Here is a 71,657-nt window from a genome sequence, read left to right on the forward strand (position 1 = left end):
TTAAGTTAATGTTAGTTTTTTTAAATGTGTACTTGTTGCCTTGTAATACTTATTGTTATTTTCTACTTAATACCTTGTTTCTTTTTGATACTGGCTCCAAAATGGTGGAATGAGCTCCCCATTGACATCAGGACAGCAAAAAGCTTACACATCTTCCGGCGCAGACTGAAAACGCATCTCTTTCGACTCCACTTCGAGCGATAGAATTACTAACAAAGCACTTATATACTAATAAAGGACCGGCTTATCTAAAGCCAGTTGAGCAGCACTTGAAATGTTTGGCTCTATGAAACCTGATGTACTTATATGATTCTGTTTTCTTCAAGTTTGTATCTTCCTGGTCGAATGTACTTATTGTAAGTCGCTTTGGATAAAAGCGTCAGCTAAATGCAATGTAATGTAATGATACGTTCTATTTTTTATTTATTTAGAATTATTTTTTCCATTATACCTATTAATTTTTTCAGTGTTATTATAATGTTTTGTTTATGTATTTTAATTTTTTTAAGGATTAAATACTATCAACATTAAGACTTGAAAAAAAAAAAATAGCCTGGCTCTGTCCAAAGTTCAAAAAGAGGACCTTTTGAACCCTGCCTGAAACCTTCAACATATTTTTGTGCACAGGGCAGAATACGAAAAAGAGGGATCAACTTACAATTCACTTTAAGAAGCCCCGCCCTCTTTGCCTATTTTGGTTAGAATGGAAATGTGTTCCTTCTTCTGGTTTAGTACTAGCAGCGTTGTAAACAATGTATTATATTCTATTCACCTGCTGGGCCAAGACTAAAATGCTTTTGTGAGCACAAACTAGAGGGGAACAGGCAACACCAGTGTGATTTTGGTGACGTTGTGACTATCCTGGACAAAGTAATAGGGGGGGTTCCAAATCCAGCAGCCACAACACCTTCTCTGCCGGATTTGCAACCCCTCTTTAGTTTTTTACCTGCTGGGCCCAGGGTACAATTATTTTGTGAGCATAAACTAGAGGGGAACAGCCAACACCAGTGTGATTTTTGGTGACGGTGTGACTGTCCTGCACAAAGTTGTAGGGGGGGGTGCCATATCTAGTAGGAGAAAGACCTGCTCTGCTGAACATGATTGAAAAGAACAGTGTCTGACATTATCATATGTTATATCATTACTGTTATATCATTGCTTACTATTCGTGGTTATCAAGTATCAGACACTTAAACAACGGAGAAGGTTTTGAGAAATAGGAATATATTTGACAAATTACATCTTATCCGTTCATTTTCTGTTCTGTAGGAAGGAGGAACATAACAGAGTGGGACTACACTTAAAAACAGAAGTTTGTTCCTATACGAAGATTGTGTCCTTAAAACGAGCTTCCTCGCAATTGTATGCACATTATTTATTCAGCCGTTTGCTGTTCAATCTGATGGGAAAGATATCATTCAAAAGAGAGAAAAAAGCTTAGAAAACTAGGCGAACGCTCAATACACGAGATGACGTCACCTTTGCGCGTCACCGCGAACAGGGGTTCAATCTACGGCAAGCCTTCAACCTACGGCACAACACCTGTCCCGCCCTTTATTATTATATGTTTAAACGGAATCATGTAAGTTGCGCCGACAGGCGACAGACGTCCACAGTGTACCCCCCCCCCCAGTTGACAGTTCACGCGTCGACAATGCATTTATGTACATGTCCCACATTGTCCCACACAAACATACTCTCTGTCCCACTTGTGGCTTTCTGGCACCTGGTCACCCTATCTATAGGCAGTAATTCTACTTTTGCTATCATCACTTTTACTTTAACCCTTCTCTTGCGTTAGGTCATACCAATGGTCATACCACCCTTCCCATGCTATTTACGGTCAAAATTGACCGGTGTGTTTTGCACAGTGATATCTCTGGAACCCCTTATCCATATTTGATGGTTGACATCTCATTTGAACAGTCAAAGCAAGTAGAATCAAGGGGTGATAGACAGATATTATTTTTGGCAGTAAGTTCAAAGATAGTGCTTATTTTACATTACTGTATATTACAAAAATGCTTGCCATGTAGGCTGTGTTTACTGGAGATGGAAATGATTTGGTTAGTGTTGTAGCTGATATTCTTCCCGTTCCAATGAAGTATGGGATGTATTGATTTGATACAAGCAAGTCAGTGTTTCATGTCATGGTCCGGACCCACCGGTGGGCCCATCAAGTTCAGCATTCACTTTGATGAATATAAAATAATACACTGATACAGTTTTCTTCAATACACAGTTATTGAAAGAGAAATATAACAGAACAGAACGTGTGTGTGTGTGTGTGTGTGTGTGTGTGTGTGTGTGTGTGTGTGTGTGTGTGTGTGTGTGTGTGTGTGTGTGTGTGTGTGTGTGTGTGTGTGTGTGTGTGTGTGTGTGTGTGTGTGTGTGTGTGTGTGTGTGTGTGTGCTCACGTGTGTTAACGCACATGGTTGGCAAAGCAAAATTGTGGAATGTCATCTCAGGCTCATGTGCCTCTTCCTGGTCTGTTGTATGCTCATAGCCTGGATCGCTGTTGTCTTCCATTTCTGAGACATCTTCCTCTATCTCCTCTTCATCTGGTTTCAATCTCCTCTTCATCTGGTTCAAAAATGTGTCCAGAGCCCCTCGTACAGAAAATCGCCTAATTGGTCGCCTGCTCATTGTGTCAATGAGTAAAATGTGAGCAAAGCACAAATATAACTGCTTGAGAGCCAGTAAGGGAGGTGCATTTAGATTTAGCGCGAGAAAGTGAGAGGTTTTTGTTTCTCGAGGGGCACAGAGCTCGCACCTGTGAGAAGGTATGATACATTGTATCCAGCACGAGAAAGGGAGAGGTTCCCGTAACGTGTGTGTGTGTGTGTGTGTGTGTGTGTGTGTGTGTGTGTGTGTGTGTGTGTGTAGATCTTTTCCATCTGCAGGATGGACACAATCCACTCATTCCCATTCATTTTCTATGCGAAAAAAGGTCAAATCTGACCGAAAACATCAAGGGTGTTTCACTGTTGAATACATCACTCAAAATTGAATGCAAGTGGTGATCATCAAGTGTATATGTTCAGAGGCCTAGTGTGGAGGATAACATAAGGTATTGAGGCAATTGGATGAAAAACACAATATTTATGATTAAAATAAAAGTCATTCGATCACTTTTGACCCGAAACGCAAGAGAAGGAAGAGCTTCACAGTTTTGTTTGAACACTGGGCTTGTTCCTGTTGTGCATTTAGAACATTTGTGTTAGGGCATGATATAGTAAATAAATAGTTGATAGTTTTGATATATTAATACTTAGACACGGCATCAGGAATCTTAAAAAAATAAAATGATCAAAATGTGTTAAAATGCTGATTGTATGGGATCTTTTAATATCTAACATCACTACAGCTATATTATACATTTGTGTTTAATGTAGCAGTATTTGCAATATGCCAAGCCACCAGAGACAGCAGAGGGCTCACCAGAAAGGGCGTTCTGACAGCAAGATAAGGTCGTAATAATATTCCAATTACACAAACTAATTAACATTTCCAGGTAACGTTGTGAAAATATACAAAATATAGCATGTTTATATTGATATGGTTTTTCTTTTTTGTCAAAATACTGTAACGTCCACCCGGACGTGTCGGAATGACGAGTGAAGCGTTCTCAAGTTAAACAGGTTTATTAACAACCAACGGCTCTCATCCGTCCTTTCTCACTCTCTCTCCTCTCGCGCCAACCTCTCACTCACTTGCACGCGCCCACACAGACACACACACACCAAACCCTCTGCTCCCCAACCCCGCCCCTACCTGCTCTCCTCACAGAAGCCTGACACAAACAGTTAACAGAACAATTGAACAATAAATGCAGATCGCTACATTACGTATAGCCTACAACCGTTCATTGCTTAACTAGCTTGTACACCTGTCTGTTTCTACAAACTGCATTGCTTGAGCATGCAGCGGTGGATCTAGAACATTTTACAGTGTCAATAGGTCATGCAGGGTGGCATATATATAATATGCTATCTAAGGCTGTAAAACAATATAATATAACGACCAACATCGTGTTTTTTATTGCCACTTTCATGAGAGTCAGTCAGAAATAGATACACAACAAAATAAAAGCAGTAAAAACTGAATTGTATATAATTCAGTTTTTACTGCATTTATTTAGCATTTCACGTTATTTTGATATATTTAATTTTTTTCAATCATATCTTCACAAAAATGTAGCATGACATAACGTCTCACATTGTATTTCAGTTATCGGTAATGTATCCAGAACACTGTTGTATTATCAAGACAGTGAAAAAATCAAATGTTCTTCCCATTACACTTGAACGCAGCACGCATTGAGCTTCTAATGTGGTGGTTTCTGATTGGCTCTTTGGCAGGAAGTGAAAATACTTCATTCTCAGGGATGATGCGAGAAATTCAAAGGGTTTCTCCTTAATTTAGTTATAATTTAGATTTCTGTGATAAAGTTTTGAATGGAATATAATACGGCTGTATTAACTGCATGTGCTCAGTTTGTTTTATTATGTTTTATTGGGATAAAAGCAGCGGAACCGTCGGGCGACGGAGGCGGATGGTGAGTCAAGTCGACACTAAAAACTGACATAGCCTATGTGTGAAGTTATTTTAACATCATGTTTTTATTTGACCATTTTATCTCTTGCACTACACGCAACATGTTGCCTAGTTCAGCCCTCATACTCTGACCGAGCTTTACAACGAATCCCATTTAAAATGTTGTCAGTTTACCAAGTCTTCCCTAAAACTTAAACACTAGGAGAACTTTTGTAAATTATTATTAGTGAATCGTAAATAAGTATTTTCCCGAGTTGTGTACTAATTAAGCATGTACATTTTTTGAATATTTAGGTATTTTTAACATCAAGGAAAATGTTGTACTTTTTACTGCACGACATTTTTTTACATTTACTTAAACAACCACCTTCCTTATGTGATAAGATGCCGTAATACTACCAAGAAGCTCAAATTGGCCTATAATACTTATTTATAAACAGAATTATATGAAACTCTTCTACGTAGCACTTTTAATTAAATAATGTTTTTTTTAGTATTGTAAGTACATTTTGTTGATAAATCTTTTTTTTTTTACTTGAACTGTCTCTGGATTATACATAATACATTGCAACACATGCAAAGTGTCTCCTACATCCGTCCTGACACCTGCTGTTACTCTAACACCAAGCTCCATTTATTTACAAATCAAGCAGATTTTTTACACCTGAAGCAATTTCTCACTTTACCTGAAGTGGAAACTAACTGAGTACATTTATCAACGTAATGTACTTAAGTACAAATTCTAGTTTTACCTTACTTGAGTAGTTCCATTTCCTGCTACTTTATACTTCTACTCTACTACATCTCAGAGGGTAATACCTTTTTTTCCCTGCAAAACATTACCTGAAAACCTTCAAAAAAGTTTAAATAATACAGAATACACTTACATGCAGCAGAAATGATTATACAGAAACATCATATACCAAATTCTGGAAAATGTATAAATATTCATTATCTTGTGGTCAGTCTCTCTGCCTCAATCAGTATCTAGGGGAGATGTTTTTGGCATTTTTGCCCTTTACCTCCCTTCATTTCTACTGTATATAAAAGGAAAATACTGACGGGCAATTATTTTGTATTTCTTAAAGTAAAATTAATTACTTATTTTACTTTAAGAGCATTTAGCTAATCCTAACTTCCATTTAAATAAAGTTTAGATGCAGGACTTTTACTTATAGTGGAGTATTTTCACAGTGTGGTATCACTACCTTTACCGCAGTAAACAATCTTAATACTTCTTCCTCCTCTGCAGGGAGCTTTTATTAGTGTATTGAACTTGAATAATAATGGAATGATTGGAATAAACTGCAAACTGAAATGTTTATTAAGACAGCTCAAGTGATTTGAGAAGAAAGTTTCATGATTCAACTGACCAAACTCTTCTTAACTTGGTTCCACAATAAAAGAAACACAAGTTTAATAAGGTTTTGTATGCAATGCATTACCACAGTGTCTATGTATTTTTCTGAATAGAAGATTTGTTTTGTTCTTATGTTCATGTCTGTTGTGTGTTCAGGTCTTCAGACTCAGGCTTCAGACTACAGGATGAAGGAGATTGTAACATCGACATTTTGGACGGCTTTTCCCTCTCACATCAACAGTTCATTGAAAGGTAAGTGTAGTATTAACATCTCCTTAACATCTCCTAAATATCTCGGAGCTGCCATCCATGGAGGACCTCTACTCCCAGCGGCTCAGGAAGAAAGATTATCAAAGACCCCCATCACCCCAGCCACAAACTGTTCTGTCTGCTGCCGTCTGGCAGGCGGTACCGCACCATCAGGGCTAAAACCACCAGACTCAGAGAAAGCTTCATCCCACAGGCCATAAGACTGTTAAACACCTGAACTAAGAACATCTATTACATTCACCAGTTTTTAACTTACAAATGATGTATCACTTGTATATAGATTCTTATGGCACTACTTCAATTCTATTTTATTGTATTTACTTGCACTATTTTATCTGTTTTATTGTGTTGCACTGTTGGAGGAGCCTGGGACCTCAGATTTTCATTGTCATAACTACACTGTAGTTATGTACGAATGACAATAAAAGCCTTGAACCTTAATAATGCCCCTAAAATATGTCATCACTTTAGTCAAATAATGATGTAAAATTCGATTTTTGTTCAAAGTTATCCACAGATTGAACATGATTGTGACACCCCCACTCTATGGAAAATAACTGAATGTAGGTTTAGCTTAAATCATATGTTCTCCAAAAGGCTTATCTATATTGCTACTAATGGACAAAGGTCACATACCAAGTTTTGTCAAACATTTTTGTGTCTTTGAAAAAAAAGATAAAACACATGTTTACATGTTTTTTTGTGTCAAATTTATTTAGAAATTCTCAATTTTGTGGGAAAAGTAGCCAAATCGTATCAATTGTATTTATGTTTTAAACAGCATCTATTTTTTGTACAACTTGAAACTGTTACTGTTGAATTCTGAGAATAAAAAAAAAACGTCTTAGTAAGCAGTTCAGGTTTGAAAAATGTTTTCTTTCGTCTTTGCTTTTAATGTTTACTTTATTGTAATTAGCATAACTTTTTTAAATGTATAAACATCATTATCATATAATCAGTTTGCTCATTTGAAAAACCGCCTCTCTGTAAAACATTCAGAAACACAGAGTTGTCTTAAAAAACGACATTTACATTATTTCCTTTTGATTTCTCATCAATCGTCCTGATTTCTGAATGAAACCCTGCTGATTCAAGTGTTTCCTCAGATATGCGTACAGCAGACCGGTGATCCTCAGAGGTCTGACTGACAACACGGTGCGTATTTTGAACACGTGCAAGTACATCATGTTACTGCATTTCTCCTTAGCATCCATTATGCACATACTGTAGACTAGAGGAAGTTGTCAATAGGATTTTATTGTGTATATTTTCAGGAGATTGTATTTCATTTAGCACATTCCTCCATCACACAACTTGTTTTCATTTAGATATACTCTACTTTTTTTTCAAGCTAATTTCTCATATCTTTATTTTATTATTAATGTTTGTATATTTATGTTTCTTGCACTTATTCTTGATTTTTTTGCCCTATTATATTTTTGATAATATAAATGTTTCCATCTATATTTCTCTGTGAATTGTTTTGAATGAAACTATGACATATTGCAACAACACAAAACCTCCTTTATTTTTGATCTGAAATGACAACTGAAAGTCACCATTTGAAACCTCAACAAGTTCTTGAAAAGGGACAGGTGGGCAGAAAGTGCCCCTCTGTTATTACTTAGATAATGAATCAGATCAATACTCTGCCTGTTTCAGAGGTTCAGGTCGCTGTGCTCCAGGGCCAGTTTGTTGGAAGAATACGGCGCCCGCAAAGTTCGTCTCAGCACAGCGAACACGTTCTCTTATAGGAAAGGTAACTGACAGTCTGCATGTACCCCGCAGGGTTTGTTGTTGTTTATTTATTGTTTAGAAGTGATTATTTTGTTCCAGTGGACATCCCTCTGCAGGAGTATGTGGACGATCTGCTGCGGCCGCAGTCTGCAGACGCACTCGGCAGCGGTGAGTTCAGAGAGTATTTACTTTTATTTTTGTATGTCCTATATACATTATGTTGCATTGTGGAAGGAGCTTGGGACTTAAGATGTTATGTCTTTGAATATGAGTTGGTAATGCTGCAAACAAAAGAGGGGGTGCGTTGAATTTCTAACAAAAGACAAAACCAGAGCATTAACTTGTGCCAGAATGACTGTTCCACCTCCGATATCTTGTCTTAATAATTCAAATATTGGAAAGCCAAAATCTTAATGAAAAAGAAGTGAATTAACTTCAAAAACAATGTGTGTTTGAGTTTAGAGTTTTTTAGCCTTACTTGAAAGAAGGATTTGAGGATAAAATATGTTTTGTGTGTATTTAAAAATCTTTTTCAGGCCTAGTTTCAGAGTTTTGTCTTGTGACTCACCAGCAGTGGCGGTTCTACGGGGTGGCAAGGCATTTTTCTGAGGTGGCAGCTGCCACCCCAGTATGCAGCTTTGTTTTGAAATAAAAATTGTGGCTCATCGGACATTTGAGAGAGAACATCTCTAATGTCCGAGTGCAAGTGAATGCAGCACAAGACGCAAGTCTTGTAACCCCTCCCCCGGCCCGAGCGTGGAAATATGATTTGCGGCGATTTAATTTGAACGGGGGACAGCGCAAAACGAGAAGCATTTTGGATCCAAGTAGACAAAAGGAATGAAGAATTTGCGGTGTACAATGACAGAGAAGAGACTGTCAAGTTTGGCTGTACTCAGCATTGAATCAAAACGCACTACAGCTGTTGATCTTAATAAGTTTGTGAGGCATTTTGCTGAACAAGACGGTAATCGCCGCATTCAGCTGTTATAGGCATGCCAACTTGATGCTCTGCTCACGGATGACTCGATGAGCATAATACACTGTTAAGATGATGACTTTATGTGTGAATAAACATTTTTTTGCTTTGTGGGGGTCTGCCCCCAAAAAACAGTTTCAAGTCCTGAGAAAGTCAAATAAGACGGTGTGTAAAACTACACTGCCCAGCCAAAAAAAAGTCACCACTTTGATTTAAGTAGGTAAGGACTTTCCACTGGACAATAACTGCAGCGATGTATATGTTTTAGCTGAATACACGTGTTTTAACCTTAACTGATGCAGTTAGTCACTTTTTTAATGTTTGTTCTTTCTGATGCAGAGCCAAGGTTGTAACTGTTTGCAATGAAGTTGTGGGGCACTGAACTGTTCCTTTGATTCATGATAGTAATTACTTGTCTTTCAAATTTGAAGGAGGGTGAGCAAGCATCTTGAGGAACATTCATCATTAACTCCTCCAAAAAATATAGTTTATTTAATAATAACACCGAATATGTGAATCATAACAGTGATTGACAGCTAATTAATGTACTTATTGCAGCAGTCTGCATAGATTTAGTACCCCTGCTGGTCTAAGAGTGAAACCAACTCATTCAGTTATTGTTCAGTTAAAATTCATTAAATTATGTCTGCCACCTTATATATTTCTATTTAAGGCTTTACTGATGTGCCACAATAATGTCACCTAATGTTATTGAGTTAAAATATCAATATTGTGGCTTTCCAAGTTAACATTGATTGATATGACTGCGATTAAATCAGCATATACTTCTGCCAGGTCAAGCCACCCCTGCAATTCTCCTACCACCCTCTTGCCACCCCATGAATATTTGTCTAGGTCCGCCCCTGCTCACCAGTAATGAACCCTGTCTCAGTTAGAGGTTCTGCAGGTGGATATATGCAGATTTCTTCTCCTTTTCAGAGTACTTTATCCACCTCTGGGTTTTATTTAAATGTTACCATGAAATCAATTGCATCAAATGCAAAATGTTACCTAGCATAGCATAGCCCCGAGACCGGCTGCTACTTGCACCAAACTCAATTTCAAAATCTGTCAATTTAACATGTAACTTGAAAACAGGCACCTTTAAACACTTAAAGCACATTTTTACCAGTATAAGAAATTATTCAGGATTTTGTGATGGATTATTGAAATCATCATATAAACATAGTATTTCTACTTTGACTCTTCTTCCATGTCTGCACACAGAGCTTTATATTGACGTTTCTCTTCCTGCAGAGACGCTGTATTTCTTTGGAGACAACAACTTCACAGAGTGGCAGAGTTTGTTTGAGCAGTACGAGTCTCCCCCGTACGCTCTGCCTCACACCAGCGGAGCGTACAGCTTCGGGATCGCAGGTTCGTTCTGCTCAAATCCGATCACACACAATGCTGCAGAATGTCAACGTGTGGCCTGTTCTACGTTTAGTTTAGTCCTACGCTGGTTGTGATGTCAAACGTTTAAACCCATGCATGCGAACACTTGAAATCGTCTACAAAGATCATCAACGATAAATCACTTAGTCTCTTTTGGTGTTTTGGTCATCCAAAGATTTATATAAATATTGTTTCTCTGCTTCGTTTTTGTTCTCGACCTAGAGAAAATGTCACCATATTCTACATGAATTAATTATGTTCCACTTTAACTGAATGCAATGTGGCCAAAGCCTATTGGCCAAAACAATTTAAAAAATAAAGAACTGAAATGAGAAAAACATTCTTATTTCAGTTCAGTCAGACAACTCATGTGTTTCTTTAACATGTTTATTAGAAGCAGCATATAGTTAAGTTTGGCGACTAGGCTCGGGCATCATCACTCCATAGATATACATAGCACGATGAGTGATGATCGAATCACTAACCCCCAAAACTGCGTGGAGATTAGATACTATCCCCCAAAACTGCGTAGCCCGAGCCTGATGTAAATCTGATAAGTAGAGGGCCTGGCGAGCTGCCATGTGGCCATTCCCCCTAAGCACAACGGCTTTAAGGGGAATATACTACTTAGTGAGACTGCTATGTGTAGGCCTGAGGAATAGCCCAGAGCCGATTCTTCCCCGAGCACAGCGGTTTTGAGAGGAATATACTACCTATATACACTACCTAGTGAAACTGCTATGTGAAGGCCCGGGAACAGCCCGAAAAGCCATCCCCCTTAAGCACCGCGGCTTTGAGGGGAATATACTACCTATATATGCTACCTAATGAAACTGCTATGTGAAGGCCCGGGAACAGCCCGAAAACCCATCCCCCTTAAGCACCACGGCTTTAAGGAGAATATACTACCTAGTGACTGCTATGTGAAGGCCCGGGAACAGCCCGAAAAGCCATCCCCCTTAAGCACCGTGGCTTTAAGGAGAATATACTACCTAGTGACTGCTATGTGAAGGCCCGGGAACAGCCCGAAAGCCATCCCCCTTCAGCACCGCGGCTTTAAGGAGAATATACTACCTAGAGCGACTGCTATGTGTAGGCCTGGAAGTGACCAGTGCCGACCCCCCCCCCCCCCCCCCCCCCCAGCACCACGACTTTGAGGGGAATATACTACCTATCAGACTGCTGTGTCTAGGTCTTTGAGGCAGCGACAATGAGCTTTCCCCCCCAAGTATGCAGCTATGAGGGGAATATACTATAATAAAAAATATATATAATCTAACCCAGCAACCACCTGGTATGCAATAACAGAATTCTACAGATATACATCTTTGAACGTTTACTCATCACGTAGTGCAAGAGTTCATGGTTGTTCGTGCTGAAAGGATCTCATTCCTGTGAGGCATGATATAGCGCTGGTAGGCAGAAGATGACCGACGGCCCAGGATACTCAGGGTTGAGGTAGGTGGATATAGAGCTGCGGTTGTGGCTGCGCAGATTCTTAAACAGTGGGAATAGCGATCTGGGGGCAGATCGCAGCTTAGGCAGAGATCACGCAGCTTGGAGGAGAACCCTCGTCGTTGGGTTTGCAGCCATCGAATAAACATGGGTGCCGACCCATGTGTCGGAGGGCAATGGTGCGAGAAGTTCAGCATGGAAGATAAAGGACAAAGAAAACAGTGTTGTTTTAGCAATGATTATTCGGGGTTCCTTGACTCCCCAAACAGAACTGTCAGACATTGAATGTTTCAAAACAGTGTGTATATTTGATCTCCAAAGTTAATCAGTAAGGGTGAGATTATGCTGAGGATTAAAATGTGAGAGGTCTGTGTATATTCACCACCTGAGAAACCCATAAAAAGCTGTAACAACTGCATCTGACGTTTATCGATGTATAGTGAAACCCCTTTGTCTGAACTTATACATTAACCTTTGCACGGGTGCAAAGTTAAGAGGCAGTCTTTATCATTGCGTGGAGGACGTGCCTTCTTAAGGCCCTTGAGGAGCAAATGAATTAACTCTAGCGTGGCTTAATACTTAGCACTTGAAGATTGCAGGATTTGAATGAAAATAAAATTAATGCATGAACAACTATTATATCTATTACATAAGTACACAGAGGAGGTTGGGACAGAAGAAGATAAAGTACCAAGCTGAATTGTATGCTTTGAATCATGCTCATGGTTGGAGGCAGAATATGGGAAATCCTTGAGGGGCTTGACGTGTAGATCCAGAGTCATTTGGTTGAACGAAGGGCATGGCAAGCTGGTGGGGCAAACCACTCATTGTGAAATCCCCCGAACCAGCAGAAGCGCAGCATCTGTAAGTAACTAGAGAGGATCTGAAGACACCGCAAGGTCATTATAAAAGAATGAACATGACATTCCACTCGTCGCAGAGGGGCTAAGGACCAAAGATCTGAGCAATAACCATCTCTAAGGTTGCATTCATGCCGAAATAGTCCGCGTCTTTACACCAGACACAAGTGTGGTACATCGTCATTTGTAGAAGGTTGGGTTTGCGTTACCCAGCAACCTCAAACAGACTATGAACTGTAAACTAAAGTCATTGTACGGAGATGCTTTTTCAAAATTGGCGTGACATTAAGCGGATAAAATGCAGATCCCAGCAATTTCTACAGTAGCCTGCATCATGGAGCATTGGCAGGTTATTTCATGCTGCTGTTAATCTGGAGAGTGCATCAACAGACTCTGCGGCCAGCGCATAGGATTATAAATCAGACAACGTGCATTAAAAACATTATAACACATAATGAGACGTTATGCATTGAGGAGGTTTCACCGATGACAGGTGGCTCTGATGAGATTGTACCACTGCCTTCTCTGTACACAGGGGACCAGTGAGGTAAGCAGTCACCAGAATGAATGCATGACCCTATAGGTTACTGGATGTTGCACACAGCATAGATAGCAAAACAAGCGATGACGCGCAAATAGTTGTTTCCCCATGTTGGATGCGGACTACGTCACACCAGCAATGAACCTCTCCAGAATTTACTAGCGAGCGACCCAAGACCATATTTGAAGGCAGTAATCGGTATTGAATGTATTACGTAAGTCTAATATGTAGTATAACGTAGAGCACTTTGAACATTGGAAAGGCGCTAAATAAATAGCATGAATTGTAATTATGGCTGTTCTGATGCGGGACAGCTTGTCTGGTGGCAGTGAAGCTTGCATCAGCACACTATCGAGAATGATACCGATAATTCTAGACGTGTGGAAGGGCTTCCAGTTCCTGTTCTGAAAGAGGTAGGCCTATAGCTGCTGAGAAGTTTATCTTGGAAAGTTAACAACTAGGAAATGGTTAAAAGATGGACACCAAGGGGTGCTTGCAGGTATTGTAGAGAATCCAGCATAATGCTTCTGAGGTGTCAAGAAACGTGGGCTACTATGGCAACCAAATGCACATTTGATTGTAAACCTTAAAATATATATATGCCACAGAAGGCATATGGGATGTCTGCTTTCCCTGCCATGTCATTTACAGAGCATAGAAACAGGAAAAAACTTTAGTACTTATTAATACTCTTGACAGAATAATCGTGAGGAACTAACGGCTCAATAAAGAAACGTTGCTAGAATAATTCCTCCTAGCACTAGGCTAGGGGCCTGTCATGTTTTTAAACGTTTAAATAGCAGCGCGTGTAATACTCCTGGCTCCTTCAGTGCAAACTTCAGTCTTGAGTGCAGGTTTCAACAGACATGGGTCCCTGGGAGCCAGCATAACCTGCTAAGAAACCTTGATTTAAGCCTGTGATAAGGTCATTTGAAGAACATCTGTGATTAGAAAGAGCTTGGAAACTATTTGCAGCATGAAGCCTCCTGAGGCACACCCAGCGAGGGGCCGATATTGCAGGTAGCGCTTAATTCCTGTGAGGAAACTCTTCTTTGGTCGGTGATTAAATGTACATGGCCGCTTGGCAGAGAATGATCATGGTATTCATAGAAGAGACACTGTAGGAGAGATTGAAGTCTGAAATGATGGTCAAAAATGTATCGAGCTCCCCTTCATATTCACGTAACGGAAATTATTAATTAATTTCCATTTTTTAATTAATTGATTTATAGTAGTATAAATACTTATACACTTACAACTCTGTATAATTGCCTCAAATATGACTTACTGCAGACAAAATATTTCCATAATAAAACATTGCTTATGCAGAATAGTATTATATACCTGCCAAGATGCGATTCCAGAGAAATTGCTGCTGCAGGGGGCAGGAAGCTAGAACTCGTGGCTGGATCTGGGACTCCAATTCCCAGAATCCTCGGGGGTGTGACGTGAGCGGCACAACGTGGTTGAACGCGGAAGTAGAAACATTTGTTTACATTGCAGGCAGAGGAAATCGAGTTTGTTCACGGGAATATATCGTGGAATTAAAGGCTTCAAGCGCTGATTTTACTTCGAGAAGGTAGGACAGGATGGCAGGTACTTTGGGAATGCCGGAGTCAGCTTGCTCCTGCCTTTTTGGTGTTTAAATACCCGCCGACCGAGAGACAGTGCGACTCTTAGCTGACACACAAGAGAGGGGTTGTTAACGGAGCTGGCTTAGAACTCGGGACTTCCTCTGGCACAAGAATATTACAAGCTACTCCCGATGAGGACGGAAGGGAAACCTGAATGTGTGTCGTGCGGGAGCTGTGGCTCATTCCAGCGGCGTCTGAACCATGCTCTGAGCTAGCCTGTGTTTCGGGAATGAGGTAGGGCTGGGCGATATATCGAGTTTACTCGATACATCGTGGATTGCACTACATGCAATGTCGTAAATGACCACATCGTGAACATCGAGTATTATGTTGTCAAATCAATTTCCCGCCGCGGCCAAAACGAGCTTTCCTTTCTCCCTCATAGACACAGTCAGACACGCAGGCACACACGCAGGCCCCGTCTAACTTGCACACAAACATTACACACATGCACAGTGACAGAGGGCAGGGCTCGACATTATAAATGGCCCGCTAGCTCGGAAGCACTATTTAGACACCCCGGGCCATCATAACGTACTTTCCACTTGCCCGTTCGGGCCATTAAAAATATTGCTTAAAAAAAAAAAAATTGTCCTGTGGTATTGGTATTTTGACTAGCAATGTTGTTAAATTGTTTCGTTTATTAACGCTACAACATAGCGTTTCGTGAGGCGGTTGTCGTTGTTGGGTGAAAAGTAAACAGCTGTTTGCTGCGGAGCGCAGCGCGAGCAGGCTCTGCAGTAAACTGAGGTTACCTACTGTAACCCCAGCTTCTATGAGTAAATGGCGCAGCCCTCTAAGGCTATCGCTATTGGGTAATCCCCCTGCGCCCCCGCGCAGCACTGAAACACTTGTAGTCCACGCCCACCCGCAAGGTGGGCCCCACTCTCGGGCCTCCTTCCGGTATAAATAGGAAGGAGGCCCGGCAATCTGCTCCCATACCAAATAACTTTTCTTCAGCTATTCGTAGAGCCAGTGGGGCCCAGCGCTTAGAGGGCTGCGCCATTTACTCATAGAAGCTGGGGTTACAGTAGGTAACCTCAGTTCTATTTCGTATATGGCTTCGTCCTCTAAGGCTATCGCTATTTGGTTAAGGGCGAAGCATGATGTAGTCTGCGCCCCACTGGATCCGCCCGGCACTAGAAGCACAGACACACCTGCTAAATAACACCCCATGCCTGTTGTGCCATGCGTAATGGCGCATCACCGTCCCTGGAACATAGCAAAACATGCCTATCTTCCCGACGGGGTGAAGGCTGGGAGCAATACATACCGGCCGCTGTGAGAAAGTAGAGACGAAGGTCCCACCTTGCGCAGCGATCATAGAAGGGGAACAGCAGCTCTTTGCGTGTCAGACAGGTAGGAGAGCGCCCAGCTGGAACCATGACGTCACTCACTCTGACCAGGCACTCCGTACAAAGTGTGTCAGAGGAAAAAGGAACATCCCTCCTATAAGAGGGGAAAAGGGCCGCTCTCCGCGTGCCGAGAGGCAGGAGAGAGGCTTACAGCTGGCTCCCTGACGTCCCTCACTCCGACAGAACACCCAGTACAGGGTGTGTCAGAGAGGAATGGGAGATATCCCTCAAATAAAATTGAATAAACGAACAGGGGGAAGACCAAGATGCAGCAGTGCAAATATCTTCCACTCCACATTCCTCCGTGCAAAGCCGTGGAGGAGGAAATTCCTCTGGTGGAGTGCGCATTGATGTTCTCCGGGGGCTCCACCCCAGAGGAGACATGCTTGTGACACAGCCTCACACAACCTGTGTGACAGCCGCTGTGCAGACAGAGGTTGCCCGATCGAGCGTTCTCTATAGTGCACAAACAGGCGCTGAGAATGGCGCAAGGCAGCCGTGCGCGCCACATAGCAAGACAGCGCGCGCACAGGACAGAGGAGATTTAGAAAAATAGCGGGGGTAAAAACCGCGCAAGACACTGTTCCTGGGATGACAGGAGTGTTTCTTGTATCCCATGGAACTGCTGGGGGGAGAGGCTTCTCTGTGAAGTGCCGTAATGGTTTTCATGGTGACGAGCCACGCCATCGCAGCCGCTGCCCGTGAGGCAAAAGGGCTGCGAGGGAGTTTCCACACGCTGCCTTTCACTCCGTCTCTCCTCATGAGGCGCGTACACGCCCAGGGGATGAGAGGTGTGTGCATGCTTTCCACACGAGGCGTTATAACGGTACGGTGCTCGTGGTTATTATGACCGTGTGTAGGAGGCATATCTGGGACAGAGGAATGCCGCGAGTTCTGCAGTTTATAAACCAATAGGTTAAAACAGCAGGCTTCTGCAGCGAATGAACCACCTCTGGAGTGTCCCCCTTTTGGAAGAGACTCAGGGGGATCATCACGTGACCAGCTGACGCCAACGCCGAGCAGCTACGTCACGGTGAGGGCTGTGTGGGTTGTGACACGCCGGAGGAGAGCTGTCAGTTCCTCCCCTCGCTGCCGCGAGAGTCGCGCTCTCATGCTGGCTGAGTTTAACTCCACTCCCAGATAAACGATTGTCTGAGAGAGAAGAGGACAGCTCTTCTTCCAATTTATTATGAAACCCAGGCTTTGACAGATGCGATACGAGATGTACCGTCTGTAAAGCGACTTCCTCCCTGGGGCGAGCCAGCAAATAGCAGGTCGTCCAGAGAAAACCACACTCTCATCCCTCCTCTGTGTAGTGGCTCCAGCCTTCTCTACACAAATGCGAGGAGCCAGGAAATATCCGAACGGCAGGCGATTGTCTGGTCTGATATTCCCTGAATGGAAAACGCAGGAATTTCCTGTGTTTCGGGATGATGGGTACGTGGAAGTATGCATCCTTCAGGTGGAAGTGAACCGGTCGTCCTGGTGAAAACATTCCAGCACCTGTTTGATCGTCAGCATGTGGAATACTGACAGATCGAGGATGTCTCATTCCCCCAGTCTTTTTCGGGATTAGAAAAATAACGGGAGTGAAAACTCCTGATTTTCCTCCCTTTGAGGAACCCTGGAAATATCCTCTTTCAACAGGAGTTCCAGCAGCTCGGATTGGAGCGCAAGACATAGCTTCTGGGAGGACAGGAGTGTTTCCTGTATCCCATTGAACTGTGGGGGGGGGGGAGAGGCGAACTGCAGGACGTATCCTCTGCTGATCAGCCTGCTCATCCATCTGTCCTTCAGATGGATGCTCGAGATGTTCTGTGGTCGTCATGGCAACGAGCCACGCCAGGGAGTCTCCACACGCTGCGTTTCACTCCGGCTCTCATCATGAGGCGTGTACACGCTCAGGGGATGAATGGAGGTGTGTGCAGTGCTGTCCACACGAGGCGTTATAACAGCGCTCATGGGTTTATTATGACCGTGTGTAGGAGGCGTATCTCGGACAGAGGAATGCCGCGAGCTTTGCAGGTTATTAACCGAGGTTAAAACCCATAGGCGAAGTTTGGGGGGGTTCCCGGGGTGCCCGGCACCCCCTGGTGGCCGGAGTCTTTTTTTTTTTTTTTTTAGTTATGATGTACAGATAGTAGGTGGCCTAGATAAATATAACTCTGGAACGCTAAATCAATAAATGCAAACTCAATAAACATAATAAATTTAAATCCACAAACATATTGTCTCAGTGTGTACTGCTGTCAGAGACAGAACATTACTCAAAAATGAGTCTACACAGACGATCTGTGCAGCTGCTGCGCCCTCACACGCTGCACGCACATGCACACTTTGAGCACTCAAATTCAGACAAGTCGAGTCTGCCAGCCGCCAAAACCTGACAGGAGAAGACTAAAAAAATGGATATACGCAGGTTCTTCGCAACCAAAACAACTCCAGTTTCGGATTCAAGTTCCAGCGCCACCGTTGCTGCCACCCAAGCTGCACCTGCTCCGGACCCGCCAGTCCCGCCTCGCCCGTCGACCAGCCACCACATCTTGGCGCCGGTCGGCACCGCAGCTCCCGCCGCTTGCAATCCCTGTGAGACAGCCTCTGATGGCGGTCAACTTCCCAGTGACCTAGGAGATAAAAGTGTGGGCCCCAAACAGCCAGTGCTTCCCGTTTTCCCAAGACACAAAATTGGAGATAGAAATCGTTGCTTTTCTGCATTCTTTTATAACAAGCATCCGTGGCTGGAGTACTCGGTTTCAAGGGACGCAGTGTTTTGTTTTTGTTGCCGCCACTTTTCCAAGGAGATTGGAGAGGAGGAAGACACACTAGCTAAACAAGGCGGGCGATATTGGAGTAAGCTAACTGAGAGGCTGATAAAGCATAGCTCTTGTGAAAAACACAAGGCCTGCATGAGACTGTGGGAGGGCTACAAGGAAACTGAAAAGCATGGATCTGTCAGAGTCCACTTGTCAACCAGTCACCAGAACACAGTGGATAAAAACAGGGAGTATTTGACAAAGGTCGTGGATGTCGTTAAGCTGCTGTCTCAACTGGGCCTCCCTTTCCGTGGACATCGGGAAATACAATGGAGAAAAAAGGAAATACAAGAAAATAAAAATGAAAAAAAGCACACAAATACAGTCGATACAGAAACAGATAAAAGCAAGCCGGATGATGATGATGAAACAAAGGGAAACTTTTTGAGTCTGTGCGACTTCCTCGGCAAGTATGACCCAAGTTTCCGCAAAATGCAGGATGAGAAGTACTTTAATTGTACAAGTCCAGATTTTCAAAACGAGGTCATCTCTTTGTGTGCAGAGCTAGTCAGAGAGGAAATAGCAAATGCAGTGCGTGAGACTGGTTTTTTCACGGTTATCGCGGATGAGGCCAAATCATCAAAGTCTGAACAACTGTCTGTGTGTATCAGATATGCAGAAAAGCTACAGGTTAAGGAGCGATTAATCTGCTTCATTGACTGCTCTGCCTCCCGAGATGCTGCTGGGATTGTTGAGGGTATCAAGAAGGGGTTGGAGTCATGTGGACTGCAGGACGTCCCAATAGTCGCACAGTCGTATGATGGGGCCTCAGTTATGTCTGGGCATTTAACTGGAGTGCAGCAGCGTATCAAGGAAGATTACCCCTTTGCCATCTACGTACACTGCATGGCCCATAAACTTAATCTGGTCCTGGTGGAATCATGCACAGTCAACAGAGACATCAAAATGACGTTAAATGTTATTGATAAGCTGTACTCCGTGTTTTCAGAACCAAGCAACCACCACAGGTTTCTGGCGATGCAGAAAACACTCGAGATGAAGGCAAAGGAAATTGGGCAACCCAGTGACACGCGTTGGGCGAGCAAATGGCGATGCGTCTTTGCGGTTAAATCACATGATGTGCCTATCACACGCTGTCTGAAGGAGATGGTGGATGAAGGAGAGAAATGGTCAGTGAAAGCAAGTGGGTTGTATAATCACATGACCACACCTGGCTTCATCGCCTGCCTCATTATCCTTGAGGACCTACTGCGGGTTGTGCACGTTGTTCACAAGAAACTTCAGTCCAAATCCACAACACTTGCAGATGCTGCCTCCACGATCAATAGTCTGAGAGCACACTTGAGGGAACGCAGAGGAGAGGAGGAAGGTTGGCAAGACATATGGAGCCAGATCAAGCAGTTTGGCGAGGACGTCGGCATGCCAGTTGCCACTGCAGAAAGTGACCCCCCCTCCATGGCAAAGCGAAAAAGAAGTTCAAGACCCCCTTTGTCGCTTTACCAGTATGTAGTGGGGGCCACACTTGGGCAGCGCCAACGAGATGAAAGGAATGAGGAAATAGACGGACAATTTGAGGCTCACGCCATCTACTGTCATTTATATCTCCCTGTGCTGGACAATATGATGGCCGAGTTGGACAGACGGTTTTCAGGTGAAGCCATGGAGCTTGCAGCGGCATGTGATGCTGTGATAAAGTGTGAGAAGAAAGGCATTGAACCACTTCTGAGAAAATATGCAAGCCTCAAGATCGTCCATCCACAGCTGGTGACAGCAGAAATGGACCTGATAAAATGTGCTGTCCAATCTCCCATTAACCTGAAGGACCTGCAAAACGAAGTGAGCAAGGAGAGCTATCCAAACTTCTTCCCATTACTCCAGCTTGCACTGACACTGCCCATTGGATCAGCGACATCAGAGAGAAGTTTCTCAGCAATGAGGAGGATCAGAAACTGGCTGAGAAATACAATGATCCAGGAGAGATTTTCTGATCTGGCCCTGCTGCACATTGAGGGAGATTTGACTGCAAAACTGTCAGTTGAAGAGATAGTGGACATCTATGCAAGCCGGAAAAAGAGGCGCCTGATGCTGCACTAGGTAAGCCATTCATTCAAATTATTTCGTTTTGTTGAGCTTAAATGCGTAATTGCGCAGCATCTGCATCCGGGGATAGCCAGCTGCAGTAAGCAGCAGACACCGCTCCACGCTCAAACCAAAATCCTCCAAATCCTCCCGTTTGCGTTGTGCTCACATGCTTCGGTCCTGCTAGCGGCCGCTGCTGACAGTTGTGGGGCAGAGACGCTGAATGCATGGAGATCATAATCACTAGATGACGGTGAACAAAAGTCATTACTTTGTTGGTTGGCTTTGTTTTCATCGCTGAAATTAGGTCAACATGTGATACAACTGCTGTGCTTATATCCTACAGTTATTAGTTAGTATGCCTATACAGTTCATTAAAAAGTGTGTGAGCATTGGGGAACATTGATCCTACAGACCTCTGTGTTATAGCCTAATTATAGCAGCAGTATGTGCCGCAGCAGCCGTTTTATTTTGCGGCGAGTTCCGCTGCCATAGTAATTTCATCTATTGGGCATATTAGTTATGAAAACACACCTGCAGTAGCCTGTAGGCTATCCTGATCAATTTTCATGTATGAATCCTTGTGTTGCAGCCTATAGCTATACATTACATTTGTAGTTATTTTTTGGCACCCCCAACCTTAAAGTTCAAACTTCGCCCATGTTAAAACCGGCAGGCTTCTGCAGCGAGACCTGCTGTCTACTTAATCAACAGATTAGTGGCAGCCGGCTTAATTAGCGAGCTCTGCAGGTTATTAACCGATAGGTTAAAACCAGCAGGCTTCTTGCAGCGAGACCTGGCGCCGTGGCGCTGCGGGCGCTGCCGCTGGGGGCACTCAGCCTGGAATACTGCTCATTCCCCCGTTCTGGCTTCTCTGTGATGCCATTGCCCTCGCCGCCACTGTGAGGCGAAAGGGCTGCGAGGAAGCCTCCATACTAGAGATGTTAAGATTCACCGATTCGCATCGGTGCACCGGCATAAACGTTCAAGATGCGAGTGCACCGGTTGAAAGAGTGCACATCGGCTACAGTTTGGGTTGAACCGGGTTGAACTCGCGATGCATCGATTGCGTAGCGTCTTTGCATCGGTAAAAAAACGATTCATTCATATAAAATCCCCTCATCTTGTCAACGCTCAGCAGAGACGATCTTTGATATTTGCTTCGCCACTACGGAGAACGAGAGTCTCAGTTATCAACACACACGGAAGTTGAGGAGAAAGAGAAACACAGCGCACCGAAAAATACCTACAAATCAAACGTTTGGCAACACTTCGGATTGTTCAAGAAAGACGGTGTAATAGTCATTTATGCTATATAGTTGACCGCAGGTCATGGAGAGTAATAAGTCATCCGTAGACCTTTGTATGAGGTATCTTTATTACTTAACAGGTCTACAGCCATGATACATAGATCCGTCCTAGATGCGGACTTGCATACACACAGTATCACTCCGCAGCCGCACCCCATCAGCAACGTCCTGATGGTATATGTGCGCGGCACTATTACTACAGACGGTCAACTTGAAAAATCACTCGCAAATTGTTAACGATGCCGAGCCGCTTTAAAGTACACAAGTAGTACGAGGAACTTAGCGACGCACATAAAGAGGCAACGTGGGGTCTGCGGCTGAAAAGAGAAACCTGAAAGTGAGATATATGAGTTAAATCACTCAGTGAGGTGTTCTGTCAGAGAGAGGTGTTTAGCTTACAGCAGCCTGTGACGGCCAATAATAATTTAAATGTCTTCCTTACTGTAAGCAGTTATGAAATACCTGTTTGTGAAAGGTTATTTGTTTTCTTTATTGTTCAGATAGAAACCACTGCTTTCTGCTCACTGGTGAGTTAGCCTCTGAGTGTTAAGCACATCAGGCTGGCAGCTGTATGGGCATTGCTCTATGGTAGCTGTTATTTGCACATTGTTAATCATGAGCAATGCATCCTTACATTGTTTAACTGTGAGGTGTTATACAATTGTACTCTGGAGAGCTTTTAAAGGTAAAAAAAATAAACGGCATGATGGGATGTGCACTACCAAATATGTAAAGCACTTTTTCGTTAATGTATGATTTGCTGCATATAAGGAATAAAACAAAAATCCTCTGTCGTACCATATGGAAGTATCATTATTTTTGCATCGTGTTGAATCGCATCGTATCGCCCCGAATCGCATAATGTTGAATCAAATCGTATCGAACTGTATCGCAACAGGGGTGAATCGTATCGTATCGCATCGCCTGGTGTTTCAAAGGTATCGTTAATGTATCGTATTGTGGCAACGTATCGAGATGCGCGTTTCACTCCGACTCTCATCATCATCCGCGACTGCTGCGGGGGTTGGTGCCGCTGTGGCAGATCAGCCGACTGGAGCCAGCTGTACATGCTGGCGAATGCCGTCCACCTGTTCCGCGGCCGTCTTCATGGACTCCACCATGGCGTGGAACTGGGGTCCGAACAGCCCGTCAGGGCTGATTGGAGTGTCCAGTAGCACTTTTCTGGCCGTCTCTGTAACAGACGCCGCCGCGCTGTGGTGACGGAGAGGGGGAAAGCATGTTCGGCCGCCAAGCTGGCACCCTGCTCCGACTCTGTCTCCCCCGTCCGGGGGAGAGGAGGGAGGGGAGAACCGAACGGTGAACCGTGGAGGGAGGCGGGGCATTGCCCTCGCCGCCGCTGCCCGTGAGGCGAAAGGGCTGCGAGGAAACCTCCACACGCTGCGTTTCACTCCGGCTGTCATCATGAGGCGTGTACACGCTCAGGGGATGAGTGGAGGTGTGTGCAGTGCTGTCCACATGAGGCGTTATACCGGCGCTCATGGGTTATTATGACCGTGTGGAGGAGGCGTATCTCGGACAGAGGAATGCCGCGAGCTCTGCAGGTTTATTAACCGATAGGTTAAAACCAGCAGGCTTCTGCAGGGAGCCCTGCTGTCTACTTAATCAACAGATTAGTGGCAGCCGGCTTAAGTACCGGCTCCGCTTCCTCGGAGGCTCTCGCGGAGCCGACCAGGAGAGGGGTAGCCTCACTCCCATTTGACTCGCCGCCGGGAGACCCTGTCTCTGGGGTGGCGGGGGAGCGGAGACGTGGGACGGAGCCCCTGCAGCCGCCGGGGCGGTTGCTGTGGGCGTCTCTCCGCTTGCGGCCTCCTGTGGCCGGCGTGGACGCCGCGGCTGCTGCGGACGTTGGTGCCGCTGTGGCAGCTCAGCCGACTGGAGCCAGCTGTACATGCTGGCGAATGCCGTCCACCTGTTCCGCGGCCGTCTTCATGGACTCCACCATGGCGTGGAACTGGGGTCCGAACAGCCCATCCGGGCTGATTGGAGCCTCCAGTAGCACTTTTCTGGCCGTCTCCGTAACAGGCGCTGTGGTGACGGAGAGGGGGAAAGCATGTTCGGCCGCCAAGCTGGCACCCTGCTCCGACTCTGTCTCCCCCGTCCGGGGGAGAGGAGGAAGGGGAGAACCGAACGGTGAACCGTGGAGGGAGGCGGGGCAGGAGTTGCTTCGGACTCCTGCCCGGCACTCTGCCCCAGGGACACGAGGCCCCGTCCGCGGGCTCGTAAGCCTGGACGGGCCCATCGTCCTCCTTGGCCACAGCAGCAAGAGTGTCCGCTCTCCGCTTCCTGTCGCCCGAGGGGAGACGAGCGCAGTGCATGCTACCTGCTGGTTTAGAGCCGCGTACGTGTGCTCTGACCCCCGGCAGGATTCGCATACTGCTTTTATCTCTGCAGGTCATACTCATTATGAACCCAGAGCCACATGAGGGACAACCACGGACGCAGCTGTTGCTCATGATGATTCTCAATTGCTGTGCTTCAGTAACTGTGCTGGTTTGCTGAAAAAAAGAGGGAGCAGATTGCCGGGTCTCCTTCCTATTTATACCGGAAGGAGGCCCGAGGGTGGGGCCCACCTTGCGGGTGGGCGTGGACTACAAGTGTTTCAGTGCTGCGCGGGGGCGCAGGGGGATTACCCAATAGGATAGCCCTAGAGAGCGAAGCCATATACGGAATGGAACAGCTGTTTGCTGCGGGGCGCAGCGCGAGCAGGCTCCGCAGTAAACAGCTGTTTGCTGCGGAGCGCAGCGCGAGCAGGCTCCGCAGCGCGAGCAGGCTCCCGTTTGCCCGTGAGCGCCGGGCAAAAAACTATCTTCAAATAAAAGAAAGTCACCGGAGGAGTTAAAGCAGAGTGACAGGTAGCATGAGAAGAAGAGGGAGAGAAAGTTTTAGCCAGCTTGATCAATGGAGTTGTTTTCTAGTGGTGCAGTGACGGGTCCTAAAACCCTTTTATAATCTATCGATTAGATTTATGATTCGAAAATTATAAAAGTAGGGTGGACATGTGGATATTAACCGGCTGAACAAAACGTGCATTTATCAAACAGGTTTGTTTTCCACAGACCTTATTTCCAGCTATTTTCCAAAACCCTGTGGAGAAATCCCATTGCTTTTTGTCGAGGGAACCAGCAGCTTACTTCCTGGTTTTAGGACGCGTCACTGCACCTCTCAATATGATGCCAATATAAACAAGGTCTTCTGTCGGCTGTGTACATCAATGCCGACCTATGCTGACAAGTAAGTGAAGAGTAGAAAATATAAAAGGTATTGGCTATAGGGAAATGTCCCAGCAGTTTAGGAGAATGAAGGTTCTAATCTAATCTAATACATAGCCATTACATGTCTAACTCCTGATAATGACAGGAAGACAGAAAGCTCATTATACTAATAATAATAATACTACTCATAATAATAGCAGACATTTTTGAACAATGACCACAATATCATTATTTTAATAAACCAAATATGAACAATTGAGGAAAATTAGGAAGAACTGATACTGATACAAGTAGTAATGTAGTTAGTGCATAAATTACTATTGCAACAAATGTGTTCATTTTCTTCATTATTAGTCGATTTTTTTAATGCAGACATATGTTGCAGGGACTACTAGAATCATCATACTGGCGTGACTGTAAACATCAAGGGGTTAAATAAATAAAAATGTATGTGTTTTAGAGGACATTTCAGAATATGTGGATATATATCGTATATCGCGATATAGTCAGTAAATATCGCGATATCATTTAGAGACCATATCGCCCAGCCCTAGAATGAGGCATTTCTTACGGCTTCTTGCGTATGATGATTCGGTTCCAGAGTCGGAGATTGTAGTAGACATTTGCAAGGACAGCACCGGGAGGCAAGCAGCAGCAACATGAAACACAGCAGCAGGAACATGAACGTAGCAATAGCAAGTGAACGCAGCAGGCAAGCAGCAGCGACGTGGAAGTAGCTGCAGCAATAGCAGCAGCAAGCAATGCATAGAGAGAGATCTGGCAGGTTAAATAGAGCGGCATATTAATGGGAGTCTGTTTGGTTGGTTGGAGAGTGGCAAGGGGCGTTATGTATGAATGCAGCATAAGTGCTCGAGTTGACTGCCTGAACTAGCTCGCAGGCTTCGCCCCATTTCTTAACACTTAAAAAAGTTGCTGTTTTTTTAAGCTAAAGTACTAGCAGTGTTATCGCTGTTCTGAGTTAGTACTTTTGATTGCACTTTATCTCAGTTACTTTGTATAAAAGTATTTTTTGGATCGCGTTCACACCGGAATAAGTCCCTGGGGGAGGATTACCCCTCTATTCCACCGGGTCCGTCTACGCTGCGGTTTTGGTCCGGCGTCATACCGGGCGCGTTTCAGAAGCATTTCTGAAGCGGAGCGTCTTGCCTGCCGGCTCGCAGTTTTTGTTGATTTGGGCATATTTCCTGGACAGGCTACTTTGTACAGACAAACATGAATCTACATGAATCAAAGATGCGTTGCTGTATTTTAGTGGTAAAAAAAAATGCATTCATCATCTTCATTATTATATATATACTGTATATAATTTACACACTGCCTGTAAACCGGAGGAGAACGCTGGCATTTCTCCTCCTACTTGAAAGACTATGGAGGGATAGGGTCTGCAAAATTAGTTTATTTTGGGGATGGGCCGGATGCTGTCACCGTCCACTTCCTGCCCGGCGCCTCTGCAACGCCTCGCGTCGAAAAATAGACTTGAATCCTATTTTGAGCGGAGCCCAGCGCCGAGACGCTTCTGGGAAGCTTCTGAGCCGTAACGCGGCGCGTCTGGTGGAATAGCACCCATTGACTATAGTGGCCCTGGTCTTTGCGAACGCCGCGGCGAAGCCGCAACGCGTCCGTATCGTGACGCAGACGGACCCGGTGGAACCTAGGGGTTACGGCCCCTACACACGGCGGCGTGCGTTGACTGGCTTACTGGCTGGCCGCAAACAACTTCACGGCGTATACTGCCACCCGAAGTCCCCGGCCGGAAGTCCCCGGAGTTGGGGACTGGCTTCAGTAGAAGCTGCTGGGACTCCCAGCAGCTTCTACTGAAGCCTTCCGAGTAAATCACACCGACACCTCCTCATCTCCACCGCTCCCATGTTTTCTTTTGTGCTGCCACAAGTTAGTCACTCTGGGTTTCTGCGCTGGGCTAATGCTAATGCTAATAATGCTATTGCGAGGATAATAAAATGGCGTCTTCACAAAACTTTTTGGGAGTTTTACGGGCCGTGGTTTGCAATCCGCCCAGCCAATCACAAATAGGAACCTTTTTCTCCCACGAAAGTCCCTGCTCTCTAGCAGGGACGGAAAAGGGGGTAAAAAGGTTCTCATGAACTAATTTTTGTTCCGGATTTTTTTGGTGTGAACGCAACATTTCGGAACTCTATCGGAACTAAAGTGGGAAAAGTACTGCGGTGTGAAAGCGCCTATTGTTTGCTTGTTAATTATTTTCAGCAGTGTTATGTGTTGAATAAAAACCTTCAGATCCTGGTTTGTGTCCTCAGGTCCTGGGACCGGCGTCCCCTTCCACTGGCACGGCCCCGGTTACTCTGAGGTCATCTATGGCAGAAAGGTTCTTATTTGTTCAGTTCTCTGCACGTCATGCTGATGAATTTAATCTGTGTTAATATCCTGAACGTGTTGACACAGATAAACATCTTGTTTACCTTATGTTGCCACAGCGATGGTTCCTCTACCCGCCGGACAGGGAGCCTCATTTCCACCCGAACCGCACCACCCTGTCCTGGCTGAGGGACACGTACCCCCACCTGCCTGAGGAGGAGGCTCCGCTGGAGTGCACCATCAGGCCTGGAGAGGTGAGTCTGTTTTACTGAAACTAAAAACAGCAGAGAGAAGATTTTTAAATACATTTCCATTCAGTACACTAAGAAACCTTTTTTGCAGAGCATTAAAGAAAGAGAAAAACACAAGCAAGCATGAAAACAATACAGGTTTTAAATACTTAAAAGAAGCGTAATAAGTAGCTGTGCAAATGTTTTATGAGAAATTAACAGTGTTAGGCAAGTTACTTTAAAAAAGTAACTAGTAACAGTGCATGACATTAAGGATTTTGGGAGATGGCCCTGTGGGCCATCTAAGCTAATATACAGATGGCCCTGAGCCCAATAGAGATTGCCCTGAAAAATTTGCGCGGACGAAATGGCACGAAGGGTTTGGGGGGCCTCCACCTAGAAAATAAAAGATTTTTGCAGGTCTTAGATGCTGTCTGGTGCATTCTCTAGACTGAATTATAAGATGAACCACCACAATATTATATTGTACACTTTCAATTGTATTCTTCATTTCACTTGTTTGTTTGTTCTTGTTTGTGTTTGCTCGCTTGCATGCCCTGCATAGCTATAAGAAATATTTAAGTTGTTGGTCAAGACACTTTCCATCTGATGAAGGAATGTAAAAAAGTAGAACACATTCCATTCAGTTGTAACTGCCAAAACAAACATTATTTACACTATTATGGCCCCTGTTAAAAATGTTTGTAATGTTATCTACTGTAAGTTGGTCGAACGAATGCCTCCTCATCCAGAAGCTGACCGAGCAGACCCGAGCAGCAGTCGAGAGGAGCCGAGCGCATCCGCAAAGCACACAAAATGGCGACGTCAGAGTTCCCGTTAGCCGGCAAATCTAAATCTCTTTGGTCAAAATAATTTCCCTTTAGCGCAATACCGCTTCAGTTGCGCCACTTATGTGACAGACAAGAAGAGTATGTGACAGACAAGAATAGTCAATTCTAATGTCTAACACTTAATGTGGAGAAAGAGATGTCCTGTATGGGTTGATTGTGCGTTGATCTGTTGCTAATGCCTCGGGGTTCCGGTGGGCATGTAAACAAATGCATAATGCTGCGCTATACTTTGTGGTCCCACCCAGTTGCATAGCGACACTTATTGTTTAGGTGTCTTTTAATAAGCAGGTAGTCATATCATTAGCTAGAACTAGCTGGATCTGATCGATATGGACATAAACGCGAGTGAAGTCTAATCTGACGGGACAGAGAGATCAGCTGCTGCTGATGAGCCGACACGCAGCGCTGCATGATCACATGCAGCGGTGAGCGGACAAAACACACACTTCAGGTTAGAATATCACACATAGCTATTTTAATTACCTCTCAAACTACCGTAACTAGTTATAGGTATGTTTAGTTTTACTGTCGGGTTACTCATTACTGGATCTGCGAGCTGCATGATACTGGCATAATAGATTGCCCGATCGGGCAACCAGCAGGTGAGGCTTCATTGCCCGAGCTAAATACTAGATGGCCCCGGGGCCATCGGGCAGTCCTTAATGTCGAGCCCTGAGTAATAGTTATAGTTTCTGCTCTCAAAAAAGTAACTAGTTACTTTATTAGTTACTAAATTATAAAAGTAACTAGTAACAAGTTACTTTACTTTAAAAATACAAGTTGTTGTGTTGTTCTGTGGCACAGTAAGAGAACATACAACTCCCCATCATTGTAGCAATTATCATTATGAAATGTAGTGGAACAATAAAACACAAAATATATGTTTAGACATTTTGACAGGCATCTTTATTGTAGCCTCAACAATCAAGTTCTAAGTAGTGCACTTGTAGTGAAATATGAATTAAAAACAACTACCGTAATTTTCGGACTATAAGCCGCGCCTTTTTTCCCATTTTTCGACGCTGCGGCTTATATAACGGTGCGGCTAATCTATGGATTTTTACAGCTAACGGCCACTAGGGGACCTCCTAAATCTATGGATTTTACAGGTTACAGTCCACCACCTTTAACTCTATGGGCTCTATGGCCTGTCCACGCCCCCCACCTTTAAGCGGCGGGCTCCAGCAGGAAAAGCTGGAGGCCGGAAAAGAGTGAGACAGGTAGCGCGCAAAAGTAAAAGTGGAACCGAGAGTGGTACGAGAGACAGAACGAGAACGAGAGCAAGACAGACAGACAGACATTACGAGAGCGAGACAGTTTGTCCCCGTACCACTGGTTGAAAACCACTGCTGTAGATCACTGCCGGTACGTGCGCTGGGAGCGCACCGTTTAAGTTTGAAAGTTGAAAAGTTTGTGTGTCTGAAACGCTATGTGATACAGTACAGTTTACACAGCACAGTACATGTTCTGTAGCTACTATTGCACTAAATTGTAACACTTGAATACGTTATGCAAATATGCAACTTGTTGGTTGAAATGTTAATAAATGGGAGCTTCCTCAAACAGCCATCTCTTTCCCGACAATCCCCTCTGTGCACGAACCCTTACATATGGTAATTAAACATTAAAACACCTGCGGCTTATAGTCCAGTGCGGCTTATATATGTACACATCATTCAATTTAGCTGCTGCGGCTTATATTCAGGTGCGCCTTATAGTCCGAAAATTACGGTACACTCTTTTGACAGTGTAACAATTAAACAAGAACTACACTCTTTTGGTAGTAACAATTAAATAAATAATAAACTGTCAGACTGAAACTGAAGACAAACTAACTATTTTCAGCCTCACAAAAAAACAAACTAACTCTGAAATAATTTACCTCACATCTGGCCATTTAGCATAAACAAAATCAATAATGGTGGATAAACTTAGGAAGAGGTGCTTTCAGTAATCTCCAAGTTGTAGATGCGCTGCTGTGTGTGTGTGTGTGTGTGTGTGTGTGTGTGTGTGTGTGTGTGTGTGTGTGTGTGTGTGTGTGTGTGTGTGTGTGTGTGTGTGTGTGTGTGTGTGTGTGTGTGTGTGTGTGTGTGTGTGTGTGTGTGTGTGTGTGTGTGTGTGTGTGTGTGTGTGTGTGTGTGTGTGTGTGTGTGTGTGTGTGTGTGTGTGTGTGTGTGTGTGTGTGTGTGTGTGTTAGCGGAGCCCTTTCTCATTTAATCAAACCCCCCTCCTCGACTCCTCGGTCCTCCGGTAGTGACCCGGAAATGAATTTCAGCGTGCCATGTTGAAGGACATCTCATTTCTCTAAATGCACTTCGAGGATCGAGCTTCAAGGAAGCTCTCTGGAGGAGCTATAATCGAGGATACACTGATGGGTCCTCCACGGCTCCTTCGCGGATGCATTTCCGGGAACAGAGATGTCTCAAAGAGTCGTGACGCACGGCCGGACTTATCTCACCAATGACAGCTCTGCATGCATCCCCTGGATATTATTTTATTAACTGCTCTCATCGCAACGCGATGTTTACAGAGAGAACAGCTGTGAGGTCCGTGCAGAAAGCAGAGCAGTGTGTATAATATATACAGTAGGGCAAAAAAGTATTTAGTCAGTCACCAATTGTGCAAGTTCTCCCACTTAAAAAGATGAGAGAGGCCTGTAATTTTCATCCTAGGTATACCTCAACTATGAGAGACAAAATGAGAAAAAAAATTCCAGAAAATCACATTGTCTGATTTTTAAAGAATTTATTTGAAAATTATGGTGGAAAATAAGTATTTGGTCAATAACAAAAGTTCATCATCAAAACATCATGCTTTGGGGCTGTTTTTCTGCAAAGGGACCAGGACGACTGATCCGTGTAAAGCACTGGTTCTCAACGGGGGCGGTACCGCCCCCCAGGGGGCGTTCAGAGAACATCGGGGGGCGCTGGAAGCAATATTTTTGAAAGGGGGGCGTTGAGGTGTTCTTGGGGGGCGTTCACGCATAATGTCTTTTTGTCATGAAAAACGCTGGCCACAGCGTCTTTTCCTGTACAAAAAGCAGCTGTCAGCATCTTTTGTTGTTATAGGAAACCACAACTCTGCTTGCGATTGGTCAGCTGTCCGCAGTGTTATTACGGGTACGTTCGTAAATGCACGAACGGTCAGTCCGCTCGGACAACCCGTCTGTTCCGCCAGAGCACCCAGCTGTGAGCGTTCAGAGCGCAGCCCTCTGGACTGTGGAACGGGGACGCTCGGAGCGCTCAGAGCGCATTTACGAACGTACCCTACAAAAAGCAGCCGGGAGCGGACCGGAAGTCGTTGTAATTTTGGGATCGCGACTGTTAATAATCTGTGTCACTTTGTTAAATTTTGATATGTTTTGATATGACAAATTCCACTAACAGATTCGAACTAAGTGGTCAGTTTATGAAAAATAATACCCGTTTCTATGTCTGCTACGACATGGAAGAGCTGGCTAGCCAGGCTGCTCCACACAGAGCTCTGTTTGTTCAAAATTACAACGACTTCTGGTCCGCTCCCGGCACGATGTCTTGTCATGTCACCAGCTAGCCCTCTAGCCTTTGCCGCCATATCGTGACACTACCCCCCCCCCCCTAAATATTAGCATCATAAAACAACAAAAATCATATCACATCAGCAAAATGGCCGCGAAAAAGATAAAATACAGACATTACTCTATTGAATATCTTAGCTATGGCTTCATACCGTCTCCTACCAATGCACAACTCCCAATGTGTTTACTTTGCGAACATGTATTTTCCAATGAGGGAATGAAACCCTCACGTTTAAAGGAGCACCTTACCAAGATCCACCCGGATAAGGCAGATAAGGAGCGTCCGTTCTTCCAGGCCCTCAAAGAGAAACATGGTAGGAGCACCATCAGCAGTCTCTTCGCTAGGAAGACCACCCAGACTGATAGCGGGCTAATAGCGTCATATAACATCTCCTTGCTGATAGCCAAATGTGGGCAGCCGTTCACAATCGGAGAGAAGTTGGTACTCCCTGCCATCAAAGAGGTCATATCTACTGTGATGGAGCGTGATCCCACACAGGTGCTGAAATCCATCCCACTCAGTAATGACACCGTAGCACTTAGGATTGATTAAATGGGCGCTGATACAGAGGAGCAGCTGTGTGCCATCCTGCGGGAAACTCCATTCAGCCTTCAGCTGGATGAGACAACCACTTCTGACAACAATGTTCTGTTGATGGCCTATGTCCGCTATAGCACCTCCAACAGTCAGGAGATGGCTGAGGAATTTTTATTTTCCAAATATCTGGTCACAGACACCAAGGGCCAGACCATTTTTAATGCACTGGATGCTTATCTACAGGAGAAGTCAATCCCGATCAACAACATCCTCGCATGTGCTACTGACGGTGCCCCTTCCATGGTTGGCAGGTACCGTGGCTTCACCACTCTGCTGAAGGAGCAGGTCCCGCATGTCCTCACAGTCCACTGTGTCTTGCACCGCCACAACCTTGTGGCCAAATCTAAAAGTCCACCTCTCCACGAGTCTCTCAATGTTGCAGTAAAGGCAATAAACAAAATAAAAGCCCATGCCCTGAATAACAGATTGTTCCGACAGCTGTGTCAGGAAAATGATGAGACCTTTGAGCATCTTCTTCTCCACACTGATGTCCGCTGGCTCTCAAAAGGAAACGGCCTTGCTCGTTTTTGTGAGCTGTTTGACAGCATCGTGGAGTTCCTGGAGGAGGTGGATGCAGCACTCTGGGAACAGGTGTCATCCAGCCGCTGCGACATCATGTACCTCGCAGACTTCTTTGGCAAAATGAATGAAGTCACGCTGAAGCTCCAAGGAAAAGGAGTTACTCTGATCCAGAGCAAGGCGGTCATCCACAGTCTCACCTCCAGGCTGGATCTATACTGGCAGAGCATAGGCAGGAGGCAGTTTGCTCATTTCCCGCTGTTGACCAAGGTGATCTAGCCTAGGCTACTAAATAATGATAATAATAAATAATACATGTAATAAATGTAGGCTACTCTATGCAACACTATATTTGTGTTCCTGGTTAGTATAAATAACTTATGTTCTGAATGTATTATGAGAATAAAGAAACATCAATTAGTAAACTAATTAGCAATAAAATAACCAGTTTAAAATCGGATGGTAACATTCTGCACCGATAACAATTTCCTGGTTATACTCATTGCAGGTGTCTGAGGCTCTTACCGATGAGCGCCTCCTCATTTACACAGACCACCTGAGGATGGTGAATGCCGACTTGAAGATCCGCTTCAGAGATCTTTTGGACCTCGATGTTCCCACCTGGGTGGTGCAGCCCTTTCAGGCGGACGTGGCGGAATGCGAGCCAGCAATACAGGAGCATCTCATCGACATCCAGAGTGACGATGAGGCCCAGGCTATTTTCCGCACCTCTGGCTGGGGCTACATGTGGGTCAAATACTCTCAGCGTTACCCGGCTCTCTGGGAGAAAGCGAGGCTGCTTCTTCTGGCTTTCCCAACCACATACCTCGTGGAGCAGGGATTCAGCCAGGTCCTCCACATGCAGTCCAAGTACCGCAATCGCTTGAACTTGACGGCCTCAGGTGCACTGCGACTGAAACTAAGTTCTCTGCAACCCGCAGTGAAGAAACTGGCAGAGAACCACCAAGCGCAGGGCTCACACTAACCTTCCCCCCCCCGCAATTTGGCGAAATGCAACACCTTTCCGACCTGTTAGTTCTGTAGGCCTAATGTACAGTTTTGTAGCCTACTATTTGTTCTGCACTGGACATGTGTGAAATTGCTGCTGTTCCGTAGCAGTCTGTTTGTATTCTCTGCTCTTGTCTGAGTTTGTTTAACACTCATAAATATCATTTTTATTCACATTCACATGCATTTTCTGCTCTCTGGTAAACTAATGATAATGATATTCCAACTGCCCAGTTAAATCAAATCTATTATTTGGCATTCAGTGACATGCTTTTTAAATGATATAACACAGAATATTAGTCAACATTAATATTCAGGGAAGAAAATAAGTCTACTTTTTTTGATGGGGGGCTGTAAGAGACCTGGATAATGGACAGGGGGGCGCTGGCCCAAAAAAGGTTGAGAACCCCTGGTGTAAAGGAAAGAATTAATGGGGCCATGTATCGTGAGATTTTGAGTGACAACCTCCTTCCATCAGCAAGGGCATTGAAGATGAAACGTGGCTGGGTCTTTCAGCATGAAAATGATCCCAAACACACCGCCCGGGCAACGAAGGAGTGGCTTCGTAAGAAGCATTTCAAGGTCTTGGAATGGCCTAGCCAGTCTCCAGATCTCAAGCCCATAGAAAATCTTTGGAGGGAGTTGAAAGTCCGTGTTGCCCAGCGACAGCCCCAAAACATCACTGCTCTAGAGGAGATCTGCATGGAGGAATGGGCCAAAATACCAGCAACAGTGTGTGAAAACCTTGTGAAGACTTACAGAAAACGTTTGACCTCTGTCATTGCCAACAAAGGGTATATAACAAAGTACTGAGATGAACTTTTGTTATTGACCAAATCCTTATTTTACACCATAATTTGCAAATAAATTCTTTAAAAATCAGACAATGTGATTTTCTGGATTTTTTTTTTCTCATTTTGTCTCTCATAGTTGAGGTATACCTAGGATGAAAATTAAAGGCCTCTCATCTTTTTAAGTGGGAGAACTTGCACAATTGGTGGCTGACTAAATACTTTTTTGCCCCACTGTAAGTCGTCATGAACACATCTGTCCATCAGACAGAGGGCTGCTGTGCCTCCTGTCATCATTAATGGACGTCTCTTTAAAATGACCGCTCAGAGGAGAGGAGTTCTCATTTCTCCAACCGCCTGCTGCTTCCCCTCCTCTCTCCTCGGCTCCCCTCCTCGGCTCCTCGGCTCGCATCTCCTGTGGGCGGGACTAAGTCTCGAGGATAGGAGTCGAGGAGGGGAGTTAGAGAAATGAGAAAGGGCCCAAGTGTTTGTGTGTGTGTATTTTCCCCATAAGGCAAGACCCGCCCAACTCTGTCTCTGATTGGCTTACCCTGAAATGTTACCCCGCGTTAACCACTCATCACTCCTCTCTGGTCACTCTCACTTTTCCATGGTACTGTGAGAGGACATGACTGTATTCGCCTGTAAATTACATCCGCAGGGAGATTCGGTTCAGTTCGATCACATAATGTAACGCAGTAACGCACCCATTTAAATCACAGTAACTATAACGGCGTTACTGAATGGGAATAGGTAACTAGTAACGTTATTTGTTACCGCAAAAGGTAGTTGCGTTACAATAACGCGTCACTCAGCATTTCTGTTAGGACTACTGATGCTCTCTGTGAAGAAAAACATACAAAAACAATAAATAAATGTAAAATAAATGATCTTTACCCACAGTTTAACATCGTCATCTTTTTCTGGCTGGCCAATACAAAGTTAGAAAAAAGTTGGAAAAAAACTGTGGGCAAAAGAGTGAATATGTGTTTATTCCTGAAATACAAAAGGAAATTAAGTCAAAAAAGAAAAGAAAGCAGCATATCTTCATTTAAGAGGCTGAAAAAACTGAACTTAAAAACATTTTTGCAGGAAAAATGACTTTTGCTGTCTGAGACTCATTGTTTTGGTTGTTTCTCCGTCAGGTTCTGTATTTCCCCGACCGCTGGTGGCACGCCACACTCAACCTGGACACCAGCGTCTTCATCTCCACCTTCCTCGGCTGAACTTCTCATTCATCGCTCTCTTCAGCCGTCCAAATTCATTTTATTTAATTAAATGAATGGTGGCTTTTACATCACTTTGTCTCCATGTGCAGACTGACTGAAGAAAAACAAATGATTGTAATTCATGTTTTAGTCTAAAGAAACACACTTACATTCCAGGGGAATCTTTTTAGTTTTTTCTAATTTAACTTCTAAAAAGTATTTAATTCATAGTATTTAATGCCCAAACAAGCTAAATGACTGTCGGGATCAGTTGTAGACAGGGCCGTATCCAGGATTTCCTAAATACCGAGGTCCAAACATGCTAGGGGGGTTCAGGGGTATACTCCCCCGTGATTTTGGGGATTTTCATGATCTAGTTAGGTGCTTTTTAAGTCCTGTGGGGGATCACAAATTGGATAATATATTGATTTCAAACCATGTCAGTGGGCTGCAGTATAAATTATTTTTGAAAGTGTAATGCATAAGAATCAGCTGATTGTTACTATTAATAATCTGGACATGCAGAAGAGGCTAAAATGATCACAAAACATTGTCAACATTCATTTTCCATGTCTCTCTCCTTTCCATAACCTGCAGCTTCTCTTCCATCTTCTTGAGTCTCTCTGTCTTCTTCCTGTTCATTACTCTCTCTGTCCTCTACTCTTTCTCTTTGTTCAATCTCTCCCTCGTTGTTCACTTTTTGCTCCTCCTCACTTGTCGCTCCTGCCAGTGAATTAAAAGCAATTCAGCAATTTAGTTAATTTCACTTGTTTGCATTATTAGTCATTAATGTTGACTGAAAATTTGAGAACATATCTAAAACCCTCAAATACTAAATAGCAACTATGCTACACCAGGCAATAGTATCAAGCATGACATTTCTAAATAGTTGGGAAGGAAGGATGTAAAGTCCTCATCAGTGTCACCTATAGTTCAAAATCCGGATTTTCCTGCATGCACCAGTTCATCTGTGTTCTCTTTGTGGAGGGACAGGTGTGTGAGTGTGCGCTCGCGCTTTTGTGCGTGCTCTATAGTGCCCGTAATAGTGTGTTCACTGGACTCCATTGTTTTGCCCCAAACACGTAACATGTGTAATCCTTAATCCTTGTAATCCGGTTCTTATTATACATCCATGGTGTAATCAGACACTTAGCGATTTAGAACATAAATAGGTTTAAAACACTTTTGTGGTCATACTGTGGAATGAGTTCACACTGAAACGAGTTCTTCATTCAAAATTTCGAAGGCAATTACATGTAAGAAGAAGAAGTAGTAGAAGAAGAATGAAGCTGGTGTGTTTCCCGCAGCGAGACAATACAATACTAATTGTGGGTTTATCATGTTGATTCGAACACAACAGAAAGAAGAAAAAAAAACCTCCCTCTCTTCAGAGGGGCAGGTCAGCCAAAAAGGGAAAATGGGCCGTTGCCCTGGCAACATTAGCCCGTACCTGTGCACGTCCCTGCCTTTATTGCTACCTTATCCATGCTACTTTTCCTTTTCCAAGAGAATGATCAGAATACTTCATAATCAAAAAAATCTTACTAGAGATTTTAATATATTTTTTATTTTATATAATATATTCAATCAGACACACACATTTCATTTGTGATTTATTGGTGTCATTTGGAACCTCAAGGAAGTTAAACATTTGAGTAAATTAAAAATGATGTATTGTAAATGTTTATATATGTAAACATAATTTGTACTTCATGCATTTAAAGCTTGAATAAAATCCCTGTTGCATTTGCTCAGTGCAAAACATTTTAGAAAATGTGTCATAAGATACAGTAATTAATTTAAAATAGATTAATGTTAGTATAATCACACAAATACATGTCTTTAGTATTGCCTCTGCCACATCACAGAGGTTTGTTGACCCTACAATTCACCGTCAGTGCAAAAGTTATATCTGTTTTTCTTCACAATTTTAAAACATTTTATAAACAAATCGATTTAGATCAAGAAAGATGATCTGCATTCAAATCTTTAAAGAAAATAATTGTTATTTGCAGCCCCAACAAAAACTGTAACGACACATCAGACATAACGTTATGCTACATATCCTTGAGTCATAACATTTCAGATGTTTATATTCTTCTGAACTACATGTTTTGTGCAAAACTGCTGCATACAAGTTGTATAGCATAAGGGAAGAATAAAGAAAGGATATGCCAAAAGTATATTTAGATATTATAGGCCTTATCTCTCTCGTTGTAAAGAAAATACCTTTGATTAATTGAGAACAGAATGAGCAAAATTATGTTTTTTAAAAAACACGAGTGTAAGTATCTTGATATTGGTTGCCCTGAGATGCAAGTGAGGAAAACAAATCTGATGTTCCATTTTTTATGATCTACAATGTCTTCTCTCCTGTAATTATGATTTAAGAATAGGAGAGAATAGAAATTAACATGACCAACTTTCTGGAATGTCACTTTTTCATATCTGTGTATCAGGTGAACAAAGTTAAGCAGGGGACTTTTTTTGTCAGGATAATTTGTCTAAGTGTGTATTGTTTTAATTTGATTAAAAGGAATCTTGTTTTCTTCCAGGTGTAATGTCTTGATGTACTCTAAAACTACCCTGGGAGAATACATGAATGATTTTAATCCTAATATTATTGGCTAATGTTCAATCTCAGCCTATTGTCGCTGAAAATAGCTTCTAGGGTTACAAAATATTAACCCTATAAAACTATCTATTTATATAGTTGAACATTTTTGGGGGGAATTTTCTTTACCAAGCAAACTTTTTTCCCAAGATGGCCTTAAAAAAAACACAGACTTTGGATCAACAGAAAGGAAATTCTCACTTGCTTCTGAGGACTTCCGTAAATTGTTCAGGGAAATTCCTTGAAATTAAAATATTTCACTTTATGTGCAGATTATTTTGGTGGTTTTAAAGAATGAGAAGCAGCGATTCATGACGCTTTACATGCGTATTAATGACCTCTAGACGTCCTATGAGAGCACAAAGAGAGAGAAGAGGACGGGTAGGCAGGACAGCAGCAGAGAGAGAGGAACCAGACGAGTGCTTCCAGAGGACGACCCGTCCGCTGTGACGGTGACGAAGCCCGGCTGGGTGCTGTTGTCCGGGCTGTTGATCTGAGCGTTGATCCAGGACTCGTACTGAGACACTCGGGTGTACACTCCTGGGTAGTTGGCCAGAGCACAGCCTTTTCCAAAGCTCACCACTCCGGCCTGAACCCACCTGGAGCCGCTTTTGCTCACAAAGGGGCCGCCAGAGTCCCCCTGCAGAGGCCAGACATGTGGGTTATAACAGCAGCAGACTAAGATATTAAGTACATTTACTTTCAAGAAATATACTGAAGTACAACTCTGAGGGACTTTTGCTTGAGCCATTGCTCAGCTTTGATCCCTCTTACTCTTACAAAGCACACCAAACACAAGACAGTTCAGCGGACTCACCTGGCAGGAGTCCTTTCCTCCCTCATCCAGACCTGCACACATCATGTTGCTTGTGATGGCATCATAGGAGGCACTACACTGCGTGTTGGACACAATGGGGACGCTCACCTCCTGCAGCCGCTGAGGGAACGGGAGTGAAACTGAAGAAAAACAAATAAATAGTATAAAGTCTGGTCCTTCATTACCATAAACATACGATGTAGTTCTCTGTCCTACTCTGTCCTGCTCACACAAAGAGCATCAAATTGATTATACTCTGCTAAAAAAAGTCCCAAAAAAACAACTATTTTCTCCTGGTTGTTTGATATAAATTACAGTAAGCAGTTAAAAAATGATTTAGAGTTTTAAAAACACAAAAACTATAGTCACTTTCCAAATGTAATACTTTCTCTTTTTAACTTCTAATACGAATCGCAGCCACCTTTTTTTAAAAAGCACGTACTGTTTCATGTGTGCATGCTATTGGGAAATACCACTGCAAACTTTGACCATCTTGATCATTTAAGTGCAAAGGAATGTGGGTCATGACTCATGAATTGCCAGCCTTACTGTAAAATGTAACCATATATGCACATCCTGGTATTTTAAGAATACTGCATATGACATAGTATGTGTTGGGACATCTTGCCTTTAACCATTCTAAAAAAAAGGCTGAAGAATCTTGATATGGCCTTGGGACAGCTCAAATCAGCATTGCCGTATAGGTCCATTTAAATGGTTTCTCCTATAGGGAGTGTGCGAAAATTCAGAACTACCACCAGAAGATAAGCAGCATTTTTTTTAATTAAAGGATTTGCCAAGTTAACGTCATATCACAGAAAAATGGCGGACGATAGTGAAAATTTGGTTCATAGTAAAAACGTTTTTATTGTTTTTTTAAGGTGTTAACAATGACCTAGATTACTTAGAAAAATGAATTCATGAGCATTAACCCTGATAAGTAAGGATTAATATCTGACTTTACACAGTTCTTCTTCTTCGACACTTTTAGGGCTAAGCAACAATGCTAACACAAGTCTGACCAGACAGACCAGTTTAAGTCAGTTTGTTACAAAACTGCTGGTCCAAATAACTTTGTGGGCATAAATGCACTCCCTCAGGGCCTTAGTGAAACCAAAAACAAGCAGTACGTAGATCATTCTACTTTGGCCAGATCATTGACATTCACCCGCACACAAAGACATCCGTCTCATGAAGGATGATAATACAAGTAGCAGGGCTTTTGCAGGATGACTCAGTTCTTTGTGAATGTCACCAAAGGGAGTTTCTGCTATTTCAGTGTCCCTGGTGGAAAACACCTGTTTTGACATCACTGGTTGGTGCATTTAGGAAGAAGTCAATTTCACATTTATTATAAACAGTTTACGGAGTTCATTAAACTCCTGAATCATCAGAAAGCTGCTAATAAATTATTAATATTATTACTATCCTGGCACATGGTTTCACATTTTGATGAGTATTTCTGGTTTGTATACAGGGTTGGAGGGGTACTTTTACAAGATACCTGTAGTACAACAATGATCTGTAACGTAATCTGAGTATCACAATCTAAAAGTAAGGTAACCCAATTACTTTTCGTTACTTTTGGATTTCCTCAATATCAATGCAAATAAATAGAGAGTAAATATCAATATCCTCTTGTTTTTTTTAGGCTAGGTTAAAGAATAGCAAAGTTTACAAATGTTTTTAGTTTAACACATTTATTAAATGCAAACAGTATTTTTGTTTAATAAATCATGTGTTCATTTAAAAAAACAAAACAAATAAGCCTAAATGAAATGCAAAAAGAAAATTCAGATAGTTCGTAAAACATTTACCAGTCATCTGATTACTTGTTTTTGCATGTAACTGTAGGGGAATATAGTTACCGTTTATGTATCCTGATTTCGTAATTCTGTACCATGTTATCCGTTACTCCCGAGCCTGTTTGTATAGTATTTGTTTTAATAAAATTAATTCTCACCGTCACTCCGAATGGTTCCCCAGCCGGTGACCCAGCAGGTCGCCCCGGCAGCGTACGTGCTGCCGTCTTTGGCCAGGCACACGGGTTTGATGTAGTCTGTGAAGGTCACAGGTGCGGACAGCTTCAACAAGGCGATGTCATTATCGCTTGTGGTTGAATCATAGCCTGAGTGTCTGATGACATGTGACAGGGTCTGGGACACCTCGTTTGGGTTGAAGAGTTGTTGGGTGTCCCTTCCGACATACACGGTGTAACTGAAAGTGCTGGAGCTGAGAAACAGCGACAACATGTTTAATACAGATGCAAAGGAAGCACTCAGGTCAGATCAAATGGATTATGCATTATGAACAGGGGCCTAAAATGCAGAAGAAGATACAGAAAATGACTACAAAGAGACAAAATGCGATGACAAAGAGAATAACTAAAAAAAGAAAGACGACAACCATTAAAAACTGACACAAGAGACAACAGGAAGACACAAAATAATTATAAAAAGAGAAATACAACCGAAAATAGTGATGAATGAGCCAAAAATGCCCCCCACAATGTTAATTTAATCCAATCCTCAACATTATCATTAACATTGTTTTAAGGAGAAGCAGTTACTCTGGAACCATGCAATCTATTTACCCAGCTTTTTGAACATTTTCACATTATATTTTACACAAAGAAGAGCATGCTGATTTGAATGTTCCCTGCCAAACCCTCAGTCCACACTCTTTTTGTTGTGTTAGCAGACTGTGTTTGGACAGGTGAGGTGCAGAGTCGTTTGTCACCTGGAGAAGCAGTGAGCTGCAGTCAGCACCCACTGGTTGTTGATCAGAGAGCCTCCACATATATGTCTGGAGTTCCTGTGCAGGCTGACCTGCCAGGGCCACGTGCCTGCAGCAGCAGCCTCCCCCCCAACAATCTTAGTGTTGAGCGGTGCAATGCCACAGACTGTAAGGACACAGTGCATCAGGGTTCAGAGAAAAGTTTCTTCAATAAATATCACCACAAACATTATTCAGAAATGAATTGTTGCATGTAACATAAGTGGATAAAGTTAAATGCAGGAATTAGTAACCTATATACATGTGAAATCAAATCAGATGAGACAGAGTTAAAAATGTAAATCTGTACAGTAGAAAAAGTGAGTTCAGAATCGTTTGTCTATTTTTTATCACTCATCAAAATGCAATGCAAATTCTTGATTTTGATGCTTTAATTAAGTTTTTTCTAACTCTTGTCTGTTTTATTTAATTAGCGTTAAAGGTCACCTATTATCCAAAATGCACTATTTTGTACATACATATGTATAAAACCCTCTCTCTTTGCCTCCTTACCCGCATCTCTAAAAACGGGGGTACAATGGAGCTGATACAGATTTGCTGCGGTCATGAATACATTACTCAAATGTGGCCCAACCTATCCTCCCCATATACAATTGGCTAGCTGAACCCCCTCCCACAGCAGTGTGTCTGTATTCAGCAGGATGTCTACGAGAGGGACTTAGAGTAAAGTTGAGAGAGATATATATATATACTGTATATATGAAGCTACTGACCCAGAATCAGCACTTTTGTAACAGGGCTGAAATAGAGGGGTATGAGGCATGGCTACAATGTATTTGGAGCTAAATACTTCAGAGATATGTTTTGTATAGATATGGACCCATAGTATATTGTTCAAATATAGTATAATATGGGACCTTTAATGTTTTTCAGTGGTACTTGTGTAATCTTTCAATACTTTCTTTGCTAGCTGATCTGTTACTGTATCTATTTTTGCCAGGTTCTTGATTGTTATTGTTATGTTATTATTAGTAATTAAGTATAATTATTACTATTATTTAGTCATCATTATTTATTATCATTGTTATTTATTTAGCAGTAATTTTAAAATCTTTAATAAGTGTTGTTTTGACCTTTTATTAAGCGTAGTTTAGTTTTTTATTATTTCTAATATTAGGACATTAAACAGGGTTCAAAAGTTTAAAAAAATGCCCGTCTTGAGCACCTTTAACCTCTTTTTGTTCATAAGACACAAAAAAGAAGAAGAAGTAAAGAAAAATGACTAATAATAAAAAGATTGAAATATGTTTGTTATTACAATATGCAAACCAAGCCCCCCTTGGGGCAATGTAAATGAATGAGTTAATGTTTGTAAATGATAAAGAGACTGCAAGCAATGAGGGAACAATAAAACCTCTAATAATGATTATAATAATAATAATAATGAAACCTTTCAATTAAATTAATAAATAAGGATTTAAAAAAGGTATAAGAGCATTACTCACCATCTGACTGTGCATTGCATCCTGTGGGAGGGACAACAACATTGTTTGGTTACTCATGGGAAGCTGTAGGGTTTGCTTGTTTAGTTTGCATAGTGATATCATTTGTTAGTAACTGTGTTAATTGCATTTCTCATAAGCACATTGTTAGAGGAAACCAAACCAGCAGGTCTATCAGTGTCTTGTGACTTTGCATCATGGATGGGAGTGTCAGTCTGGAAAATAGGACCCAAGTGCAGTTAAAATATACAAAAAAGTTTGTTAACAAAAAGCGAGATTTATTATAAAAAAGCCGAAGACATGAAAAACAAGAAAGTAATTAACAAAAACAAAACCGGGGAGAACGACAGACATGAACAAACGTACAGACGGGAACAGGCAGGAGACATGGACAAGAAGAGACAAGGTAGCAGGGACATGAAATGACGACGAACAGACACGGAGCACAGGGGAAGACAAGACTAAATACACAGAAGGGTAATCACAAGACACAGCTGGGCAGGGGAGGCAGAAACACAAGGGCAACATGTGAACACAATGAGGCACAATCAGACACAGGAGGGAAACTAACGACAGGGAGGCAAACACAGGAAGTAGGACCAGACAAGACACAAGGAGGAAAACATTTCAAAATAATAAAGGTGGAAAATTAAAACAACAAATCCAAAACCATGACAGGGAGAGGCTGGCATGTGCGGCATGAAGGTAACAAAAGGCTTACTAAGAAACAGAAACACATGCAGCAGGTTGTAAAAACAAAATGATGTACAGATAACAAAGGTGTCATGAGGTGAATCAAACTGACGAAGATTAATTTTTTAACCAAAGAAGAGTGATTGAAAACAAGTTGACTGTGAAAACAGGGGGAGGGAAACAGGCTTGTCTGGATTTTCATGTTGAGTGAAACTCTGACTGCTGATAAGGACGTTTCTGTCATGCCCTGTCACTAAGCAGGCTGGACTTTGTATATAGCAGATGAGAGCAATGTTATTTATTTTTTTTGTTATTAGATTGGCTCTTACATTCGGAAGCGTTAGGGCAAGGCTGAATTAAGAGGATAGAGGAGTTTTTTTTTGCTTTTTCTGGTAAAATGTTCAGTAAAAATATTCATCTTTTTAATATATGAGCTAACAAGAGAAGTTACAATTTTTTCTACAAAGTTCAACATTTATTAACAGAATTTCAACTCTTTTTCTTAATGTCCAACTGCCTTTGAATTATTTTGTTATGTTATATCAAAAGCTACTGCTTACATTAAACTTTTTCACTATATTATACTGTACTAATTCAAAAAATAAATATCGTTTTTAATATCTAGTACGGATACTGAAAGTTGAATTTTAATCGCTTAATTTCAAGTTTATTCTTAACATTTCCAATTTATACTTAAATTCACATTTTATTCCTAACGTTTCCACTTTATTCTTTAAAGGTAACTTTATTCTTAACGTGTTCACTTTATTCTCAAAGTACAAAAAAGTAATTCTCCTCTTATTTTCTTTCTTCCTCTATTTACACCTGGCACTAACATTGAACAATTGACTTTTATTGACATTTTGAATAGACAAAATTACAAAAGAAAATCCTCCTGGGACCTTATTTTTCTCCTTCTCCAAAAGAAATAATAAGAAATAACACAGTTATTGTAATTTAAGACACTATTTAGGAGCACTCACCTGTAAAAACCAGCAGCACGACAGCAAAAACCACCACCTCCATGACGTGCATGTTCCTTACTGCGTTTGCAGGAGGTGAAGAGGCTGGAGCAGGAAGGAGCTACCTGCTGGTGTTGTAATGAGGTGTGTGTGTGTGTGTGTGTGTGTGTGTGTGTGTGTGTGTGTGTGTGTGTGTGTGTGTGTGTGTGTGTGTGTGTGTGTGTGTGTGTGTGTGTGTGTGTGTGTGTGTGTGTGTGTGTGTGTTGTTTCGTTTGTATGGGTACTTCACTTCCCAGCTGTGGTGGAAGAAGTATCCAAATACTTACTGTACCAGTCAAAAGTTTGGACACACCTTCTCATTGGAAGGAGTTTATTAATTTAAATTATTTTCTACATTGTATATTATTACTGAAGACATCCAAACTATAAAATAACATATATGGGAATATCTAGTAAACAAAAAAGTGATGAACAATCCAGAATATGATTTATATTTTAGAGTCTTCAGAGAATGATGTGGTAGCCATGCTGGTTAAGTGTGCCTTGAATTCTGAATAAATCACCAACAGTGACACCCCTTTAATTTGCGGTTCCTGAGGCTGGGGGGATGCAGGACCAGTTTAATTGCTCTGATGACATGCTATAACTGTGGGTTGATGATGTCAAACAGTGGGCCAGTAAAGGTAAGAACAATGCTGTTTTGACGTAAACATAGATGGAGTCGGTTCATAAAAACTAAATAATGCTGTCCAAATTAAACTTTTTCCTTTAGTGTGCCTGTTAGTGTGCCTGTTAGTGTGTGATGTGCAAATAACAGACCTTGATTGTGTTTGAAACTTGTTTTCTTTTTTTTTATCTTATTCATTTAGGAAGTGCATCAGCCAGTCCTGCAGATGCTGGTTGTTTGCAGATCTCAATAGAAGCACTCTTTGTGAGCATTTGCCAGAAAAAGCACTACCTTTACAGACAAAATGGTAAGCATTTTGGGACATTTATTGGTTGTGTTGATTAAATCCCGTCAGCTCTTTTGTAATCTATGTTTTACTCTCATTACAGATCGTAACAAAAGGCGTCAAAAGATCGTCCAAAAGGTTGCCCAAGAAAAGAATAGGTTGCTAGAGGACATCCACAAGTACAACCAGCAACCTGATGGTGACCCTATTGACACCAACTCGGTTGTGGAGAAACTCAACCAAATCTGCAGAGAGCATGATCTGGCCTTGGCAGGAACCCAATAGAGGTGCTGTATAAAGATGTTACTTCTAATCTACAAAACTGTAGTAATAAAATGTGTTCATTAATGTGAAATGTTTATATTCATTCTCAGACGGTGTGGACATTATCACTAAGGGGCTGTTCGACCAAAAAATGCTTCTGTCACGACTGACAGAAGAAAAGTAGATCCTTGTGAAGGAGATGATGCAGCACTGTCAGTACCTCAAGGACTCTGTATCAAAGGTCCAGACACTGATGGCCCCAGTTTCATTGATCACACAGACAGGAAGTAAATGAACCACATGGATTTATTCACTTTAAAATACATAAGCCAATGTTTTTCAAACCAACAAAGGCAAACACACTTCAAAGAAGATTTTATCCATCTGTTTGTTTTTATTTGAATCTGACTGCATTCTAGTCTTTCTTGACCTAAATACGTTTTCTCTGAATAATTTTCACAATTTATATGTTTGCTATATTGTAGGCTATCCGAATGGAATCACAGAGGAGGGGTACAAGGGCCTTGTGTCTTCTAAAGAGAAATCTGCATGACCTCAGACTCAAACGGCAGCAGGCGCCCACAGAGGAATTCTGGAACCCAGTCCTAGGCTGGTGGAGGAAGAGGACGAGGACATGGAAGAAGAAAAAGACTGGCAAAGTGACAACAGCTCAGATGATGAAGATGACGCAGAAGAAGGGAATTGACTTGTGGAAATTTACTTGGTGCCCTTATGCAGTTCTATAGTTAAAGCGGACATATTATGCTTATTTTCAGGTTCATATTGTGTCACGGTTTGTGAAACAAGCAGGACCCAAATGCAGATATAAACGGAAACTTCCTTTATTTCAAGGCTATGATATATATGTACAATGACAAAAAGAACACTCACCGCAGAACTAGTCAGGGAACAAGACGAACCGACCAAGACAGACAGAAAACCCAGAACTTAAATACACACAAGACCAATCACACAACAAGACACAGGTGAGGAGGGAGGAGAAAACACAGGGGCCCAGGTGAACATAATCAGACAATTAGACACACCAGGGAAACTAATGACAAGAGGAAAAACACAGGGAAAAGGACCAGACAATAACCCAAAGGAAAACATGACATGGAAAACAGCAAAAACACCCAAACCTACAAAACTATAAACGTGACATAACATGAGAATCGTGACATAACCCCCCCCTCAAGGGACGGATTCCAGACGTCCCAAAAAAACAAAAATCCAGCAGGGTGGGTGGAGGGGGTCTGGAGGACGGGTCTCGGGCGAACGGCCCGGGGGCAAGGCAGAGTTCAAAAAAGGGGAATTCGGGCGGACGGCCCGGGGGCAAGGCAGAGTTCAAAAAGGGGAATTCGGGCGGACGGCCCGGGGGCAAGGCAGAGTCCATGGAGGGAATCTCGGGCGGACAGCCCGGGGGCAAGGCAGATTCCGAGGAGGGGTGAAGACCAGACAGCTCCGGAGGCCGGTCAGGAGCCGGTGTCGGCAAGATCTCCCATGGAAGAGGACACAGGACCGGCAGGACCCCCGGCAGGAGAGTAGTCGGCGGAATCCCCAACGCGACAGGACATGGAGTTGGCAGGACCCCCAGCGGAAGAGTAGTCGGCGGGACCTCCAACGTGGCAAGACATGGAGTTGGCAGGACCCCCGGCAGAAGAGTAGCCTGCGGGACCTCCAACGGCACAGGACATGGGGTTGGCAGGACCCTCGGCAGAAGAGCAGTCTGCGGGACCTCCAACGGCTCAGGACATGGGGTTGGCCGGACCCCCGGCAGAAGAGTAGTCTGCGGGACCTCCAACGGGACCAGACATGGAGTTGGCAGGACCCCCGGCAGAAGAGTAGTCTGCAGGACCTCCAACGTGACAAGACATGGAGTTGGCAGGACCCCAGGCAGAAGAGAAGTCTGCGGGACCTCCAACGGCACAGGACATGGGGTTGGCAGGACCCTCGGCAGAAGAGCAGTCTGCGGGACCTCCAACGGCTCAGGACATGGGGTTGGCAGGACCCCCGGCAGAAGAGTAGTCTGCGGGACCTCCAACGGGACAAGACATGGATTTGGCAGGACCCCCGGCAGAAAGGCAGTCTGCGGGACCTCCAACGACACTTGAGTGGGTTGGTTCGCCAACAGAACACGGGGAGCTGGCGTCGGACGGACAGCCAACAGGAGACGAGGTGCTGGAGTCGGCCGGTATGCCGACAGGACTCGGGGAGCTGGCGTCGGACAGACAGCCAACCGGAGACGAGGTGCTGGAGTCGGCCGGTACGCCGACAGGACTCGGGGAGCTGGCGTCGGACGGACAGCCAACCGGAGACGAGGTGCTGGAGTCGGCCGGTACGCCGACAGGACTCGAGGAGCTGGCGTCGGCCGATGAGTCAGCAGGTGACGAGGAGCCGGAGTCGGGACCATGGTTACAAGGTCCGATTCTGGAGCCGGAAACATGGCTGTAAGGTCCGGCTCTGGAGCCAGAAACATGGCTGTAAGGTCCGGCTCTGGAGCCGGAAACATGGCTGTAAGGTCCGGTTCTGGAGCCGGAACCATGGCTCTTGGGGCTAGAGCTGCTAGCTTGGCCTTGCGACTCCTCCTCTTAGCAGCCGCCTGAATACTCCGTGGACCTCCATAAGCCAGACGAGTTCCAGAATATGACTCCTGGACAGGAGCAGGAACTGGGGCAGAAGCACAGGTTGACTTCAGACGGAACCCACCAAGGCGTATGGTGCCAGGTTGGGAATTGGGAGACATGGAGCTAGCATGCCTGGGGCTAGCAGGCCGGGAATCACACACTGAGAGGAAGTCCAAAATCCAGCCAGGTAAGAATTTAACTAAACCTGGTTTCTCCATTGCCCTCTGGTGTGCCTCAGCCCGAACAGCCTCTCGCTGCTGATCCCTGGACGCTCCCAACCATCGACTAGAGCAGACAGCCAAAGCAACGGTTAACTCCAATATCTCCTGCTCGAAAGGATCTGCTGGGCCCATATTTCAGGTCGGTTCGTACTGTAACGGGTTGTGAAACAAGCAGGACCCAAATGCAGATATAAACTGAAACTTCCTTTATTTCAAGGCTATGATATATATGTACAATGACAAAACAGAACACTCACCGCAGAACTAGTCATGGAACAAGACGAACCGACCAAGACAGACAGACAACCCAGAACTTAAATACACACAAGACTCAATCACACAACAAGACACAGGTGAGGAGGGAGGAGAAAACACAGGGGCCCAGGTGAACATAATCAGACAATTAGACACACCAGGGAAACTAATGACAAGAGGAAAAACACAGGGAAAAGGACCAGACAATAACCCAAAGGAAAACATGACATGGAAAACAGCAAAAACACCCAAACCTACAAAACTATAAACGTGACATAACATGAGAATCGTGACATAACCCCCCCCTCAAGGGACGGATTCCAGATGTCCCAAAAAAACAAAGATCCAGCAGGGTGGGTGGAGGGGGTCTGGAGGACGGGTCTCGGGCGAACGGCCCGGGGGCAAGGCAGAGTTCAAAAAAGGGGAATTCGGGCGGACGGCCCGGGGGCAAGGCAGAGTTCAAAAAGGGGAATTCGGGCGGACGGCCCGGGGGCAAGGCAGAGTCCATGGAGGGAATCTCGGGCGGACAGCCCGGGGGCAAGGCAGATTCCGAGGAGGGGTGAAGACCAGACAGCTCCGGAGGCCGGTCAGGAGCCGGTGTCGGCAAGATCTCCCATGGAAGAGGACACAGGACCGGCAGGACCCCCGGCAGGAGAGTAGTCGGCGGAATCCCCAACGCGACAGGACATGGAGTTGGCAGGACCCCCAGCGGAAGAGTAGTCGGCGGGACCTCCAACGTGGCAAGACATGGAGTTGGCAGGACCCCCGGCAGAAGAGTAGTCTGCGGGACCTCCAACGGCACAGGACATGGGGTTGGCAGGACCCTCGGCAGAAGAGCAGTCTGCGGGACCTCCAACGGCTCAGGACATGGGGTTGGCCGGACCCCCGGCAGAAGAGTAGTCTGCGGGACCTCCAACGGGACCAGACATGGAGTTGGCAGGACCCCCGGCAGAAGAGTAGTCTGCAGGACCTCCAACGTGACAAGACATGGAGTTGGCAGGACCCCCGGCAGAAGAGAAGTCTGCGGGACCTCCAACGGCACAGGACATGGGGTTGGCAGGACCCTCGGCAGAAGAGCAGTCTGCGGGACCTCCAACGGCTCAGGACATGGGGTTGGCAGGACCCCCGGCAGAAGAGTAGTCTGCGGGACCTCCAACGGGACAAGACATGGATTTGGCAGGACCCCCGGCAGAAAGGCAGTCTGCGGGACCTCCAACGACACTTGAGTGGGTTGGTTCGCCAACAGAACACGGGGAGCTGGCGTCGGACGGACAGCCAACAGGAGACGAGGTGCTGGAGTCGGCCGGTATGCCGACAGGACTCGGGGAGCTGGCGTCGGACAGACAGCCAACCGGAGACGAGGTGCTGGAGTCGGCCGGTACGCCGACAGGACTCGAGGAGCTGGCGTCGGCCGATGAGTCAGCAGGTGACGAGGAGCCGGAGTCGGGACCATGGTTACAAGGTCCGGTTCTGGAGCCGGAAACATGGCTGTAAGGTCCGGTTCTGGAGCCGGAAACATGGCTGTAAGGTCCGGCACTGGAGCCGGAAACATGGCTGTGTGGGCCGGCACTGGAGCCGGAAACATGGCTGTAAGGTCCGATTCTGGAGCCGGAAACATGGCTGTAAGGTCCGGCTCTGGAGCCAGAAACATGGCTGTAAGGTCCGGCTCTGGAGCCGGAAACATGGCTGTAAGGTCCGGCTCTGGAGCCGGAACCATGGCTCTTGGGGCTAGAGCTGCTAGCTTGGCCTTGCGACTCCTCCTCTTAGCAGCCGCCTGAATACTCCGTGGACCTCCATAAGCCAGACGAGTTCCAGAATATGACTCCTGGACAGGAGCAGGAACTGGGGCAGAAGCACGGGTTGACTTCAGACGGAACCCACCAAGGTGCCAGGTTGGGAATTGGGAGACATGGAGCTAGCATGCCTGGGGCTAGCAGGCCGGGAATCACACACTGAGAGGAAGTCCAAAATCCAGCCAGGTAAGAATTTAACTAAACCTGGTTTCTCCATTGCCCTCTGGTGTGCCTCAGCCCGAACAGCCTCTCACTGCTGATCCCTGGACGCTCCCAACCATCGACTAGAGCAGACAGCCAAAGCAACGGTTAACTCCAATATCTCCTGCTCGAAAGGATCTGCTGGGCCCATATTTCAGGTCGGTTCGTACTGTAACGGGTTGTGAAACAAGCAGGACCCAAATGCAGATATAAACTGAAACTTCCTTTATTTCAAGGCTATGATATATATGTACAATGACAAAACAGAACACTCACCGCAGAACTAGTCATGGAACAAGACGAACCGACCAAGACAGACAGACAACCCAGAACTTAAATACACACAAGACTCAATCACACAACAAGACACAGGTGAGGAGGGAGGAGAAAACACAGGGGCCCAGGTGAACATAATCAGACAATTAGACACACCAGGGAAACTAATGACAAGAGGAAAACACAGGGGAAAGGACCAGACAATAACCCAAAGCAAAAACATGACATGGAAAACAGCAAAAACACCCAAACCTACAAAACTATAAACGTGACATAACATGAGAATCGTGACACTCGCTCGGCGGAGGGGGGGGGGGAGAGTCCGCTTGCGGCCGGCGGGATCCCGGCCTGAGTCGGGCGGTGGGGGTATGTGGCAGCGGGGTGTGGTGTGGGCGCTGGCTGCTGGAGTGAAGGGAGTGGCTCGGCCGGAGGCCAGACAGCTGATCGGAATCAGGTAATCAGTGCCGGAATAAAAGCATGTTGTAACCTGGTTCTGGTCTGTTTCGCAGTAGGCGGGATCCTGGAAGGTCGCCAAAGGACCTGTGAAGGTTCCCACCCGGGCAACGTTTGAGACCCGCGTATATTTTTGTTTGGAGTTAATAAACGCCTGTGTTCAACCAACCTGCTCTTTCCGTCCCTATTTGAACCCTGTGTGAGCGGAGAGGCTCAAACATTTTTTATTTTCATTTTCCCCCTCTCATATTCAGTGTGGACGGATTGAGACAGCGTGGTTTCCAGAAAGCTGCAGAGACTTCAGGGAGAAACCTCCGTGTGATGGACGTCCTGTCTGTTGGTTTGGAGAGGACTGATGGAGGAACCCATGCTGGGCAAAGCTGATACCAACTGCACAGCCCCAGTCTGTCACTTTATTTGACTAAATGTGTTTACTTATACATTTAATAGGTTTACACTGTCCATATGTGCTTTTTTATTTAAAACATGTTTGATTAACTTTTGGTTCACATTTCAATAAATTGTATTTGTATTTGCACTCCTTTTGTCCATTATTCTTACTGAAAATGTTAGATTACATTTATTTGTGACATTGCAAACTCTGCGGTACAAGGCACAGGTGATGTGAAGCTCATAAAGCGAGGCAAATACAAATAATCAGCTGATGGAGTGTAGATGTGGAAATAGGTGCATTCCATCAGCTGACTGTTTTTACAATAAAAGTAGTTTCTTAGTGTACTGGTCTTAAAATCTCATAGCATCCGCTTTTAATTTTCCTCTTGGATGTTCTTCTTGACCCTCAGAGAAGGAGAACATGTCGTGTCTTTCAGGCATGTCCTTTCCTAACAAAAATTACAGGAAACATAAAACATATTATTGCAGAACAAGTGTGTTATTTATGAAAGCGGTGTGTTTGTGTGTTTAGGGGCTGTAGATATAATTATTTTGTAATTGTAATGTTTTTTTTTTATTTCAACAGTGAGCTACAAAGACAATCAGATTATGAATGAACAGTATGAAGTTCATCAACATTGAAATATATGTTATTATCAAAATAATATTTAACTGTTATAAAAATGTAGTGCAACTGTAGAAGCTTGCTCTGTTGTCTCACTGAAAGAATAACTTTTACCACGTTTTTTACAGACAATATTGAGAGATAAATAGTAGCAGTTCTCACTGTGTCAAATATCTTTGCCTTCAATACATTAAATTAGAAAGCTGACAAAATCATATTACTTGTTAACATCTAAATGTAACTTTTTGCATGGAAAAAACCTTCAACTTAGCTGATGTGTAGGTGATCTAGTATTGTTTAATGGAATGTATATCAGTGTATTAAAGTCAATACTTCATTCATTTAAATCAATATCTTTCTTGATTCTTTGTACAGTATGAAAAAAAGAGTATTTGTACCTGTGCTGAAGGTCACTGCTGTGAGGAGTCCAGTTATGTCTCTCACTCTCTGGTCCAGCCTGTCTGCATCACCTGGACACCTTAAACAAACAGATATATATATATATATATATATATGTATATATGTAAAGTACCATGTGTACAAACAATATAACTGATTATCTTCTGTTGAACATGTTGGATTGTGTATTGTCCGAGTCAGGGTCCTTTTTATTTTACTGTAACTTTGGAAGTTGTGTTACCAATGCTTACTGTTTATTTGATACCCATTTGGTGATGCAATTAATAAAAACAACAAGGTTTGGGTTCGTTCTTCAGATGACTGCGACGTTAACGTGTAAGCTCAATAATGAACTCCAGCTCAACCAACCATATTGTAATATCTAAGTAATCATCTTGAAATATGACATTAATAATTGTAATATATACACACATCTTATTGTGAGGTTGATTTCACATAAACTACTACTTCAACATTAGCTTGTCTACATACTTAAGCATAGCCAATTTAAATTAACCTTAGTGATGCATACAATTCCTACCTACATAATAAAATATCTCTCTAAGTAACAAGGATGACCTTATTTTATCAACCTCAAACAGAAGCTGTTTGTTCAACAGTATTATCCCACTTTACACTTAAAGAGCATCTTACAGGTTTTTATTTTTTTCTACATTTATGCTTAAACTTGCTTGAAAATTACAATTGAAAAAGTGAATGCAGGATTTGATATGTTTTACGAGCAGTGTTGGGCAAGTTACTTCCAAAATGTAATATATTACATATTACTTATTACTCTCTTTCGAAAGTAATAAGTTACATTACAATATTACTTTCTCTGAAATGTAATGAGTTACACTACTTTAGTTACTTTTTAGTTACTTTCACCAAAATAACCGCAAAAGAATAGCTAGGTATTTTAAATGCTAAAATGTATTTTAGTACAGCTCATTATGCATCCAGTGAAGGGCAATGTGGTATAGCATAACAACTGTGTAGTAGGCCCTTATATTAAGGCTACTAACAACTTGTATTACAGGGCTTAGTTGAATACTCGATTCTGATTGTAAATTCTTAACATGTGACACGTTGTTAATACAGCAGTACAGACCGCTGTCAAGGACTATAATGAAGGTTAACATATTGTAAATCAAGGCAAATATTATTTAAACCATGCTCATGGTTTGAAATGGCAAACATTGAAAGGCAAAAGTATTATTAAAACCATGTAGCCATTACATCATCAGCTTGGTCCCATCATATACGATGGGAAGAGAATATTTACTGTGCTTGAAAACTGGTATCATATCATTATGTGAGGTTGACTTTGTGACCTGGAGAACATTTCAGCTGCAACATCAGCTCGTTGATAATAAGCTTGGGATATGAGATATTTTTGTAGCCATTCGTGGTGAAGGCATCTGTGCTATTGTATGCATTATTTTTGACCCAACATTTCTACAGGCATGTCAGAATATGGTACTATTTTCACATGCATATTCTAGCCATTGTCTATTTTTATACCACAAGCTGCAAAATGACCGCCTTACCCCACTGTACAGGCGGGTAGTTGTTTAGATATACCTGGCACCTGCGGGCCGCAGAGGGGCGGCGTAGTTTTGGGCGACGAAGACTGCTGCTCCGGGGCCGGCGAGTCAGGCGGGAGTAAGCTAGTGTCCACAACGGAGGGTAGCGTGATGTCCGCATCTGACCTGTTGCTACTGTCTGCAGTAGATGCAGTGTTGCTGGCGTTTAGTGATGGTTGGTTTAACCATTTTCGTATAAATGATTATCCACAGATCAGATGTGTGTCACTGTTGTGGAAGCACTTTGGAAATGATGCACGCGCAGCGGAGCAGGTCACGCGCACCTGACACAATTTGTTGTTTGTATTTTTCGCTACGTTCTCTTTTTTGAATGGTTGCATAACGTTCAACTTCCCCGAAGATCTCGACACGAAGCCTGAAGGGTAAACACCAGGTTTACTAATCTACCCGCACAATTTGTCCGGTGTCGGAATGTCTCGCTATGTTAGTACATTCTTAAAAAACAAAACACCATTTAATTTCGGGTTAAAATGTGTTGTAACTGCGTTACTGAGCATTGTAACGGGTAATATATTACCCACATTTCATTAGTAATGCGTTACATTAATTCGTTACAGCAAAAAGTAATATATTACTGTAACTCCGTTACTTTTGTAACGCGTTACACCCAACACTGCCAGCTTATCAAACGACACGCGGAGACGAGGTTGGTTTTAAACATCCTCCAAATCTCCAACAAATGGTGACCCGACGTGTCTGAGTGGGGTGTTTTCGGGGAAGAGACCACCAGCAGCAAGCGGACGGAATAGTCCAGGGCTAAACATCTCGGCCTCTTCTGACAACTACAAACAGAGCTCTGTACAATAGGCTACCAGGTGAGCAGACACGATTTAATTCGAAACCTGTGATTTGACCATATTCCAAATATTAGGGTTGTCAGACGAAGTTTACAGTGTTTTTTATAGTAACAATGCAAATGCGTGTTTTAGTTGTTAAAATCGGATATTGAGTTCCGACAGGCCAGAAGGGTATTGAAGTCCCGGGCTTGAAAAGTGGAGGTATTGAGTCCCCACAGTTAAAATCGGATATTGAGTTCCGACAGGCCAGAAGGGTATTGAAGTCCCGGGCTTGAAAAGTGGAGGTATTGAGTCCCCACAGTTAAAATCGGATATTGAGTTCCGACAGGCCAGAAGGGTATTGGAGTCCCTGGCTTAAAAAGTGGAGGTAGAGAGTCCCCACAGTTAGCCTGTCTGGAGTAGTCAAATGGTTGTATTAAGTCTCCATATAAGACTGACTCAAAATAACGAATCCACAGCTCGACGGGGCTGGAGATGAGTTATTTTTTATAAGTGATCCAAAGGAGAGTAACGCAAACTTCAGAAAGTCATTCTGAAGTGACCGGGCCTCACTATATCCTTTGGTGTGTTGTGAATATTTACTGGTAACAAGGACAGTAAGTCAGATGAATAGATACGAAGTCATAATGAAGGGAGAATTTTAACGAGAGGAGCGTGAGTTAAGAGCTTACGAGGACAGTGGGTTCAAGCAAAAAAAATTGAATAAAAGGATAGCAGAAGTGTTAATTGTTGAAAGAAGCCCCCCTTTTCCAAAGGAGAGGCTGAGAGCTACAGCAGGGGAGAGAGAAGGGGGTGTCAGTATTTGTCTGTGAGAGTTCCCCCCACCCTTTTTCCTCTCGAGAGCAGCAGCAGCAGCCCGGAGTGTGTCTGCTTGCTTTTTTCTCTAGTGATCTTAAGTTGGAGTGAAATACATAGAAAATTAACAGATCAAGGTGTGATTTGAAGTGGTAGATTTATTGAAATAAATAAGAAACAATGATTTGCTGCTATTTAAATATAGTCTTTGAGAACTGATTGATACCGTTGCATTGCGTTGTGAATTTCATGGTATTTGTCATTAACTAAGGATTGTACTTAATTATATTCCAAGGGGAAAATTATATTAAATACAGGAACAAAAGAGTAGAAAGTAAAGAGAAGGTTTTTGTAAGTTTGTCAGAGGGAATCTGTTAATGTTTAAGCATGACAGAGGTCCTGCACGAGGTTTTGCTCCAGCCATCTCACACGGTTACACAAAGGGGTGATTTATGAGAAACTTGTGGTCAGGAGAAATGAGATGTTTTGGAAAGTAGACAGAGAGAGAGAGAAAAGTAAGGTTGTTGCTAAAATATAGAGAGTAAAAGTTATATAAAGTTAACTACTATTCGGGAGAATGTCATATTGTTGAATGAGTAACTTAAAATAAGTGAAGATGGTGAAATAGTTTGATTAAGGATACAACCGGTAACTACTGATTAAATACACAGTGATGGTGTACATGAACATTGAGAGTAGATTAAGTTGTTTTGTTCTTCATGCTTTTCACCAGAAGTCATTTGAATTGTTATTATTTTTAAGTAGTGTTGTTTTGTGTTATATTTCTAGACTATAATGTACCCACATGCATGTGGTTTCTTTGTCCCAGTTCATTTTAAAGTCAGCCGCCTCATGGCTAAATCTATTTGACCCCATGAGGTCAAGAGTCATTCTGTTAGACCACCATCTTCTGAAAGACAAATCATTGTTCTTTTGTCACATTTTGAATTAGAAAAGAGTTCATTTTGCTAGATCAATTTATCTATAAATGTTGTAGTGGGAGTTTTGTGTTTGCTAACATTTTTAGGAACGACAACACCAGGAGATGAGTAAACTCAAGAATCCGTGGAGTGTAAATACATTGAGAAAAACACATTTTTATACTCTAACTTTTTGCACATCATAGACAAGGAATTTAGACAATATAAATAAATATTCACCAAAAGTAATAAGTATAATGGAAAGTAGACATAGGCCTACACTTGAGTCAAAGTATATTACTGTGATCTGATCAGTGTGCTCTGCAGGTTTACTATTGTTCTAAGTAACAATGGGATTTAAAATATTGGAGAAAGTATGGAGATGTTCTTTCGTAGTGTGTGAAATATGTGATGCTTGAAACAAGTATTTCAATTTATGGAAGAAAATGGTTTCCTGAAAGAGTCAGGTTGGGTAGATTTGTAACAATGGATGAAACGATTTATAGAGGGAGTTTTTGTAATATCATTAGTAGACATTAATGGTGTTGTTTAGATGGCATTTAGCAACTAAGACAGATAGTATGATTAGAAAGAGACAGAGTGAAAAGGGTTGGATTGATTCAATCTCAGTGTGCTAGACTTCTTATGGATAATGTGTCCCGGGACCTGGACTCCCCCTCTGAGTTAGAAAGGCTACGACCCCGTCCCTCCAAGCAGACAAAAGACCTAACCCAAAAGGAGGCTCATCCTTCTCCATCAAACAGACAGAGAACCGGAGCTGAACCGTCTCCACCTGAGGCATCCAGAACCAAACTTGCTGACATACAGAAATACTCTCATCAGTCCCTCAGACAGGGCATGAAGCTGAGCCACGAGATTTGGCACAGGAGCAGAGTGGGGGACATGAGAGCAGAATCCGCCCTCCATGAAGCAGCAGAGAGACTGTAAAGGAGGAGATGAAATGCAAAGCAGTGCAAAGAACAGTGGCATGATGTGGGCTGCAGATGTGACTGGGCCAAAGGCTGCCTAAAACAGTTACAGCGGAGGGATTCAAGAGCTGATGGACTGAAGAGAAGACAGAATCAGAGGAGTTGGCATAGTCGATTTGAAGTGAGGAGGTCGGGGTCACGGCTTGAGACAACCAGGGGAGGAGAAAAGGAGAACGGGAATGAGTGAGTTTACACATAAGCACACTTATTCACAAAACGCACATAGAAGACACCACATTTAAAGAACTTGAATTGACTTGATAAATAAGTAAAGATAAAAAGAGGTATTAACCATGAATTAATCGATTGGTAAATTCAAAATAGCAGTAAAGAGGAAACTATTAATGTAAAATGAGAAAATCATCCTAAAAACACACTGAGGGTTAAAGGGGGAGACATGAGGGAAATATGCACTACACTTTAAGCAGGGGGTGTTTTGGAGTAGCACAGTGTAGAACCATATTCTTCAATCTTTCCATCATATTAATAAATCATTCTTCAAGAGATTTTTATTCATGTGTGAATAAAGTAGTGATCTCATTTGTTACAATATTGATTTCACCATTGTGGCATAGTTATTACCATAGGAGGGCTTTAGGATGGAAACTGTTTTTAATCCTTGGTAAAGTAAAGGGTGATGGTTGCATGTTCGGACACCCAAGGTTCCACACACTGCTAAAGAGTTTAACATTGTTTTTAAGTAGACCAGAATTGAAGATAAATGAGTATAATGAGCTATGAAATGCAGAGCTACACAGATCCTAGTAATGTGTTGACTTAAGATAATAGTTATGTACACAAGTTTCTGAATTAGATTTCTTAGACATTTTAATACTACTTAGTTGTAAATAAATTGCAGTAGTAGTAGTAGTACTATTATGAAGTGAGTTTTGTACCAAGTTGCAGGAAATGTGGGAAGCAGCCGTCCCGATGACAAGTTAGAGATATCTGACTTAAGGTGGTAATCGTGAATTGATAAATGATGGCGCTCCATATATGACTGATTTTTGTAGACAAAGGATACTGGCCTATGCTGAAATATCAAAGTCTCTGCAGAGCACGACACATGGCCAATGAAACTGAGACCAAATGACCTTTGACCCTGACTGACAGTGTGACTTGAGAAAAGCACTATCAATGACTGACTCTGGGGCTGACCAAACTTGACTTTACAAACTGACAGTGTGGGTGTGAATGAATTTCTGCATGTGATCAGTGTAACTGCATGATTCTAAAACAATAACTAACCGAGCATGTCTTTGGACTAATACATTATTTTGGAGCTCCATGGGAAACACAGGTTTCCTACAATTCCACGCATTTGGAAAAACGCACATGTGACCCGTTTCTAATTCCCACAGGAGTTGGCGGTTTGCAAATGTAAAACTCAAACTAAAATCTAAAGATTCTGTTTCTTTTAGGACTGCCAGCTGGAAATGAACACTTATTTTCCCTGGAGTGTTTACTGTGAAAGATGATGGATATACTTTTGTGAATGATGTTTGGTATTTTCTTATAACCACTGGTTACCTGAAGGTTTTCTTCCCATACAGGATTTTGTTACACATGTATACATGTGTAAAAAGGGGGAGTGTGGGATATTTTCATTTAGGGACTGGAAGAAACCTGCCGCCCCAACTCAGATGTTCAATCTGACCATTGATTGACAGTTTTAGATTTAACCTGCTCCATATCTGGGGATAAGATACTGTTTGATGAATGTTGACATGTTCCTAATATTGATTGAGTTATAACAGGTAACACAGATGCAGAATCAGTGGCCAAGGGGCTACTGAGAGAGGTAATTCCAGAATGAGAATGAGAAGGTGAACTGTGATAATGAAAACAATTTTGTAATATTTCAACAGGTATTAAAGTAACTGAGGTTTGAAATGTAGAAAGAACATATTACAGCTAAGTTAAAACATAGTAATGTAATGAGATAGAATTTAATTTAGACAACATCTTGTAACTAGCCTGGTAAAGAAGTAAAAGCCATAGACTGTTTAGATCATTATGGGGATGTACATTTAATTTAAAGTCATAATAGAAAGACATTTGATGACAGTATGTTGGATTTCTGTATTCATTTTTCAGCTTGATAATATCCAAGCAGTGACAGGTAGAAGCAGTCTCGCCTGGAAATTATTCACTTTGTCAGTATCATGATTTTAGTTGTTTTTAATCCATAACATTAGTGTGTTCCATTACCAGAGACATTAGCAGTTCATATTATATTTAGATTTTAAATGGGATCTCAAGGATTTCATTTATAATAACACAGATGCTTGTCAGAAATTCAGAGCTATTGAGATATGTTATTTAGTTCACCTGAAGATGTTGGGGTTTATTTTGTTGACACAGGCCAAGTATTAGAATTCTGAAGCGGCCTACCAGTGGTGGGTCAAACACCTGAGGGCCCAGAAGCCGTGAGCGTAGACTTGAGGGGTGGGTATCAGATTTCTCCACACAGGTTGCTGACGCCAAAAGGGGGACCCGAGGAGCAGGAGGCCGACACAGCGGAGTTCGTCTGGCTGAAGGTCGTCAGGCCTACGTGACTCAACCCCAGGTTCTCCGGCCTCTACAGAGTGACCCAGAGGACATCTCATGCCGTCCGCCGAGGAGCAAAGGGGGACATCTGGTACTACTGGAGCCAGTGTGCGGCGAGGAACACTCCGGCTAGGATCTTGGAGGACATCAGGATGGACCTGGCTATCGTCAACGCGGAAATCCCTATAGCAGACGACTTGGAAGCAGGCATCAGCGGACTGGAGGAGAAGGACCTCGCGGACATCCCTACAGCAGACGACTTGGAAGGAGGCGTCAGCGGGCTGGGGGACTTCTCGAGGCAGCAGAGGAGTCTACTTCTCTCTGATCAGATTAATCAGTTCCACCTTTGAAGGAAAGGCCGCATCTCCCCCTCCCTATCAGCTGCCCTTGTTGGCGTATTCCGCTGAGGGGGGGGGGGGGGGGGGGGGGGGGCCCTGATGATTCAACAACACGCAAGGATGCTGCTTTCTGGCACTCAGGCTCTCACTCTGATAGTTTCTTCACTGTCATTGGAGGTTGTTTTCTGTTCCCAAAGGTTTAATGAAGGGGGACAGACACAGTATCAAAGAATGACAGTAGTTTTGTTTCAAATGTCTTATGTGTGTTGGTCTCGTGACGCGAGACCAAAAAGGGGGAATTGAAGGATTATTTGAATTATTTGAAGGATTAAAGTAACGTGTTATGGCAGGAAAGTTAAATAAATCTGGTATATTCATTTTAATGTCACCTTATATGTATTCATGTGTGTTAAATTTGAAGGGACAAACTATATTTTCCCTCCCCAATATATTGAGGTGAAGTCTTTGTGTTTAGAGAAGGATGGGAGCAGGGGACATCCTAATTTGGGGATAGCTCCAAGACTCTGGAATGTTTCCCTCGTAAAAGAAGGGGGTGCGTTACACATGCTTGGGGCAAATATGTGTGTTTTCATTGCAGTAAATATATGTGCTACATGATTACTGTTCAACTATACCCCTGTTCTTATTCTTTCATGTGTGGGTACTAAATGGCTACAAAGATTGTGGAGAAATGAGCTTAAACATCTTTTATTACTCTATATGAAATGGAAGCAGTTTTTTATGATAGGGACGAGAGAGCATTTTCAGCATGTCAATTATCAGGGAAATCTACTTGTTTTCAATAGACGTGTGTGGTTAATTACTTTGTATTAATAATAACAGTATGTGTAAAGGAAGCTGGAAATATACAATGTGAAACCTTTTATTTGAAGTAAAGATGTGAACGATAGCTCAAACAAATGGAAAGGCTGTAGGACAAATGAGTGTGTTCTCTATATTGGGCCGGTGTGAAGTTTGACTATTTGAAAAGCATCTCTAATACTGCTTAAGAGCATAGGTAATGTGTTCCTCGTTATTATTGATATGAAAGTAATTAACATGTATTACGTATATTTAGCCAACTATAACAACTATATCTTAAAACATACTTTTAACTTGTGTGTGGCAGCCTGAGGCGGGAAGATGGACACAGGGACAAAGGGCCATAAAGGGGATGTGTGTGTGCTGGCTGCAAGATGTGAAATAAGATAAGGAAACTTGTTGTTGAGAGCAAGTTCGTACCAGACACCAAAAGGTGTCTGGTCTTCGTCAAACTGAAAGAGACTTTTTGTTTCCGGGTTTCTTCTGCTGTGTCGCACTGATTGGGTGCGACAGGCCATGTGTTGGTCTCTCCCAATAAGATGACCTCTGGGGGAAGCATTCACACACCTCCTCCTGTGTTTTAGTATGAAAGCCTGTGTTTTCCTTTGGTTCGCGCTCTTGTTTTTGACCGGCCGTTCCTGAGACCTGTCTCACACGTGGTGGAACCTGAGCCCGGAGTACTCTGCAGAGTGCTTCGTGATTTCTTTGTATTTGTATTGTTACCTTGTATCATTAAAGCAGGATTATTGTTTCACTTGTATTCTGGTGTTTCTTAATCCCTTCCTTTTTACGAATTTACCCAGCTTATCAAACGACACGCGGAGACGAGGTTGGTTTTAAACATCCTCCAAATCTCCAACAAGCCAGGGGTAGAAACATGTTTTTTTCTGCTGTAAAATTGGGCATTTTAACATGGGGGTCTATGGAAATTGCTCCTTTCTGCAGCCATCGCCTATCGGCCAATATATGAAATGCAGTATGTAGCACTTTCGTATTGGCGTCCCGGCTCTTCCCCAGAGTTTGCCGCTTGGTTTGGAACAGCCCTCAATATAGAGAGCCGCAGTGACGCGTCGTAAAACCCGGAAGTAAGTTAGCATTTTTAGCACTTCCGGTTCCTTCCTCAAAAAGCAATGCATTTTTTCCATAGGGTTTTGGAAAATAGCTCGAAATAAGGTCTGTGGTTGACACAAATTTAAGAGGTAATTGACGTTTTGTTCTACGACATTACATACATCAGCAGTGATCCCACTGGGGATTTTTGAAGAGTTTACGTGTCTGAAAAACGATGGTTGTTACCGAATGGCTGAATAGGACTACAGAAATTGTCGAGGCCGTTGTACGTCATTACGCCGAACACGTAAACACTCCCGCTCAGTTTGTTTTCCCCTGTGTTCTGCTTAAAAGCAAGTACCTGCCTATCTTTAGTATCTGTATATCTATATCTGACCATTAGAATCTGTATTTTTGAAATTGTCGTTTTTAACACCGTAGTTTTACAAATTATAGAATAATTAATTACCAGTGTTTTCCAATTTTACTCGGCAGTTCGTTTCGTTGGCTAACGTTAGCTAAAGCTAGCTCTACTAGTTAGCTACGCAATGGTTTGTTGCTTTGCTCCGGGTTGCAGCCACAGGTCTTCGCATGAAACGTGCTTGTTCTATCGTTTCCCGGCCAATGTTTTCCAAAGGAGAGTCTGGATTCGTGCCATGAGGTAAGCTGACGTTACATTTTTGTCCATGTCACGGACGGTGAAATGTAAATAATGGGTAGTGACTGTATCGCCGTTATAGAGATGGCGCTGCTGAAAAGACCGCAACACAAGTAAAGATAATGAATACATCCTATTAAAACCTGTGTGGCTTATATGATAAGTCTTATTAGTACAAGCAGCATAACGTTTCACTATATAACTAAAGATTGTAGTCAGGGAAATCAGTTTGACATATTGAACTAATAACAAATCACCTCTGGCTGGCAGAGAACTCTCTGCTCCATAGCTTCTCTTGGACGTAAAATCACATGTCCTTTTTACATTTATATTCAATTTAATATTCCATCCCTCACATACTTTTGTATATATAATAACTTATATTTTGTTTTTCTTGTTATGCTGCTGCAACACAAACATTTCCCAAATTGGGATCAATACAGTAATATCTTATCTTAATTAATTAAGAAATATAACTATTATAATTAGTGTAGCACCTGACACCTATTTTCAATATGGATTAATCTACCATTTATTTCTTTAGTTCAATTTTCATCTATAAAAATGTCAAAATAGTGAAAATGTTCACGAGACTTATCAAAGTGCAAGGTTATATCTTTAGATGTTTTGTTTTAGCCTATGTACTGTATGTCTTAATGCTCTTACAGTATATGTGACGGTGTGACTTCCATGAAACTATATTTTATATCTTCCCAACAGACGAGCTGACAGAAAACCTAACACTCTAACAACCACAACATTGCAAAGGCGAGTAAATGTAAATTAAAAACAATTCACAATTTTATTATTTCTTCTTCTTTCTTGCAGTGAGGTGAAGCTGACCTTGCACTTGGTGCCAGTAAGGATGTTCCTCACGCAGGCTGAATGTTTCTCCTTCCTTACTGACAAAGAAGCCCTTGATTTGCAATGCTTCACTAATTGTCATTTCCCTTGCTCCGTAGGGACACTTTACCTCAAGCACAGCGGAAGACCCTACCAGACCATCTGGAGATGCCCCCAACATTCCTGATTGGGAGAGCCACAAATCTGACTCATGGACCTGCATCTGAGTTGCAGTGGTGAATGCCCTGACGCCCTCACATTCATTCATAGTCCCCCACTGTACAGACAAAACACCATCAAGGGCCTGTTGTTGCCTTAGCACCCTGGCAATAAAGGAAGCAGTCACACGCTTTGACCTCAGGACAGCTCCAAAGTTGCTGGCAGTCAACCTTCCTTTCCTGAACAAATGCCAGTTTGGGCTGGTTCGCTGACCAGTGGTAGCCACCTGAATTGCCCTCTGTTGCTCTTCAGACAATGCCATGCTTGCCACAATTGCCTCAGGTCCCTGATGCCCAACAGATTTGATAATTTCAGGAACAGTAAGTGTTTCCAAGCTGTAGTGTTCCTCTTCTGGCTCTGGGGAGAGAAGCCAAGAAATTCCTGAGAACCTGCCCCCGAGTCTGTCCCTCAGCCAGTCACGATCTTCGGAGGTAGGCTCTCTTGTCAGCGGGTTAAATTAGTTATTGGTTTCAACAGTCACATTAAAACAGTTACTAAATCAGCTTACTATCACCTAAAGAACATATCTAGGATTAAAAGACTAATGTCACAGCAGGATTTGGAAAAACGTATCCATGCTTTTATCTTCAGTAGACTGGACTACTGCAATGGTGTCTTCACAGGTCTCACTAAAAAATCTATTAGAAAGCTGCAGCTGATTCAGAACACCGCTGCTCGAGTCCTCACTAACACTAAGAAAGTGGATCACATCACTCCTGTTCTGAAGTCTTTACACTGGCTTCCTGTGTGTCAAAGAATAGATTTCAAAATACTGCTGCTGTTTATAAAGCACTGAATGGTTTAGGACCAAAATGCATTTCTGACCTCCTGCTAAATGATGAACCATCCAGATCTCTCTGGTCTTCAGGGATTGGTCAGCTTTCTGTCCCCAGAGTCAGAACTAAACATGGTAAAGCAGCGTACAGTTATTATGCTCCAAATATCTGGAACAAACTCCCAGAAACCTGCAGGTCCGCTGCAACTTACTACTTTTAAATCCAGGCTGAAGACTTTTCTTTTTGTCGCTGCTCTTAATTGAACTATTAATATCTTAGACTGCACTGTAACTTTTATCCATGTATTTTTTCTTTTAATGTTTATTTTATTAGCTTTTCTTTTTAATGGACTGATTTTAAATGCCATTTTCTTAATGTCTTTCATTTTTTGTAAAGCACTTTGAATTGCCTTGTGTTGAAAAGTGCTATATAAATAAACTTGCCTTGCCTAATAAAGATTTCATGTGACACATAAAATTGATTTGTTGATGGGAATTAATGTGAATAAATTAACTCGGTCTTAAAAGGTTAACGGTACTCTTGCTATCACCACTCACCGACACTATAAACCTTGTCCCTCATGCTAGCCCTGACAACACCGGTAAGCACACCTTCATCTAGGCTGCACTGTAACGTGTCCTGACTTGTAGTGGTTCTCTCCTCTATCTACACTCTTCTTGTAATCTTTGTAAAACGATATCAGACTGGTAATTGACACAGCCATGACTTCTAGTTAAATTCAGTGTGGCTAAAATGAAAAGCTTTGTTAAAATATGCAAGCACGCGAAAGTCAAATTCAGCTTTATTGTCAAAAATTCTACATGTGTTATACATCCAGAAATATCGAAATATCGTTTCCCACAGTGTGACATGTATACATAAAACAAAAAGGGCCTAGATAAACGTGGTATACATTAAACAAAACGGGCCTAGATAACCGGGGTATACAGTTTAAAATGTTAATATATTTAAAGTTTTCAAAGTGCAGTTTCAGTGCAAGTCAGTTGAAACGATCTTAAGTTGGCGTGACGTTGAAGTCGTCCGACCCTGCTGCTGTACTGGCTTGTAGTTCGTTTATAGCATAACGTTAGCATTTCGCTTCTGCCGACTAGATTTATTATTCAAAAATTATAAAAGTAGGGTTGACATGTGGATATTATCCTGCTGAACAAAACGTGATCCATCTCTTAAATATGTGTCAACCACAGACCTTATTTCGAGCTATTTTCCAAAATCCTATGGAGAAATTGCATTGCGTTTTAGACGAAGGAACCGGAAGAAGTTTACTTCCGGGTTTAAGGACGCGTCACTGCGGCTCTGAACGCGCAAACGGAGGGGTAGATTTAGGCCCGTTCTCAAACCGCCCCCTACACCCTACCCTACGCCTACACCCTACACCCTACCCTTACCCCGGGTAGGGTGTAGGGGTAGGGTGTAGGGGGCGGTTTGGGAATGGGCCTAAATCTACTCCTGCTCCCCAGCGCCGTATAGACTTCTATCTATACGGCGCTGCTGCTCCCTCCACGAGTCTCAAGAGCTCCGGCTCTGATTGGCTGAGGCTCCCTCATATGAATTCCTTCCTTGTTCACTCATTTGAAAACGTCTTCCTTTGGCGTCATCTGGCGGTAATATGGAGAAAGACACTTTGGAAAATAAACCTTGTTTTAACAGCTTTAATATTTACATCATGAATCAAAACATTTATGTTTAATTAACTCAAACTAAACCGAGGAGCAAAACAACAGATTAATTCAACCATTATACATGAATCATCCTGCTCCCTTTCCTTTTTGTTAAATACCTCACAGACCCTCAAATTCTTCAACTATATTTTTAAATGAACGTCAATACAAAGTTTGTGAATATTTCTGTACAAAATTATGAACAAACAAAGAGATTAAGGCCACTGCATATCTAAAACGTTGCACTTTGGTAGAACAAAAACATGGGAACAACCACATATTTAAAAAAAAAAACGACTTCTTGATGATACACAAAAGCTTTGCTTACCAATTGTATAATAGGATGTGTCTATACCACCCATTTATTTCTTTAATTTCCTACACCTGGAATTTAAACACAATATTATGAAACTAGCGTTAAAATTATGATTTGTAAATTGTGTCTACATATGTGTTAGTCTACACACGTTTCCGTTTTTACTGGGTACATTCGGTTGGTCTGGGTAACTGGGATTATTTTTATTTTGACTGCATGTTTTAATTTGCTATTAAAATGTATAAATGGTTCTAGCGGTTTCTCCATTCATCCAGAAGTAGCTTGTAGAAGCTTCCAAGCATACGTCATCACGCAAGTCACCCACGCGGAGCTCTGTGATTTGTCCAAAGCGGAAAGCTCGAGAAAGGACCAGAAGGTAGTGAGGAAACTATAAATAGGTGACATTTGCGGTTTCCGGCATTGAGACATCCAGAATACCGAGTAAGAAGCCACATTACGTGACATCATCTTTCTATTTGATCGCCTTATCCTCATCTTTCATTCAAAGTAAGTACGCTTCTTCTGTTTTCTTTAACAGTTTAAATGGGAGTTTTTCAAAACGGCTATGCCATAAATAAAAAATTATGTGAAAATGACATAGTTAAATGTCGATGAGTTAAATGTAGCTACGGTAAACGTTGCCATACAGGGACATATTCACCAAACTCCCTTAGAAAAACTGCACATTTTAGACTTAGTTCTGCTATAGTCATTTTCGTTTATAGTTTAATTTATGTTATTATTTTTGCACATTGACTTTAATACATCGTTTTTTGTTTTTTTTACAATGATGTGCAAATTATAGAACTTTCCTACGTTGGATTAAACGGCTGTTTAAGAGATTTCTCCTACTGGATAACAGTTACACCAAACTCCCTCAGAATTACGGTAAATGTTAGGCTTCCATTAATGAAGAGGGCCCCAGTTACATTTTTTATATCATTTTTAAAGCAGTGTTATATTAAATGATGATTTAACAAAAATATAAAGGAAAATATATAGGAATTGAGTTTGCTCCCAGCCTATCGAATGATATGTTTCAGTTTTAAAGGTTGAATAATGCAAAGTATTTGAAAAAACCTGCTATGTTAAATTATTTGTTGATTTAGCCCTATGACCTTCACATTTCCTGTGAATGTGCTGTAATCTTTGACATACCATTATATAGCTTTTTCTATTGAAGAATGAACTACCAAAGTCTATTTAAAGCAGGGGTGTCAAAATCGAGGCCCGGGGGCCAAATCTGGCCTTCGACTTCATTTTATGTGTCCCGCAAGAGCTTGCAAAGAATATAATGCGGTTACATGCCACTTTACAGTATATCTATATATGTTCAATTTAATTTATTTATCCTTAATTTTATTTATCTGTGTGAATCTGTGCTATCCTGTTTTTCAATCTTACCCTGTTGCTGTTAAACTACTGAATTTCCCCACGGCGATTAATAAAGCTCCATCTTATCTCACAGAAGCATGTTGCCCATAATGTCCCACAATGCATCTCATTTTGTGACATGCGCACTGAAGAGACTTAAAATTATTTGCCCTAGACTTCTGCTTTCAGACATAGTTATTAATTCTGAAGTAATTACCCTATCCAATGCAGAGGCTATAATATAATACATTATTTCATATATATTATGTATTTATATAGTTACAACCGGACCTTTGAGTGCAACCATAATGCTAATGTGGCCCACGATGAAATTCAGTTTGACACCCCTGATCTAAAGAATCTTCAAATGTATTTTTAATTTGTGGTCTAATGAATGAACTGCCACTGAAAAACATTCTGCTTTGAAATAGGCAATTAGAGTTAGTCTACCTTTTTTAGTTGTTAGTTATACACCCATGTTTAATCATTCATTTGACCTGTCCATAAAATAAACAACTCTAAGTTGGATATTAAATAGATAATTCAGGCTGGGCAAGATGTAATTCATTATGTAATAATAGTTGTTGTATGTATCTACTTTTCTAATTTACCTTACCATTTATATTTTGTATCTGCATCTTTAGGACAAAAATTAACATCAACAAAGATGTCTGCAGCTAAAGGTGTAGCGATCGGCATTGACCTGGGCACCACCTACTCTTGCGTGGGTGTTTTCCAGCACGGAAAAGTAGAAATCATCGCCAACGACCAGGGCAACAGGACCACCCCCAGCTATGTGGCTTTCACTGACACCGAGAGGCTCATCGGGGACGCAGCAAAGAACCAGGTGGCTTTGAACCCTAGCAACACGGTGTTTGATGCAAAGAGACTGATTGGTAGAAAGATTGATGATCCAGTGGTGGAGGCAGATATGAAGCACTGGCCCTTCGCGGTGGTTGGAGATGGAGGGAAGCCCAAAATAAAAGTGGAATACAAAGGGGAAGACAAAACCTTCTACCCTGAGGAAATTTCCTCCATGGTCCTGGTAAAGATGAAGGAAATTGCTGAGGCGTACCTTGGCCAAACTGTGTCCAATGCAGTCGTCACAGTCCCAGCGTACTTCAACGACTCCCAGCGACAGGCCACCAAAGACGCAGGTGTCATCGCAGGACTGAATGTCCTGAGGATCATCAACGAGCCGACGGCAGCCGCCATCGCTTACGGCCTGGACAAAATCAAGTCGGGAGAACGAAACGTCCTGATCTTTGACCTGGGTGGAGGCACCTTCGACGTGTCCATCCTGACCATTGAAGACGGCATCTTTGAGGTAAAATCTACGGCTGGAGACACTCACTTGGGTGGAGAAGACTTTGACAACCGCATGGTCAACCACTTTATGGAGGAGTTCAAGAGGAAACACAAGAAGGACATCAGCCAGAACAAGAGAGCTTTGAGGCGGCTGCGCACAGCTTGTGAGAGGGCCAA

At 42.9% G+C, this 71,657-nt stretch overlaps 4 protein-coding genes and 1 long non-coding RNA gene across 9 annotated transcripts in view; 4 read left to right on the plus strand and 1 right to left on the minus strand.

Annotated features, from left to right (window-relative positions):
* The first annotated feature begins 4,330 nt into the window (after positions 1 to 4,330).
* jmjd8 (jumonji domain containing 8) lies at positions 4,331 to 37,408 on the plus strand. Of its 4 annotated transcripts, none has more exons than XR_013801433.1 (9): positions 4,331 to 4,558; positions 6,074 to 6,169; positions 7,294 to 7,342; positions 7,850 to 7,946; positions 8,004 to 8,092; positions 10,161 to 10,280; positions 27,834 to 27,901; positions 28,011 to 28,145; positions 36,590 to 36,739. XR_013801433.1 is itself a non-coding variant. In XM_079643665.1 (9 exons), exons 1-9 carry the CDS (start codon positions 4,458 to 4,460, stop codon positions 36,668 to 36,670), a joined length of 816 nt encoding a protein of 271 aa, XP_079499791.1. In that variant the 5' UTR covers positions 4,332 to 4,457; the 3' UTR covers positions 36,671 to 37,408. The 4 variants fall into 4 exon arrangements, 2 of the variants coding, with proteins under 2 accessions (XP_079499792.1, XP_079499791.1); XR_013801434.1 differs by having other exon boundaries at positions 8,007 to 8,092; XM_079643665.1 differs by having other exon boundaries at positions 4,332 to 4,558; positions 8,024 to 8,092; positions 36,590 to 37,408.
* LOC307015188 (zinc finger BED domain-containing protein 5-like) lies at positions 32,643 to 35,534 on the plus strand. Its single transcript, XM_079643662.1, has 2 exons — positions 32,643 to 33,915; positions 34,154 to 35,534. The coding sequence occupies exons 1-2, from the start codon at positions 33,082 to 33,084 to the stop codon at positions 34,628 to 34,630; spliced, it is 1,311 nt and encodes a 436-aa protein (XP_079499788.1). The 5' UTR covers positions 32,643 to 33,081; the 3' UTR covers positions 34,631 to 35,534.
* Positions 37,409 to 38,252: 844 nt separating the features above from the next.
* On the minus strand, positions 38,253 to 46,121 carry LOC307015190 (serine protease 27-like). The gene is made up of 6 exons (XM_079643664.1): positions 45,998 to 46,121; positions 44,325 to 44,345; positions 42,823 to 42,985; positions 42,047 to 42,315; positions 40,084 to 40,223; positions 38,253 to 39,906 (listed from the first exon to the last, which is right to left on the minus strand). The coding sequence occupies exons 1-6, from the start codon at positions 46,047 to 46,049 to the stop codon at positions 39,616 to 39,618; spliced, it is 936 nt and encodes a 311-aa protein (XP_079499790.1). The 5' UTR covers positions 46,050 to 46,121; the 3' UTR covers positions 38,253 to 39,615.
* A 473-nt stretch (positions 46,122 to 46,594) lies between these two features.
* On the plus strand, positions 46,595 to 47,185 carry LOC307017246. Its single transcript, XR_013802084.1, has 3 exons — positions 46,595 to 46,659; positions 46,846 to 46,950; positions 47,033 to 47,185. It is a non-coding gene; the product is annotated as an uncharacterized lncRNA (long non-coding RNA).
* A 21,963-nt stretch (positions 47,186 to 69,148) lies between these two features.
* The window catches only part of LOC307014650 (heat shock 70 kDa protein 1), a 3,970-nt gene continuing 1,461 nt past the window's right edge, over positions 69,149 to 71,657 (plus strand). The window contains exons 1-3 of one of the 2 annotated variants that reach the window (XM_079642707.1): positions 69,176 to 69,305; positions 69,604 to 69,686; positions 70,817 to 71,657. The exon at positions 70,817 to 71,657 is cut by the window's right edge and continues 1,461 nt beyond it. In XM_079642707.1, coding sequence (XP_079498833.1) covers positions 70,840 to 71,657 — 818 coding nt within the window. In that variant the 5' untranslated portion in view covers positions 69,176 to 69,305; positions 69,604 to 69,686; positions 70,817 to 70,839. Of the gene's footprint in view, positions 69,306 to 69,603; positions 69,687 to 70,816 lie in introns of both variants that reach the window. The other variant, XM_079642706.1, reaches the window with a different exon arrangement.

This window comes from Notothenia rossii (genome assembly GCF_949606895.1).
Source record: "Notothenia rossii genome assembly, chromosome: 8".
In the NCBI taxonomy this organism is placed as follows: Eukaryota; Metazoa; Chordata; class Actinopteri; order Perciformes; family Nototheniidae; genus Notothenia; species Notothenia rossii.

Coding starts and splice junctions, on each gene's coding strand:
- jmjd8 (XM_079643665.1), top strand. CDS start 4,458: ATGGAATATAATACGGCTGTATTAACTGCATGTGCTCAGTTTGTTTTA. Junction 6,170..7,293: donor CATCAACAGTTCATTGAAAG/GTAAGTGTAGTA, acceptor GTGTTTCCTCAG/ATATGCGTACAGCAGACCGG. Junction 7,343..7,849: donor GAGGTCTGACTGACAACACG/GTGCGTATTTTG, acceptor TGCCTGTTTCAG/AGGTTCAGGTCGCTGTGCTC.
- LOC307015188 (XM_079643662.1), top strand. CDS start 33,082: ATGGGCGCTGATACAGAGGAGCAGCTGTGTGCCATCCTGCGGGAAACT. Junction 33,916..34,153: donor ATTTCCCGCTGTTGACCAAG/GTGATCTAGCCT, acceptor TACTCATTGCAG/GTGTCTGAGGCTCTTACCGA.
- LOC307015190 (XM_079643664.1), bottom strand. CDS start 46,049: ATGCACGTCATGGAGGTGGTGGTTTTTGCTGTCGTGCTGCTGGTTTTT. Junction 44,346..45,997: donor CGTGCTGCTGGTTTTTACAG/GTGAGTGCTCCT, acceptor TCCCTCCCACAG/GATGCAATGCACAGTCAGAT. Junction 40,224..42,046: donor GGGAACCATTCGGAGTGACG/GTGAGAATTAAT, acceptor GTTTTTCTTCAG/TTTCACTCCCGTTCCCTCAG.